At 43.1% G+C, this 72089-nt stretch overlaps 1 protein-coding gene across 1 annotated transcript; it reads right to left on the reverse strand.

Annotated features, from left to right (window-relative positions):
* Positions 1–27358: 27358 nt before the first annotated feature.
* LOC135573867 (sporozoite surface protein 2-like) lies at positions 27359–49811 on the reverse strand. Its single transcript, XM_065024047.1, has 2 exons — positions 49749–49811; positions 27359–27976 (listed from the first exon to the last, which is right to left on the reverse strand). Exons 1-2 carry the CDS (start codon positions 49809–49811, stop codon positions 27359–27361), a joined length of 681 nt encoding a protein of 226 aa, XP_064880119.1.
* Positions 49812–72089: the final 22278 nt, after the last annotated feature.

Genomic DNA, 72089 nt, shown 5'->3' on the forward strand with positions numbered 1-72089 from the left:
TGCAGTTCTGGAAACGTCAGAGTGTCTTCTTTCCAAAACTTTCAATTCCAAGCATATTCGAGCATCTTTTCGTGTCAAAATATTGCGCTTAAAACGGGCACGTCTTTTTATCCAAAAATGAAATACTGCCCCTATAGGACTAAGTGGTTAAAGGGAAGATATTCTCCTCGCTCATGTGGTACCCTTCCTGCAGGCTCATCCTGACATGACCCTCCAGCATGACAATGCCACCAGCCATACTGCTCATTCTGTGCGTGATTCCCTGCAAGACAGGAATGTCAGTGTTCTGTCACGGCCAGTGAAGAGCCCAGATCTCAATCCCATTGAGCACATTTGGGAACTGTTGGATCAGAGGGTGAGGGATAGGGCCTATCCTCCGAGAAATGTCCGGGAACTTGCAGGTTTTTATTTTTATTTAATTTTTTATTTCACCTTTATTTAACCAGGTAGGCCAGTTGAGAACAAGTTCTCATTTCCACTGTGACCTGGCCAAGATAAAGCATAGCAGCTCGACATATACAACAACACAGAGTTACACATGGAATAAACAAAACATAGTGTCAGTAATACAGTAGAAAAAAAAAGAGAAAAAAGTTTATATACAGTGTGTGCAAATGAGGTAAGATAAGGGAGTTAAGGCAATAAATAGGCCATGGTGGCGAAGTAATTACAATATAGCAATTAAACACTGGAATGGTAAATGTGCAGAAGATGAATGTGCAAGTAGAGATACTGGGGTCCAAAGGAGCAAGATTAAAAAAAATACACTATGGGGATGAAATAGTTGGATGGGCTATTTACAGATTGGCTATGTACAGGTGCAGGGATCTGTGAGCTGCTCTGACAGCTGGTGCTTAAAGCTAGTGAGGGAGATATGAGTCTCCAGCTTCAGTGATTCTTGCAGTTTGTTCCAGTCATTGGCAGCAGAGAACTGGAAGGATAGGTGGCCAAAGGAAGAATTGGCTTTGGGGGTGACCAGTGAGATATACCTACTGGAGCGCATGCTACGGGTGGGTGCTACTATGGTGACAAGTGAGCTGAGGTAAGGCGGGGCTTTACCTAGCAGAGACTTGTAGATGACCTGGAGCCAGTGGGTTTGGCGATGAGAGTGAAGCAAGGGCCAGCCAACGAGAGCGTACAGGTCCCAGTGGTGGGTAGTATATGGGGCTCTGGTGACAAAACGGATGGCACTATGATAGACTGCATCTGCATTTGTTGAGTAGAGTGTTAGAGGCTATTTTGTAAATGACATCGTCAAAGTCAAGGATCGGTAGGATAGTCAATCTTACGAGGATATGTTTGGCAGCATGAGAGAAAGATGCTTTGTTGCGAAATAGGACACCAATTCTAGTTTTAATTTTGGATTGGAGATGCTTAATGTGAGTCTGGAAAGAGAGTTTACAGTTTAACCAGACACCTAGGTATTTGTAGTTATCCACATATTCTAAGTCAGAGCCATCCAGAGTAGTGATGCTGGACGGGCGGGCAGTGATCGGTTGAAGAGCATGCATTTCGTTTTACTTGTATTGAAGAGCAGTTGGAGGCCACGGAAGGGGAGTTGTATGGCATTGAAGCTCGTCTGGAGGTTAGTTAACACAGTGTCCAACAAAGAGCCAGAAGTATACAGAATGGTGTCGTCTGAGTAGAGGTGGATCAGGGAATCACCAGCAGCAAGAGCAACATCATTGATGTATACAGAGAAGAGAGTCGGCACGAGAATTGAACCCTGTAGCACCCCCATAGAGACTGCCAGAGGTCCGGACAACAGGCCCTCCGATTTGACACACTGAGTTTGGGTCTAGAGTGTCTCCCCCTTTGAAAGGGGGATGACCGCACCAGCTTTCCAATCTTTGGGAAGAGAGGTTGAACAGGTTAGTAATAGGGATTGCAACAATTTCGGCAGATCATTTTAGAAGGAGAGGGTCCAGATTGTCTAGCCCTGCTGATTTGTAGGGGTCCAGATTTTGCAGCACTTTCAGAACATCTGCTATCTGGATATGAGTGATGGATAAATCGGGGAGGCTTGGGTGAGTTACTGTGGGGAGTGCAGGGATGTTGACTGGGGTAAGGGTAGCCAGGTGGAAAGCATGGCCAGCTTTAGAAAAATGCTTATTGAAATTCTCAATTATAGTGGATTGATCGGTGGTGACAGTGTTTCCCAGCCTCAGTGCAGTGGGCAGCTGGGAGGAGGTGCTCTTATTCTCCATGGACTTTACAGTGTCCCAGAACTTTTTTTCAGTTTGTGCTACAGGATGCCAATTTCTGCTTGAAAAAAACTAGCCTTAGCTTTCCTAACTGTCTGTGTATATTGGTTCCTAACTTCCCTGAAAAGTTTCATATCACGGGGGCTATTCGATGCTAATGCAGAACGCCACAGGATGTTTTGTGCTGGTCAAGGGCAGTTAGGAGAGAACCAAGGGCCAGTGCTTTGGTGGAAGAGTGGGGTAGCATCTCACAGCAAGAACTGGGAAATCTGGTGCAGTCCATGAGGAGGAAATGCACTGCAGTACTTAATGCAGCTGGTGGCCACACCAGATACTGACTGTTACTTTTGATTTTGACACCCCCTTTGTTCAGTGACACATTATTCCATTTATGTTAATCACATGTCTGTGGAACTTGTTCAGTTTATGTCTCAGTTGTTGAATCTTGTTATGTTCATACAAATACTTACACATGTTAAGTTTGCTGAAAATAAACACAGTTGACAGTGAGAGGACATTTCTTTTTTGCTGAGTTTATCTTTCAGATATACAGTACCAGTCAAAGGTTGAGACACACCTACTCATTCAAGTTCTTTTTTGTATTTTAAATATTTTCTACATTGTAAAATAGTGGAGATATCAAAACTATGAAATAACACATATGGAATCAAGTAGTAACCAAAGAAGTGTTAAACAAATCAAAATATATTTTATATTTGAGATTCTTCAAAGTAGCCACCCTTTGCCTTGATGACAGCTTTGCACACTCTTGGCATTCTCTCAACTAGCTTCATGAGGTAGTATCACGGCTCAGGCTAAGACCCAGATGCAGATGTACGTGTCTCCGAGATTATTACAGTACAAGGGGCAGGCAATCGGTAGGTCAAGGCAGGCAAAGAGTCGTAATCCAAATCAGAATCAGACAGGTACAGGACGGCAGGCAGGATCAGGGTCAGGACAGGCAGAAAGGTCAGAACTGGGAAGATTAGAAAAAGCAAAAACTAGAGCACAGGAACCCGATGGTAGGACTTGACGGGACAAGACGAACTGGCAACAGACAAACAGAAAATGCAGGGATGAATACACATGAGGTAATGGGAGACACTTGATGGGGGTTGGAGACAATCACAAGACAGATGAAACAGATCAGGGTGTGACAGTAGTCACCTGAAATGCATTTTAATTAACAGGTGCGCCATGTTAAAAGTGAATTTGTGGAATGTCTTTCCTTCTTAATGCTTTTGAGCCAATAAGTTGTGTTGTGACAAGGTAGGGGGGGGGTATACAGAAGACAGCCCTATTTGGTAAAATACCAAGTCCATATTATGGTAAGAAATGCTCAAATAAGCAAAGATAAATGACCGTCCCTGATTACTTTAAGACATGAAGGTCAGTCAATCTGGAAAATCTCAAGAACTGTTAAAGTTGCTTCAAGTTCAGTGGCAAAAACCATCAAGTGCTATGATGCAACTGGCTCTCATGAGGAGCGCTACAGGAAAGGAAACCCCAGAATTACCTCTGCTGCAGAGGATAAATTCATTAGAGTTAACTGCATCTCAGATTGCAGCCCAAATAAATGCTTCACAGAGTTCAAGTAACAGACACATCTCAACATCAACTGTTCAGAGAAGACTGCGTAAATCAGGCCTTAATGGCTGAATTGCTGTGTAAGGGCTGTGTAAGGGCTATTTGACCAAGAAGGAGAATGATGGAGTGCTGCATCAGATGACCTGGCCTCCACAATAACCTGACCTCACCCGATTGTTATGGATTGGATGATTTGTACTGCAGAGTGAAGGAAAAGCAGCCAACAAGTGCTCAGCATATGTGGGATCTCCTTCAAGACTGTTGGAAAAGATTTCCTCATGAAGCTGGTTGAGAGAATGCCAGGAGTGTGCAACCATGTTGGTTACAACATGATTCCATATGTGTTATTTCATAGTTGTGATGTCTTCACTATTATTCTACAATATAGTAAATTAAGAAAATCCCTTGAATGAGTAGGTGTGTCCAAACTTTTGACTGGTTCTGTAGCTACATGTAAAAAAAAAACGCATGTCATAGCGAATACACAACGCTAGGTTGCGCCAACGGACTATTGTCAATAATGCAATCTGTATGCCGGTAAAGTTACAATTAATTTGCCAAGTTAGTAAAGGTAACATTACATTAACACATCTTTTTAGGCCACTCCTACGCTTATTGTTCAAATAGCTAAAGTTAATTAGTCTGTCACCCAACATGCAACACACTAATGTTAACAATGTCATTCACTAGCTTATTAGCTAGCTAATGTTGGCAAGCCTGGGTAGATAACTAGTAAGCTAGCTAACAAAAAATGGCAGCTAACATTAGCTAGCTACACTATATACAGATCAGTATGTGGACACCCCTTCAAATTAGTGGATTTAGCTATTTCAGCCACACTCGTTGCTGACAGGTGTGTAAAATTCAGCACACAGCCATGCAATCTCCATAGGCAACATTGGCAGTAGAATGGCCTTACTGAAGAGCTCAGTGACTTTCAATATGGTAGCATTATAGGATGCCACCTTTCAAACAAGTCAGTTCATCAGATTTCTTCCCTGCTAGAGCTGCCCCAGTCAACTGTAAGTGCTGTTATTGTGAAGCTGAAACTTATAGGAGGTACAACGGCTCAACCACGAAGTGGTAGGTCACACAAGCTCAAAGAAAGGGCCCGCCGAGTGCTGAAGTGTGTAGCGCATAAAAATGATCTGTTGTCGGTTGCAACACTCACTAAGTTCCAAACTGCCTCTGGAAGCAACGTCAGCATTAGCTTTGCGCTTCAGCATTCCTCCCACCTAGCGAATAAAGGATATTTTAGTATTGACATTTTTCTCAGTTTCATCAAGCCAGCAATGTCACCCTGTAATGACAAATGAATACAATTAAAAAGGTCAGCTCAACAGAACCCAAACACAACTCCGGTGCCACCCCCATCCCCAGTCCTTCATCAACAAACAAAGAAGAGTTGTGACAGCAAACAAACATCCGAAAACATCAGAGCTGAATATTTTACATGGTGTCTCTCTCTCCCACACACACAGGCTCGTGCAAGCACGCACACACACTCACTCAGGCACACACACAAACACAGGCACTGACTCAATTGTACGTAAGATACATATGTAGGATCTTAATTTTAGCCAGTTTGCTACAGCAGGAAAATAATCAAGCAGTAACAAGATATGTGAATTATTATGTGGATTAGAATTAACAGCCATTTGTGTAGGGGTTAATACATTTTTCATAAGGGAAAATCAAGTTTGAAATTTCAAAGTGGAAGTTACATACTTCAAAAGTCTTTTTAAACCTTAAATACACACCAAGTATTAAATGTCCTGTTAAGTTTTCCTGCAACATGGCGGACAAATTAAGATCCTACATCTGTAATGCAGGTAATACTGAATACTTTACTGTAAACAGCAGAAACCATAAACACAGACCTGACATAATATACGATAACAAGAGGACAAAAGCCCCCTCCTCCCATACATGTACCTCCCATATTGGGAAGAAATCACAAATACCCTTCTAAGGCTCTTACATAACACTTCTAACACCACAACAACCCCCAGTAGCCATCTGACATTGTTAGCAACAGTACTGTAGGAACCTGGGTCGATGGGTTGTGTTATTATGGTAAACATCAGAGAAACCTACAAAGGATATTCTCCTTTTGTCACATCCTGACCGTAGTTCCTTTTTTATGTCTCTATTTTAGTTTTGTCAGAGCGTGAGTTGGGGTGGGCATTCTATGTTTTGTGCTATATGTTTTATATCTCTATGTGTTTGGCCTGGTATGGTTCCCAATCAGAGGCAGCTGGCAATCGTTGTCTCTGATTGAGAACCATACTTAGGTAGCCTGTTTTCCTATTTTGAGTTGTGGGTGATTGTTTTCTGTTTTGTCTGTCTTCACCTTACAGAACTGTTTCGTTTTGTTCACTCTCTCTCTTTGTTGTTTTTTGGTTATTGCAGTGTTCAGTTTATTTATAAAAATTAACATGGACAATTACCACGCTGTACCTTGTTCCTCTCCTTCTTCCACCAATGACGACCGTTACAGAACTACCCACCAAAAAAGGAGCAAGCAGCGTGGTAACCAGGAGCAGCGTGGAATGGACTCATGGACATTCCACACACATGGACAATACTTATTTTCCACCATAATTTACAAATAAATTAATTAAAAATCCTACAATGTGATTTTCTGGATTTTTTTCTTCTAATTTTGTCTGTCATAGTTGAAGTGTACCTGTGATGAAAATTACAGTCCTCTCTCCTCTTTTTAAGTGGGAGAACTTGCACAATTGGTGGCTGACTAAATACTTTTTTGCCCCAATGTATATATATATAGAGAGAGAGAGTACCAGTCAAAAGTTTGGACACACCTACTCATTCAAGGGTTTTTCTTTATTTTTTACTATTTTATACATTGTAGAATAATAGTGAATATATCCAAACTATGAAATAACACATATGGAATCATGTAGTAACCAAAAAAGTGTTAAACAAATTAAAATATATTTTATATTTGAGATTCTTCAAAGTAGCCACCCTTTGCCTTGATGACAGCTTTGCACACGCTTGGCATTCTCTCAACCAGCTTCACCTGGAAAGATTTTCCATCTGTCCAACTCATTGCAAACTATCTCAATTGGGTTGAGGTCAGGTGATTGTGGAGGCCAGGTCATCTGATGCAGCACTCCATCACTCTCCATCTTGGTCAAATAGCCCTTACACAGCCTGGAGATGTGTTGGGTTATTGTCCTGTTCAAAAACACATTATAGGTCATTAAGCGCAAAACAGGTGGGATGGCATTTCGTTGCAGAATGCTGTGGTAGCCATGCTGGTAAAGTGTACAATGAATTCAAAACAATCACATGTTCAAAACACCCCTTCACATCACACCTCCTCCTCCATGCTTCACGGTGGGAACCACAGATGCAGAGATCATCCGTTCACCTATTCTGCGTCTCACGAAGACATGGCGGTTGGAACCAAAAATCTCAAATTTGGACTCATCAGACAACAGGACAGATTTCCACCGATCTAATGTCCATTGCTCGTGTTTCTTGGCCCAAGCAAGTCCCTTCTTCTTGTTGGCGTCCGTTATGATTTCTTTGCAGCAATTCGACCATGAAGGCCTGATTCACACAGTCTCCTCTGAACAGTTGATGTTTTGAGATAGGTCTGTTAAGTGAACTCTGTAATGCATTTATTTGGGCCGCAATTTCTGAGGCTGGTGACTCTAATGAAGTTATCCTCTGCAGGAGAGGTAACTCTGAGTCTTCCATTCCTGTAGCAGTCCTCATGAGAGCCAGTTTCATTATAGCGTTTGATGGTTTTTGCCACTGCACTTTTCCAGATTGACTGACCTTCAGATCTCAAAGTAATGATGGACTGTTCCTCTGCTTATTTGAGCCTTTCTTGTCATAATAAGAACTTGGTCTTTTACCAAATAGGGCTATCTTTTTTATACCACCCCTACCTTGTCACAACACAACTGATTGGCTCAAACGCATTAAGAAGAAAAGACATTTCACAATTTCACTTTTAACAAGGCCCACCTGTTAATTGAAAAGCATTCCAGGTCACTACCTCATGAATCTGGTTGAGAGAATGCCAAGAGTGTGCAAAGCTGTCATCAAGGCAAAGGGTGGCTACTTTGAAGAATCTCAAATATAAAATATATTTTGATTTGTTTAACAATTTTTTGGTTACTTCATGATTCCATATACAGTATGTTATTTAATAGTTTTGATGTCTTCACTATTATTCTACAAAAAATAATGAAAAACACTTTAATGAGTAGGTGTGTCCAAACTTTTGACTGGTACTGTAAGTTGTAATATGGCATTTTTTTCTGGCTTGGCTTCCCCGGTGACTTTGCCCATGCACAGCTACTGAATATTTCTAATAGATGCACCATGCTGCCTTGATGACAGTAAGACCAGGTGATGCAGATCATGAGACGTTCACTTGCTTGTCTGAATTAGGAAACTCTGACATTCTGTTTTTTCTTAAAGACAAAAAAAAAAAAAAATCTGATTTTGTTATGATGTGAATTGTTTTTGACCAGACAGAGTGCTTTGTGTGTGGAACACTCCAGTATTTATGTCTCCCTCCACCCATCCATCACCCATGTCTATCTTTCTTCAGTCCTCCATCCATCCCTCCATCCATCCATCAGTCCACACAACCATTATTCCGGGTTTTGATCCATCTTCCATGACCTTCACACTCCTGTGTTTTTATTTATACTTAGACAGTTCTGTCTAATACAATAAAAATGTCTGATGACTGAAATACAAACAAACCTATAAGGTGTATATGGTCCACTGGTTACAACAAAATCCTGGCCTTCTTTTCCATTTCCCTTAGATAACAGATGGTAGTACACAATTCTATAATGTATGAACATCGAAGAAAACAATCCCTGTTGAAAAGAAATAGAACCTCAGTGTTGGTACCTGATGATAATAAATGTGTAATCATGTTACGGTATGGTAGAAAACACCTGATGATAATGCTGTAATAATAGGCCATCGTTATAAATATAAATATGTTCTTAACTGACTTGCCTAGTTAAATATAGGTTCATTTGAAAGACCTGATGATAATGCTGTAATAATGTTTCAGTATGGAAGAAAATACCTGATGATAATGCTGTAATAATGTTTCAGTATGGAAGAAAATACATGATGATAATGCTGTTATAATGTCACAGTATTTTATAAAATGCATAATGATAATTATGTAATGCTGTTACAGTATGTTATAAAATACATAATGATAATTCTGTAATGCTGTTACAGTATGTTATAAAAGACCTGATGATAATTCTGTAATACTGTTACAGTATGTTAAAAAAGACCTGATGATAATTCTGTAATACTGTTACAGTATGTTAAAAAAGACCTGATGATAATTCTGTAATACTGTTAGAGTATGTTATAAAATACATAATGATAATTCTGTAATAATGTTACAGTATGTTATAAAAGACCTGATGATAATTCTGTAATACTGTTACAGTATGTTATAAAAGACCTGATGATAATTCTGTAATACTGTTACAGTATGTTATAAAAGACCTGATGATAATTCTGTAATAATGTTACAGTATGTTAAAAAAGACCTGATGATAATTCTGTAATACTGTTACAGTATGTTAAAAAAGACCTGATGATAATTCTGTAATACTGTTACAGTATGTTATAAAATACATAATGATAATTCTGTAATACTGTTACAGTATGACATAAAAGACCTGATGATAATTCTGTAATAATGTTACAGTATGTTATAAAAGACCTGATGATAATTCTGTAATACTGTTACAGTATGTTATAAAATACATAATGATAATTCTGTAATACTGTTACAGTATGACATAAAAGACCTGATGATAATTCTGTAATAATGTTACAGTATCATAGAAAAGACCTGATGATAATGCTGTGTTAAAGTTACAGTATGCTACAAAAGACCTGATGATAATTCTGTAATAATGGTACAGTATCATAGAAAAGACCTGATGATAATGCTGGACTACAGGTAAAGGCGGGCCGAACAGACCCCCATTAACATCGACGAGGCTGTAGTGGAGCAGGTTGAGAGTTTCAAGTTCCTTGGTGTCCACATAACCAACGAACTATCATGGTCCAAACACACCAATACAGTCGTGAAGAGGGAACGACAACACCTTTTCCCCCTCAGGAGACTGAAAAGATTTGGCATGGGTCCCCAGATCCTCAAAAAGTTATACAGCTGCACCATCGAGAGCATTCTGACCGGTTGCATCACGGCCTGGTATGGCAACTGCTCAGCCTCCGACCGCAAGGCACTACAGAGGGTAGTGCACCAGGCGGTGTCAGAGGAAGACCCTAAAAATTGTAAAGACTCCAGCTACCCTACTCATAGACTGTTCTCTCTGCTATCTCAGGCAGTAATGAGTATATCTAGGTCTAAGAGGCTACTAAACAGCTTCTACCCCCAAGCCATAAGACTCCTGAACATCTAATCTGCATTGCCCCCCCCCCCCCCCCCCATCTCAGTCTGTAATGATATAGCTCAGTCTGTAATGATATAGCTCAGTCTGTAATGGTATATCTCAGGCTGTAATGGTATATCTCAGGCTGTATTGGTAAATCTCAGGCTGTAATGGTATATCTCAGGCTGTAATGGTATATCTCAGGCTGTAATGGTATATCTCAGGCTGTAATGGTATATCTCAGGCTGTAATGGTATAGCTCAGTCTGTAATGGTATATCTCAGTCTGTAATGGTATATCTCAGGCTGTAATGGTATATCTCAGGCTGTAATGGTATATCTCAGGCTGTAATGGTATATCTCAGGCTGTAATGGTATATCTCAGGCTGTAATGATATATCTCAGGCTGTAATGGTATATCTCAGGCTGTATTGTCATATCTCAGTCTGTAATATTATATCTCAGTCTGTAATGGCATATCTGAGTCTGTAATGGTATTTATCAGTCTGTAATGGTATAGCTCAATCTGTAATGGTATTTATCAGTCTGTAATGGTATAGCTCAATCTGTAATGGTATTTCTCAGTCTGTAATGGTATAGCTCAATCTGTAATGGTTTAACTCGGTCTGTGAAACTGTGGTGATGTCAGTACTACTGACTCAGTAGTGTAGTCTGGGAGTGGCTTAGTCCTATATCCTGAGGAGGAGATGTAGTGAGCCTATCTGTCAGTAGCTGTCTGGTATCCTGCCTCCTGTCTGTCAGTAGCTGACTTGTATCCTGCCTCCTGTCTGTCAGTAGCTGCCTGGTATCCTTCCTCCTGTCTGTCAGTAGCTGCCTGGTATCCTGCCTCCTGTCTGTCAGTAGCTGCCTGGTATCCTGCCTCCTGTCTATCAGTAGCTGCCTGGTATACTGCCTCCTGTCTGTCAGTAGCTGCCTGTTATCCTGCCTCCTGTCTGTCAGTAGCTGCCTGGTATCCTTCCTCCTGTCTGTCAGTAGCTGCCTGGTATCCTGCCTCCTGTCTGTCAGTAGCTGCCTGGTATCCTGCCTCCTGTCTGTCAGTGGCTGCCTGGTATCCTGCCTCCTGTCTGTCAGTAGCTGCCTGGTATCCTGCCTCCTGTCTGTCAGTAGCTGCCTGGTATCCTGCCTCCTGTCTGTCAATAGCTGCCTGGTATCCTGCCTCCTGTCTGTCAGTAGCTGCCTGGTATCCTGCCTCCTGTCTGTCAGTAGCTGCCTGGTATCCTGCCTCCTGTCTGTCAGTAGCTGCCTGGTATCCTGCCTCCTGTCTGTCAATAGCTGCCTGGTATCCTGCCTCCTGTCTGTCAGTAGCTGCCTGGTATCCTGCCTCCTGTCTGTCAGTAGCTGCCTGGTATCCTGCCTCCTGTCTGCTGCCTGCTGTTCCACCAGGAGGGTTGTATCCTCTTCAGGGGAGAGCAGTAGGAATTAGCCTTATAGGTAGGAGGGAACTGGTATTTTATGGTTCATGGAACCCACTACACCTCTGCACCCCTCTCTCTGTGTGTTCTCCGTCCCTCTCTCTCTTTCTGTGTTAGTCTAAGGAAACCTTTAATGGATTTGAATGGGTCCACGTCCATCTGCAGTATGTTGGCTAGAGCAAGCATGTTTCAGCTTAAACTATTTGTTTCAGCTTAAACTATTTGTTTCAGCTTAAACAGTTTGTAGGGCTGGGAACTGCCAGGGACCTCACGATATGATATTATCACAATACTTAGGTGACGATACGATAGGTATTGCAATTCTCACGATTCTATATGTATTGCGATTCGATACTGTGATTTTATTGAGATTCGATACTGTGATTTTATTGCGATTCGAACATAGTGCTCACCATATGTCTGCTGCAGAGGGACTAGAGCGAGACATGATAATTTGTTTTCATCAGTCATGCAAATGAAAGTGCTAAAAACAAATGGGGTCCCTATTTATTTTGTACCTTTATTTAACCAGGCAAGTCAGTTAAGAACAAATTCTTATTTTCAATGACGGCCTAAGAACAGCAGGTTAACTGCCTTGTTCAGGGGCAGAACAACAATTGTTTTACCTTGTCAGCTCGGGATTCGATCTTGCGACCTTTCTGTTACAAGTCCAACGCATTTAAAAAATAAGATGTAGAACAAGCTATGTGTCACGACTTCCGCCGAAGTCAGCCCCTCTCCTTGTTCGGGTGGTGTTCGGCGGTCACCGGCTTTCTAGTCACCACCGATCCATGTTTCAGTTTCATTTTGTTTTGTCTGTATTAATCACACCTGGTTTCAATTCCCATATCATGTTCCTTATTTAACCCTCTGGCATACATTTCTGTTCTGTCCGTGATTGTTGGTGTCTTTAGTGGTTGTTGATTGTGTTAGTGTGTATGTATGTTCCTATTTGGAGTTTTTTGCTTGACTTTTTTGAGTAAACTCCGTTGTGTTGCTCAAACCTGTGTCCTGCGCCTGACTCCGCTACATCTCTGCACCCAATCGCTGACACTATGAAAGAAAAATACTGGCGTTTTGGTGCATGTACAGCCAACTAGCGCAAAAATAATATTGCAATATTGTCAAAATGATACAATATGATATACCGTTAAAAACGATATCCCGAAATGTAACTATCGATTCCCCCATCACTAACACTTGGTTTAGATAATCAATCTAAGATCCTAGATGGGGTCACATTTCACTAATCAATTATTAGCATGAAACACAATGGAATGTGTAGATGCCTAAAACTATTGTTTACTTCCTGACCCACCTTGTAAAAACACTTTAACTCATGATCAACATACAGGGATCAATAGGTGGATTGAGCGGGAATAACAACCAAGCTAATTGGATTCCCTGGCTCCAATACAAGCCAATTAACCTTACAATGAAACAATTCAAAGTGAATGGAGTGGTTCGATATCACAACACTGAGGCCTCAGAATAAGCGCCTCATGGAATAGTTTATCTCCATAGGAATGATTAGAGAAGGGATTCATAGCTCTCTAACAACCTAACATATAGGCCTATTTAGTAACATGATTGTGCTATTACATGTTTTAATGAGGATTCATTCCTGTCGCTCCACCCCTGTAGTTGGACAGGGTTAACATTACATCACTGTGCATGTTAATGACGGCTCTCTTTTAGAGTGGGGCTCTCAGAGTGCTGCAGTGAGGGTTGAGGGGTGAGGGGTGAGGGGGAAGAGGACAGAGAGCAGAACAGGTTTAAAACCTCCGCCCCCTGGGACCAACCACAGAGCTAGCTAGTGATAAACACACGATTAGGAAGACAAATGATATTAGGGCCCATCATTTCCCGCCCACCATGATCATTAAAAGAGCACAGAGCAACAATAGATCTGTACTAATTGGTAGAGGAATATCACCATGACAACACATTACAGCCATCAATCACAGTCTGACTTTGAGGTGTACTTGAGTTGACCTCGTGATTTACTGCTGTGTAGCTGTTTTGTTTTGCAAGAGAGCATATTCTCTCTTTTAAAAGTGGTCAAGGGCATAACTGAACTTTTTAGTTTTACTGAAATCAGAGTTATTTAGCTGCGAACAATACAGTGCATGATGTCTTACCTAGATGTATTTTTCTTCTGATTTCCTATTCTAAACAGGTATTGGATTTCTTCATTGCAATAAAAAATTATAACCTGCATAACCACGTTCAGCTTTATACAATTAACTGACCAATGTTTTGGATAATGACAGGGCTTTGACATTTTCCTATTGTCCATCCATCAGTTAGTGAGGTGAGGAAACCTCAGGAAACCTTGGCATTGTTCCAGTCCAAACTCTGCCCACCCAGGGAACCTTAAATCACCTCAGCGTTGTTCCAGTCCACACTCTGCCCACCCAGGGAACCTTAAATCACCTCAGCATTGTTCCAGTCCACACTCTGCCCACCCGGGGAACCTTAAAGCACCTCAGCATTGTTCCAGTCTACGCTCTATCCACTCAGGAAACCTCATAGCATCTCACCATTGTTCCAATCTACCCACTCAATAATCAGTGGGGTGAGAGGAAGCTTAACCTCCCTATGACCCATGGAGCAGACCAGCCTACACTCTTAGAAAAAAGTGTTCCAAAAGGGTTCTTCGGCTGTCCCCATAGGATAACCCTTTTGGGTCCCATCTAGAATCCTCTGTGGAAAGGGTTCTACATGTGTAACGGATGTGAAACGGCTAGCTTAGTTAGCGGTGGGCGCTAAATAGCGTTTCAATTGGTGACGTCACTTGCTCTGAGACCTTGAAGTAGTAGTTCCCCTTGCTCTGCCCTTGCTCACATCGCTTTTGTGGAGCGATGGGTAACGATGCTTCGAGGATGACTGTTATTGATGTGTGCAGAGGGTCCCTGGTTCGCGCCCGGGTATGGGCGAGGGGACGGTCTAAAGTTATACTGTTACATTGATGCTGTTGACCCGGATCACTGGTTGCTGCGGAAAAGGAGGAAGGTCAAAAGGGGGGTGAGTGTAACGGATGTGAAACGGCTAGCTTAGTTAGCGGTGTGCGCTAAATAGCGTTTCAAATGGTGACGTCACTTGCTCTGAGACCTTGAAGTAGTAGTTCCCCTTGCTCTGCAAGGGCCGCGGCTTTTGTGGAGCGATGGGTAACGATGCTTCGTGGGTGACTGTTGTCGATGTGTGCAGAGGGTCCCTGGTTCGCGCCCGGGTATGGGCGAGGGGACAGTCTAAAGTTATACTGTTACACATGGAACCCAAAAGCGTCCTACCTCGAACCAAAATAGTTCTACCTGGAGCCAAAAAGGGTTCTTCAAAGTGTTATCCAATGGGGACAGCCAAAGACCCTTATTGGTTCTAGATAGCACCTTTTTTCTAAGAGTGTAGAGGGAGAGAGGTGAATGGCCTTGTTCCCCTCCCTCCTCTACTCTACTCTTCTCCTCAACACACATAATGATCAGATCACAGGTACTGTATATCTCATCCACCTGTCAAACTGCAGTGGTCCACAGTGAAGTATGGAAAGTCAATAGCAAGTAGCAACACAATGTGATGACTCACACAGGTTCAGAGGTCAGAGGAGAAGACAGAGTTGCATGCGAGAGTGATTAGAACTAGACGGTGAAACCAAAATGGTGATCAGATTATTGACATACTGTAAATGACCACTGTGATTTGTGAGGGGGGATTTCAGACAATGTTCTCTATTCAGCCGAGGAGGAGAAATAAATGTACTTTTAATAATCTCAAACTTGTTACTTAATAATTGTTGTAAAGTAAAATGTATGTTATGGAACTAATGAACTAGTGGAAGGTATTATTAATAATATATATATACTGTATATATAATATTAATTAGCCATAATATTTATCACTAGTTTACACAGTTTAGAATAGATGCTCTATTCACTAAAAAGTAACTGGATGAGAAAAAGGACCAACGGTCCCTAGATTGAAGTGCCTGTGTGTGTTTGTGTGTCTCTGTGTGTGGTCTTGCTCAGAGAGTAAACAGATTGACTGATTGGACAGGCGAAGGAGAAGAGAGCAATGAGAGTGGAAGCTTCCATTAAAACAGGAGACAGAATGCCCTCTAGATTCTCAGCATGACCTCAGTCGGTTAACCACCTGACAGAGGTTGACAGAGCTCCACACTGACACTGCCTACTCTCCCTGCACTCTCCCTGCACTCTTAAAAAAGGGGTGCTATCTAGAACCTAAAATGATTATTTGGCTGTCCCCATAGTAGAAACCTTTGAAGAACCCTTTTTGGTTTCAGGAAGAACCCTTTTGATTCCAGGTAGAACCCTTTTGAGTTCCATGTAGACCCCTTTCCACAGAGGGTTCTACGTGGGTTTCTAAGAGTGTGGCTTACACATGAGTTAGTCAACAGGAAATATCAACCTGACTGACCAAGGTGTTAGACTGTGTGGGCTATGTAGACCAACAAAACAATGTCTAGACCTAGGGACTCCAATCGGCTCTTTATGGCATTATGACACGCTGAGAGATGGGGCTCTACAACAAATTCACACATGCAGGGTCAAACTGGTATTAAACATATGGGTGTTTATCACATGGTTTATAGGCTTGTCAAAGGTGCTGAACCTGTGCTCTAACAGCTTAAGGGCATTCTAAAAACACTTTAACTAAAGTTTGTCTGATATATAGTGATACACTGTATACTGTATTGGGAAAAACAATCAAAAAATGTGGCCTCGATAAATGTACATCTTGCAGATGTGTAGCTCGTTCAATTTGCATTAAACTTTTGTCCTTCAATATTGTTGCCAACCAGCCAAAGGCAAAGACACTCAGTGCCAAGTCCAATGGCATAAAATGTTTTAGTACTCTTTATAAAACACTAGAGTACTTTATTCTCAGTGAGTGCCCCTCTTTGTGTAACATTTAGTTTTTTCTGAGATCAAACGGAACTCTTTGGAGCTCCTAATTGGCAGTCGTTGTAGCCACTGTCCTTTGGGCCATAGTTCCTATTGGGAGACTGAAGCTTTCTGAGGTGGCTTTAAAGAAACGTCTCTTTGATGCTGCGGCAGCTAAAAGACCCATGTCCAGCCAGCCAGGCAGGATGATCATTGAACAGGAGAGGTAGAAATGGAGGCAGCACCCCACCTCACCCCCCACACGCATAGAAAAAGGATCCATGGATCCACAGGAGTGTATGCTAATAGAGGATAACTACCTCACAAGTATTCTCACATGCTAGGCACATCCCACCCCCCTATCCCACACGGGCCTTCACGTCTTTGTCAGTCTGTTTGAGCACCTGATGTGCAGGGAGAGAAATAAAGCACTATTCAGCACCTAGGATACTTGTATGTGCCTCCCTCCCTCCATCTCCCTATCTCCTTCAAACAAACTCATACTACCCTAATTACCTTCCTTTTAACTTTCCACCAACCCCTCTCCACCAAATCAGATGTTTTCCTTGACCTAGGATGCCCCCTGGTTTCCCTTTCAGCACAAATCCCACAGATCTCACAGTCATCCACATTCTGAGGGATCAAAAAGGCACAATGAGAAGAGGGGAAAGTGGGAAATATTATGCAAGCGCTGCATGTCACTGACAAATAGCAGTAATCCTGTTTTCTAATTTCTGTCCTTTTTTTCAGGTAAAAACATTATATATACCTTTATATATATGATAATTGATAATACAGGTTTAAATTGCATTTAGGATATACAGGTACATTTTGACTTCCTCAGTGGAGGATCTTTATTTGATCTGGTGAATGGTAGATGAAAGGCTTCCTATGGTAGCATCTACAATGAGGAGGAATTAGGTGCATGGTTGAAGACCAGAACACACAACATTGTACAAAATGCTGCTCTTCATCTGGTACATTTCCAGGAGCAATCTGCATCTGTTCAGCTGACTGTACTTCAATATATCCATTGGCCTGCCAAGCCATGAGTAATCAAAAGGGATGCTCTCACAATCTGTTCTACATTCAGCTTGATCACACTGTAGAAACAACTACAAGAACCTACAGGTCAAAATAAAAGGTAGACATAATACACACATCCATTGTCTTTGGGTCAACAATAACACATAGTTGTTGAAGGGTGTGAAGTGGATTTACACAATGTATGAGAATAGAATAGTGCAAACAAAGCACGTACTGCTATCTAAATAAATAGTCCCCATTGTAATGCTAACAACACAGCCCTGCTATTCCTCTGCTGTGTGTGGTGTGACCCTCATGCTTTGTCTCCAGCCGGAGTAGGGCTTAGACTGGGGGAATCAAAGCTGAGGCAGGGCTGGTGGTTCAGCTGACAGGATTAGGCTGTAAGTCTTCAAAGACGCAGCTCCATTTCACTGTCACTTGTAATACCGTTTTTATTTCTACTCTTCTCCTCACTCTCTCTCCCTGTCAGGGTGTGAGGGTAAGTTAAAGCATAATCTGTAATGAATAGGCAGCAATGAAGCAACCGCCTGACTGATGCATATTTACAGATAGAGAAAGGAATAGGGATGGAGGTACTGAGAGATACTGGCCCCGGAGCTGTGGCTCTTTAATGCAGCATCTTAGACTCAGGCTGGGTCTAGGGACCCTCATACCGAAGATATTGAACTGTTCATTTCACCCTACAATCTAGAGGTTTCTTAATTTTTTTCTTTAGGTGGGACGTTGGTTGAATCCTTAAAGCTAACCAATTTACACACCATGCATTCACACACAAGCGTGCAAGCACACACACACCTCCTGAGACAAATGAACATTTAATCAAAACACTCGTTGGTGTCCTTGTGTGCTCTGTCTATTGTTATGCGCTAGGAAATTGGTCACATTTTATTTAGATAGTCCTATAGATGCTCTGCAGATGGTCAAACTATCTACAAATTATCTGTTGATAAGTAACTGCTTCCTTAGGTTACGGTTAGGGTTAGGTTTAGAATAGCGGTTAGGCTAAGGGTTAAGGTTAGGGCTAGGGTTACGGTAAGGGTTAAGTTTACGGTTAGGATAAGGGTTAAGGTTAGGGCTAGGGTTACGGTAAGGGTTAAGTTTACGGTTAGGATAAGGGTAAGGTTAGGGCTAGGGTTACGGTAAGGGTTAAGTTTACGGTTAGGATAAGGGTTAAGGTTAGGGCTAGGCTTACGGTAAGGGTTAAGTTTACGGTTAGGCTAAGGGTTAAGGTTAGGGCTAGGGTTACGGTAAGGGTTAAGTTTATGGTTAGGATAAGGGTTAAGGTTAGGGCTAGGGCTACGGTAAGGGTTAAGTTTACGGTTAGGATAAGAGTTAAGGTTGGGGTTAGTGGATAGTTAGTTGAAATGTGGTTGACAGTTATTGAACATCTGTGGAACATCGACTAATCATCTACTTGGGACTATTCAAATAAAATCCAATCTGGAATTTTTGTCATTCAATCATTCAAATATGCCCTCTGCTCTTTCTGAATTTCATCGCACAGCCTATTGTTGCATTTCCAATAGACTTATTTAGCTATCCATCAATCCATCCAAACAACTATCACGCATTCATCAGTAAAAAAAAAACACTTAAAAAAATACAGTATTGAAATCTAAGTAATCCTCAAAGTAAGTCCACAGGTTTGTGAAGCGTAAAGAATTGACTGGTGGTGTTCCGACAAGCATTAATATCAATTACAGCTGTCAACTGCTTGAATGTGACTTCACCACTGAGATAACTACAACCCCTATTTTAGTGTGTGTTGCACAGAAAACCAAATGGTCATCCGGTAAATGGAATCCATATATAATCAAGTACAAGGCAATGCATTTCACACTCCACTAAAAGCAGTTAAAAGCAGGATTTAAGAGTCCTATAGCCAAGAGAGTCCCGAACACAAAAAGCCATCACATGGCCCTTCTTGCCTTTGCTCCAGTCATAACTGCAGTGGTGGACATTTCTCATCCAAGGCCACAGTGAATGGTGAACGTATTGGCACTATGCACAGCGTCTTATAATGGCAACAAAGGGAGGCAGTGGAGTGAACACAGCTGGGTTATGTAATCAATATGGCTGGTCACTCAGAACAGAGAAGGGTGAGTCCATGCCGCCATGCTGCTGACTGAACTACTGTTTACAGTACATAGATTTCTCTTCTCCACACTGCAGCATTCAAAGAAAGACCAACCTGATTGAAAGCACCTTCTTAAGTGCCAAGGGCCGTGACCCACTTCAAAACAGAGCAAGGTCACAGCAAAGTTGCTTATCTCTGTAAATGATCTTGGAAAATGGACGGATGATTTCAATTAAACTATACTCTGTCTGAACAGGGCTCCAGAAGCTATTCAAGAATGCTGTAGCTTCATCACCTACAAATGATTCCCTGCTGAGATTGAAAGGCATCGAAAAAACAAGTAGAGATTTGTCCTCAAGAATCGTTTCACCATTGCCCCATCCTAATCCATCCGGACCTGTCCTGTCAGTTCGTGGTGGAGGTTGACGCCTTAGACGTTGGTGTGGATCTTTCAAAGTACCACCCGGTTGTGCTCGGTCGAGTTTACTAGACTAAAGTACTTTAACAGCTGCAGACTGAAAGTTCCTGTGTAGTCTTCTTCTTCTTCTTCTTCGAGAGAGAGAGAGAGAGAGAGAGAGTTTCAGAGTTTCTAACCATTTCAACATTCAGCCACACTCCACATGTGTCGGGTCTCATAGAGTCTGACCATTCGTGATGTCTGGTTCAATACCTTCTGCCTGGATGGTCTGATGTAAATTTCGTTAGGAGGGGTTTTATGCACTCTGGCAAAAGGAGCGTTCCATGACGCTAACATAATGTCTGTGCTCATATGGGTGTGGTCACTGACTGGGTAGAACTTTTATATGAAAAACGATTCTCATTTAGAAGGCTAACATCCCATTTCATCTTCTCACAAATAGTTTCATATTTAATCTTATTACTTCCACAACATTTGGATGTAAACCTGACAACTGGGAAATATACACATTCAGAGATACAGTTATGTTGTTATGCCATCCATAATGAGATCCCAAAACAACAACTGATCTGACGTAATTGTTCTTTAAGTACCCACGGACAAATCCAACTGCTTGGATTACAGAAATATTGTTTCATTATCCAATCTTGGATGTCACAGTACTACAAAATCTCTCTCTGTTGTAACAAAGGGATTTTTATTTTATTTTTATTATTATCTATTACAAAATCACAAGGACGGGGTAACAAAGTATTAGAACATGAAGGATAAACAATACAGCATCAAGACACTATCAAACATGTATGTCTTTCCGCAACAGAGCCATCCTTACGTGTGAGGATGCATGTGCATGATAGTGATATAAAATATTGTCATAGTTTCCTTTACACAATCTTGTGAAACCAGAACTCTCAAAGATCCCCCCACAGTTCCCCAATAGCCATCCCTCTACCATTCGAGACACCTCCCATAGTCCCCCCCCACCCCCCAGAAGAATAAAAATACCATGAATTCCATTCCCCACCCCCAAGAACCCCCCAATGCACCAACAACCAAGAGAATGAACTAAAGAGAAAAAAGGAAAAGACAGAAGAAAGCAGCAAACAACAATGCAAATTTTTTTTTAACAAAATAATACATTTAAAACACAGTACATCAAGGACAACTGAAATCATAACAGCAATGCCTACTTTATATGTTTGTGTGCATGTCTGGCACTATTACATGCATGTGTGTGTTCTTGTATGTGTTTATTTGAATGAGAGTGTGTGTATATGCATGTGTACAAATACTGCACGGCATCAGTCTCAGGCAAACCGGCATTAGTTGTAAAAACACTGCCACTTAGTATCATTCAAATGTACTTTTATTATGTTTTATTTGGACTTTTTTTCCTTTATCTTTTGACCATCATTCTCTCTCTCACGCAGCAACTCCACTCCCACTTGTCTCAAATTCCACATACCAACCCTCAGCTTCCCTCAGCTCATCCCATCATTCTCTCTCTCACACAGCAACTCCACTCCCTCTTGTCTCCAATTCCACATACCAACCCTCAGCTTCCCTCAGCTCATCCAATCTATCTCTGCTGGCCACCCACTTCATGTTTCTACGCAACACATATTTTTCAACTATGCTATGATGTTTAACATTGGGGCGGCAGGGTAGCCTAGTGGTTAGACTAGTAACCAAAAGGTTGCAAGTTCAAATCCCCCAGCTGACAAGGTACAAATCTGTCGTTCTGCCCCCGAACAGGCAGTTAACCCACTGTTCCTAGGCTGTCATTGAAAATAAGAATTTGTTCTTAACTGACTTACCTAGTTAAATAAAGGTAAAATAAAAAATAAAAATAAATTCTAATGCTACTGTTAATAGAATCTACAGATTGCGTATTGAAGATAAATACTTTTACTAAGAGTATTAGTATTTTAGTAATTGACTGACCTGGTCTCTCCAGATCTCCTAACAGTACTATTTCTAGGGTCAATTTCAGATCAATGCTATGCATTTTTAGCCATTCCTGAACCTGAGACCAGAAACAGGCTACCTGAGGGCAATACCAAAATAAATGGTCTATTGATTCTGTATCCTCACAACAAAATCTGCAGAGCTTCGATGATTTTATGGCCCAAATATTCAATATTATGTTGGTGGCAAGAAATCAATGTAATAATTTTAGCTGAAAAGCATGAAGTCTTGAATCTTGCGTTGTTTTATATATCAACTCATACACCCTGTACCATGGAATCGGTACATCAAAAATCTCTTCCCAACTATTTTGCAATCTGTATGGTACAGTTGTCAGCATCCTGGTCCTCAAATGAAACTGGTATACTTTCCTATTTATGCTATTTTTATTCCTCCGCCAGTTTTGATCCTTTATATGGGGCAGACAGACCAGTTCCCTGTCTCCTCCTGCTGGCACCCACCTCCTCCATTTTTGGGGAAATGCTGTAATCAATTGGTTGTTCTCTTGGATTGAGCAGACCTTCCCGTACAATTCTGATAACTCCATGAAGGACATAACTCTACCATTACAATTTACAATATCATTTAAGTACAAAATACCCTTTTCAAACATCTTTCCCATAAATACAGGTATTTTATCAACCAGCACATTTGAGTTCAGCCATAATATTTGTTGTAATATTTGCTCTTTCTTTTCAGGGGGATGAAATTGAAATTGTAGCCAGCTCTGCAATGCTTGTTTGAAAAAGTATAATTTTCAAGTAATCGAAAATGAGACATGGCAATCTGCACAAAGGCAAAAAGGCCATTTTTAAACAATGGATGAGCTTTTCTTATTCATCTACTTGAGAACCATTTAAGGTTAAAATAAAACTTTTGAATTAGTGAAACTTTTAGAGAGAGCTTTAGTGCTTTTATATTTAATAATCTCAACCCACTCAATTCATACTCATTATATAGATAGGCTCGTTTTATTTTGTCTGGTTTAGCGTCCCAGATAAAGCTAAATATTTTTTGCTCATATGATTTGAAAAACTCATTTTCAGGAGTAGGCAGCACCATAAGTAAGTGAGTAAACTGAGATATGACTAAGGAGTTAATCAGGGCAATTTTTTCCATAAATAGACAGGTATTTACCTCTCCATGGTTGCAGGATCTTGTCTATTTTTACAAGTTTTCTATTGAAATTCATTGTGGAGAGCTTATTTATATATTTTGTAATATAAATACCGAGTATATCTACTTCACGATCAGCCCATTTTATAGGTAAGCTGCAAAGTAATGTAAAAGTTGTATTTTTTAAGGATCTAATACGTAATATTGTACACTTATCATAATTAGGTTTTAGTCCAAAGAGTACTGAAAAGTTATCCGATGGCCATCCGATGGCCATAACGAATAGATACGGTGACAGCGGACACCCTTGTTTAACTGCCTCCTGACAATTTAAAACTCTCTGAGAAGCAACGGTTATTTACTATTTTACACCTGGGGTTGCTATACATTATTTTTACCCATTTTATAAGAGAATTACCAAAATTGGAAAAAGTCCAGGCATTTATAAATAAAATCCAGTCTTACTTTAGCCTTTTCAACATGCGCTATAAATACCATTCCTGGATTCTTATATGTTTTATGATGTTATTTCTAGAAGTTGTAGTACATTATCTCCAATGTATCGTCCATGTAAAAAAACCTGTCTGATCAGAATGAACAATACCTGGTAAAACCCTTTAAATTCTGAGTGCTATGCATTTTGCTAGTATTTTTGCATCACAACTCTAACGTTCATTGATGGAAGGATCGGACCAAGGTGCAGCGTGGTAGGCGTAGATCTTAATTTATTCAATGCACACCGAAAAAAAACAAATACAAATTAAACAAAAAGTTTAGTAGAGCTAAACAGCACTATAGGAGCAGTTAAAACAATCTAACAATGCAGCTTTTAGTATATCAAAAAATATACCTCTACCGGTATGCCATCAAGCCCTGGGGGTTTCCAGACTGAAAGGATTTAATAGCATCAAAAAGTTATTCCTCTGTAATTTGGCCTTCTCGCTGATCTTTCTTTACATTTGTTAATTTTCATTTTTTTAATACATTATTTGGAAAGAATTCCTTACCGTAACCCTCATTCAGTGGGAGAGGATGAGACGGAAAAGAGAACATCTGCCTAAAATAATTAGCTTCCTCTTTTAAAATATAATTCGGAGAATCATAGATGACTCCGTCTTCAGTAACGAGTTTCTGCAAGTTCTTTTTGTTAGCATTCCTGTATTGGAGATTCAGGAAGAATTTTGCATTTAGCATTTTTCTCCATATTCCATCCAGTTTGCTTTATTTTTATAATAGATTGCATTAGATCGTTCTTGAATAAGTTCCTCAAGTTCTTTTTGTTTTTCCTCTAACTTATTTTGTATCTCTGTAGTATCGTTTTTATTGCAATCTACCTTTACTATTAGTTCATGGATTTCCCTTGTTAGTCATGTTTCTTTTGCCATAAACAGATTTTTATTATTGATGAATATTGAATTGAATGACACCTGAAGGTACATTTAAAGGTATCCCAAACAATAAGGGGATTTACTGAACCTATATTATACTGGAAAAAATCAGTTATAAATGATTTTGTCTTAGTTAAAAATAAGTTGTCCTCCAGTAAACTTTGATAAAATTTCCAATATCCCTGTCCACGTGAAAAATCTATGGGAGTTGTGTGAAGGCCAATTAGATGATGATCCGATCGCATCCTGTCTCCTATTAAAACTTGTTTAACCTTTGATGCAAGAGAGAAAGGGACAAGAATGTAGTCAAGACGACTAGCTTGATTAAGTCTCCTCCATGTATATCTCACTAAGTCGGGGTTTTTTAGTCTCCAAATATCCACTATTTCTAATGTGTCCATAATATTTGTGATTTCCTTAAGGGCACGGTGAGGATAGTTTGTAGAGTGATTACCTTTACGGTCCATTGAGGTACTTAACACTGTGTTATAGTCTCCTAACATAATGATTAGATCACAAAGGGACAAAGGGATTTTTAACTTCCATTTCTGCAGAGTGGGAGAGAGAGAGAGTTCCTGCATGTATTTACGACCATCATAATATGACAAACTTCACTCCTCTCCCCCTCTGCGGGAGAGAGAGGGCACTGTAGAGCGGACCCACTGTAACCTGATCCTTCAGATCTTCACAGGAGAGTCATGACAGTGGTCATTTCAATTATTGAACCATTGATTCTATTCTCGGATTATACAATGTATAAATGTACACCAAGGTAATTATTTGTCATGTCTCATCTCATCAGAATCAGATAGTGACCTGGGTCTCATCGGGGTCAGGCAGCCAGGAAAGGCTAGTCTGTGACGGCACAGAGGTGAACTTTTTCAGATACAACACTTTATTCTCTCTGTGCAGCAAACACTGGACAAGCCAGAAGCTTCAAAGATTGAAACAAACCTCTAAAGTTGATTTCCAAACTGTTTCAAATGTTGATAGAGACATGTAAAACAAAAATGTGAGGAAGACCTAGGAGACACTATTGATGATAATGAATGGATACAGATGTTAGAATGCCCAGTCATGATCATATAATCTCAGACATACACTACCAATCAAAAGTTTGGGGTCACTTAGAAATGTCCTTGTTTTTGAAAGGAAAGTACATTTTTTGTCCATTAAAATAACATCAAATTGATCAGAAATACAGTGTAGACTTCTGTTTTATGTTGTAAATGACTATTGTAGCTGGACACAAATGATTTTTTATGGAATATCTACATAGGCGTACAGAGGCCCATTATCAGCAACCATCACTCCTGTGTTCCAATGGCACGTTGTGTTAGCTAATCCAAGTTTATCATTTTAAAAGGCTAATTGATCATTAGAAATCCCTTTCGCAATTTAGTCGCAATGTTAGCACAGCTGAAGACTGTTGTGCTGATTAAAGAAACAATAAAACTGTCCTCACTGGAGTGATGGTTGCTGATAATGGACCTCTGTACGCCTATGTAGATATTCCATAAAAAAATAATTAGTGTACAGCTACAATAGTCATTTACAACATTAACAATGTCCACACCGTATTTCTGATCAAAAGTATGTTATTTTAATGGACAACAATTTTTACTTTTCTTTCCAAAACAAGGACATTTCTAAGTGTATATTTTTTGCACTGATCTTAACTTTTTCATCCATAATGTTTCTGTCATCGTTTCCTATTCCCGAGAACAGCTTCTGGACATCAGAACAGCAATTACTAACCTCAATTTAGATGAGGATTTTTACTTCAATGAATCAGGGGCAAAGGACATACAGCTTATTCCGTACCAGTCCCAAATCCCTGACACTCAGAGGAGGCGGCGTTATAGAGGCCAGCGTGCAGGATACCTGAAGAGACTATGTCGGGGAGTTGATAAACAGCCTTTTGAACAGTCTATTCATTTCTGTAGTTTAAGACCTTCCAAAGAACATACTATATGCCAGTGAAACGGTATGTCATGCGCTCAGAAATGAATTTATTCAGCTGGAGGTGTAAAACAGAAAGGGGACATATTTGCATGTGCTATGGTGTTGTGGCTGGCTGAATTCTGGCAAAGAGTATGTTCTTTTATCTCAGCATGTCTACGGAGTGTACCTTCTCCCTGTTTTTGTTTGATTGGAAATGTTGATACTGGAGATTGTTATCAGAAGAAAATGTATATCCAAGCATTTATAGCAGCTAAGAAATGCATCTCCATTAATTGGAAGGTTGGTTATCTTCCAACAATGGATGGAAGAAATGTCAAGTTATGTATCACTAGATTTGATTTATTACAAGATTAAGGGTATACTGTGCAACTTCCAGAAGGTCTGGATGCCTTATATGGAATACCGGTACGACAAAAGGAGTCTTTATTGAAAACATGCCCACCTTAGGCAATCCTTAGCTGCTGTGCTGCTCAGTCCTGGCTCTGGGGGTCTGTCATTCTGTTTGTTGTCACTCTGGACTTGGCCTTACACACCTGAAAACAATACTGAATGTTTCACTAAGATCCTAAAGCTGAGTGGGGTGTGTTGGGTCCGAGCGCTGCAGGGCCGTGGACCACTTGGGATAGGGCGGGGTGACCCAGCTGTATCGTGTGCAAGTAAAACGAGCTCTATAGTACTATCAGGCCTGTGATATTAATTATATGGAGAATGTACTGTTTATGTGTGTTTATGTGTAGGTGTATGTCTGTTTTTATTTAAAAAATGTTTTCCAAACCTTTCCCTTGAGACATTTAAAAACAACATGGGAAGGAAGTTGTGTTGGGAAATTATTGACTAGACTGGTGGGTGTCGGACTTGCAGGCAGCTTGGGCTGGCTGGTTGGTCTGGCTGGTTGGGCTGGCTGGTTGGGCTGGCTGGTTTGTCTGGCTGGTTGGTCTGGCTGGTTGGGCTGGCTGGTTGGGCTGGCTGGTTGGTCTGGCTGGTTGGTCTGGCTGGTTGGTCTGGCTGGTTGGTCTGGCTGGTTGGGCTGGCTGGTTGGTCTGGCTGGTTGGTCTGGCTGGTTGGGCTGGGCTGGCTGGTTTGGCTGGGCTGGCTGGTTGGGCTGGCTGGTTGGGCTGGCTGGTTGGTCTGGCTGGTTGGTCTGGCTGGTTGGTCTGGCTGGTTGGGCTGGGCTGGCTGGTTGGGCTGGCTGGTTGGTCTGGCTGGTTGGGCTGGGCTGGCTGGTTGGGCTGGCTGGTTGGTCTGGCTGGTTGGGCTGGCTGGTTGGGCTGGCTGGTTGGTCTGGCTGGTTGGTCTGACTGGTTGGTCTGGCTGGTTGGGCTGGCTGGCTGGTTGGTCTGACTGGTTGGTCTGGCTGGTTTGCCTGGCTGGTTGGTCTGGCTGGTTGGTCTGGCTGGTTGGGCTGGCTGGTTGGGCTGGCTGGTTGGGCTGGCTGGTTGGTCTGGCTGAAATTTGATAGAGGATGTCTTAATAAGACAATCAAAAGTTAGGTCTGTACTTCATTTATAAGAGTTGTTCATTTGTTAGGCTATTGGCGTAAAGGTGCAACACAATATTGATTATTGAATTATCATTGATCTAGTTCAGTCTTATCAATCACGAAAAAATTAAATAATGATCTTTAACCTAGCTTGATGACTGTGCACATTTTTGTCTAAACTTTTTGTTGTTCTAAATAGAGATGGCTAGAATGGTCATGGGCCATATTAGATTGCGTAGAAATTCAGGAAATTAGCTTTAGATGCCCCCAAAAATGGGTGGATCCCTAGACCCTGGCGGTGGCACGAAAGGGCTGGGTTTTGATGAATAAACAAGTTGTGGGTGTGTTGAGGCTTGGCCCCTCACTGGCCAATCAGAACATGCTCCATGTTGGTTGCTTCAAGTTGTGTATTTACAGTCTTTTATGTACTGCCTTAGAATCAACTCCAATTCCAATGCTAGTCTGTTATAGTTTCTGAAATAGCTTACAGAAACACAATTACACAATTTTGACCTATCACATTTTTTGCTAAATACTGTATGTTATATTGAATCTGTTCGCATAAACTAAGTAATTGCATGGCTTCAAAGTGGAAATATATACATAGCATTTCCATTTAAATAGAATGGACATGCCAAATGTTGTCGATAAGCAAGATTAAATTCATTATTGATAAGGCCTAATCAAATTGTAAACAAAACAAAACAACAACTTGTTTTAAATAGGCTATGTCTACATTTACAGGCACCATCATTTCTCCTCATGTGGATAGAATATTAAAACCATGCAGACTATGGAGGGTTTCATGCACATCGGCACGTTTCACAGTAGCTGGACAAAGATGCAATATAAAGAGAAAGGGAGAATGTCCACTTACCGTTATATTGCTGTCAAATATGTTTTATAAACATATTGAAACCATCTAACAGATCGGATTCACACTTCTCCAGAAGTTGCATTGCATGCGTGCCACAAATGTTCTCACAATCATTTATTTATGGCATAAAACCAGGACGGTGAATCATTCTAATAAGTTTGTTTTTAATAAAATGTAACGAAAAACAACAATAAATGAATACATGTCAAATGTAATGATATCACAAAATCGTCAGGATAAAAGAAAGACAGGAAACATTGCTGTTGAACCAGCCTTCATTACAGTATGAAGGCTGGTTCTATGTTGGTTTTTGATAGGGTAAGGTAAGGGTTGCCTACCCGGGGATTTATGTTTGTTTTATTTGGCCGTTGTAAGAGGAAAATACCTTCTAAATAACTTGCCAGGAGGTCTGCAGCACAGGGATGATCTTTTGGGGCTGTGAAAATAGCACAAATATTTCTGACACACCCCAGAACCTATAGCAGTACCGCCAGTGCTTAGATTTATCATTGTGTTGTATTTGTTCAAATAGAGCCCTGAGACTACCACGTAGACTGATACTACCACAGAGACTGATACTACCATAGAGACTGATACTGAGACTGATACTACCATAGAGATTGATACTACCATAGAGACTGATACTACCATAGAGACTGATACTATCCAGGAGACAGATACTGAGACTTATACTACCATAGAGACTGATACTGAGACGGATACTACCATAGAGACTGATGCTGAGACTGATACTACCATAGAGACGGATTCTACCATGGAGACTGATACTATCCAGGAGACTGATACTGAGACTGAAACCACCATAGAGACTGATACTGAGACAGATACTATCATAGAGACTGATACCGAGACTGATACTACCATAGAAACTTATGCTGAGACTGATACTACCGTAGAGACTGATGCTGAGACTGATACTACCATATAGACCGATACTACCATAGAGACTGATTCTACCACAGAGACTGAGACTGAGACTGATACTACCATAGAGACTGATACTACCATAGAGACTGATACTACCACAGTGACTGATACTACCATAGAGACTGATACTACCACATAGACTGATACTACCATAGAGACTGATACTGTGACTGATACTACCATAGAGACTGATTCTACCATGGAGACTGATACTGAGACCTATACTACCATTGAGACTGATACTATCCAGGAGACTGATACTGCGACTGATATTACCATAGAGACTGATACTACCATAGAGACTGATACTATCCAGGAGACTGATACTGAGACTGATACTACCATAGAGACTGATACTGAAACTGATACTACCATAGATACTGATGCTGAGACTGATACTACGTTGGAGACTGATGCTACCCAGAGAATGATACTGAGACCGATACTACCACAGAGACTGATACTGAGACTGATACTACCATAGAGACAAATACTGAGACTGATACTACCATAGAGACTGAGACTGATACTACCGTAGAGACTGATGCTGAGACTGATGCTACCATAGAGACTGATACTAAGACGGACACTACCGCAGAGACTGATACTACCATAGAGACTGATGCCCAGACTAATACTACCATAGAAACTTATGCTACCACAGAGACTGATACTACCCTAGAGACTGATTCTACCATAGAGACCGATACTACCATAGAGACTGATACTGAGACTGATACTACCATAGAGACTGATCCTACCATAGATACTGAAACTACCACAGAAGACTGATACTACCATAGAGACTGATTCTACCATGGAGACTGATGCTATCTAGGAGACTGATACTGTCCATAGAGACTTAATCTACCGGAGAGACTGATTCTACCATAGAGACGGATTCAACCATAGAGACTGACACGACCATAGAGGCTGATACTACAATAAAGACTTATTCTACAATAGAGACTGACACTACCATAGATACTGATACTACAATAAAGACTGATTCTACAATAGAGACTGACACTACCATAGAGACTGATACTAGAGGGTAGTACAGTTAGGATGATTGCCTGTTCATTAATCTATCTCAATCACTCTTTAGAATGATGGAATACAGCAAAGTGCACAGTCATAGACATGTGATGTTCCTTTTCAGTGTTATTTTGAAAATATGCCTATCAAGAAATTGTTTTGATTGTGAGTTTGTCGTTTAGGATATTTTGCATAAATTAACAAAAATGTAGAATGACTCAAGCAAACAACTGTAGAAACAAATATATGTTTCCCGTTTGTTGAATCTCAGCAAGCAGTGGTCCATTGCATGCAAAATACAATCTCTGGCTTTTCCCTGTAAGATTAATAGGATGTAGTGGTGGTCTTTGTCATCACAAGGGAAAGAAATGCATGGCCTAGGAAGCAGAGGCACTTAAGGTAATTACATTCCAGTGAACGACAGAGACGAGAGAGGAAGTTGGAAAATAAGGGATGAGAAAGAGAGAACAAAATAGTGGTTAGAGCTTCAGGCCGGTAACCGAAAGGTCACTGGTTCGATTACCCGAGCCGGCAAGTTGAAAAAACTTACCTTTGAGCAAGGCACTTCGCCCTACTTTTCTCCAAGGGTGCTGTACTACTATGGCTGACCCTGTAAACAACACATTTCACTGCACCTATCTGATGTATGTGACAACAAAACATAATTTGAATTTATTTGATGGTGTGCTTAAAGAGTGCACATTGTTTGCAATTATGAAGGAACCAACCTAATTGGTCCAAATGAACAATGGTCTGAAGGATGCTATTTTAGTTACACAATTCAATATAATTTGATTAGTCTTGATTACTGCTGTCAACGCCTTACGCATGGATGATGCTGTACAACGAGTAGTGTCATGTATAGACTATGCTTCATTCCTGTGTGTCTGTGATTCTAAGTGGTTATAGCTACAGCAGGATAATAATCTTGCAGCAACATGAAAAGTGAATTATTACGTGGATTGTAATTTATGGACATTTTTAGCAGGTCTTCATACATTTTTTGTTAGGGCAAATCAAGTCTGACATTTTAAAGTGGAAAATATAACCACTTTAAACCTCAAAAACACTACAAGTTTGCATTCTCAGCAACAAAAGAGTGATCAAATGAAGATCCTACATCTGTAGAGGAGCTGAGCTCTAGTGCTCAGGTCTGATTGATAGACTTTAATTTAAAAGGAACAGCTGTCTCTCTGTCCATCAGTCATGAACGCTGTGACCTTAGACCCTGTCTCTACTATTTTAACATGGACCCCTCTTTCTGTTTCTCCTCTATCCGTGGCCCTCTCCCTCACTCTCTCACACACACACACACACACACACACACACTGTCACGGCCCCTCCTCTGATTAATTTGATCTCTAATTCTGCTTTTGTGACTCTATCTTTGGCTGGGAAAAATGGCTGTGTTTTTTTGGATTTGGTGGTGTTCTAACATAAATATATATTGTGTTTTCGCTGTAAAACATTTTTAAAATCGGACACGATGGGTAGATAAAGATAAACATCCAAGATGTTTATCTTTCATTTGCTGTATTGGACTTGTTAATGTGTGAAAGTTAAATATTTCAAAAAAATATTTTTGATTATTCAGCGGAATGTTGAGGGGGGGGTGGCGCTAGCGGAACCCCTAGCCATAAGAAGTTTTAATTAACCTAGCTTGTATCTTCTCTCTGGTGACCCTTACGGGCTGTCTGCGAATGTTTCCTCTTAAATTGCTCCCCAGGTACCAGGGCTGCCGAGTTTGAGGGGTGGACAGTCAGTTGGGGGACACGGGGCCACTACTAGGAGCCGGGACTGGTATCCTTTTCTTTTTCTTTTTGGGGAACTTTGGATTGTTTTGAATATGTTGGGCCGAAATTTGGGTTGAGGGTGGGACCCTCATTTTAAGGAGGGGGGTGTCACGGCCCCTCTGCATTGCAGGGGCGGTTCCTCCTGCAGGTAGAGGAGGGTCGTTAGTGATTGGAGCCACCTGGGCTCAGGGTATTTAAACTGCTTCACTAACCACTTGTCTCTCTTTCTGCTCCTCCAGGTATGATCCTGTTTGGTTTGTTCCTTTGTAGTTTTACGTAGTTTTCACTCAGTCATATTCACACACACAGATTCACGCATCCCTGCACTTTACATACACCCTACATTTGTCACGTTCTGACCTTAGTTCCTTTGTTTTTGTCTTGTTTTAGTATGGTCAGGGCGTGAGTTGGGGTGGGCAGTCTATGTTTGTTTTTCTATGTTGGTTTTTGAGTTCAGCCTAGTATGGTTCTCAATCAGAGGCAGCTGTCAATTGTTGTCCCTGATTGAGAATCATACTTAGGTAGCCTGGGTTTCACTGGTTTGTGGGTGTTTGTTTCCGTGTGAGTGTTTGGGCCACACGGTACTGTTTCGGTTTTGTAAATTCACGTTCTCATTTATTGTTTAGTTTTCTGAGTTTTAATTAAACATCATCATGAACACTTACCACTCTGCGCTTTGGTCCTCCTCTCTTTCTCCCGACGACCACCCTTACAACGTTGATACTTTCACACTTCATTCCTTTTTCTTTGTTTAAAGTTAATCGTTTTTGGTTTATAATAAAGAACCTTTTTGATTGGCCTATACCTGTTGTTCGTGTCCCCTCATTTTTGCCACAGGCTATGAGCCGGCCTGTGACAACACACACACACACACACACAAACACTGGCTTTGGTGTTAGAGTTATATTTTTTTAAATTATGTATAAAGAAATAAAGTCAGAAAAAAAGGAATAGAATAATAAAAATGTATATAAGAACTCTTCCAGTGTCAAGGAAATTAGAATCTTCTGAACAAGACAAGAGTATTACTGTTAGCATGATTTATAAAACTGTCAAAAAATCGCTGAAGTTTCCAAATGCACCTGTACAATCCACCCTCACCTTGATTCTCCTGAATCTCTTTGCCCATTATGCCTCTCAGGACCTGGCTACTGTATTTCTAACCCAGTGATAAGACTGGACAAACCTACAAACAGACTGTCAGTTCCTTGTAAAATTACTGTAAACTAAATTCTTTACAAAACCGTTACAGCGTTGGCCTCGGGGTAGCTTTATGACAGTCGTAAATACCTCTCCCCTCCTTTTTCCTCTCTCTACCCTACTGATGTGACATGGTTAACATAGAGATTCTGGGAACATCAGAAGGTGGGGGGGAGAAATGAACTATATCGGGTAATCCGACCAATTGAACATATGTGGTGGTACTTATTGAATATGATGTCAGTTCTGTTGTCATCTGAGACATTCTCATCAATGATAGGATGACAAACTCTAGTGGAAAGTCTGCACATTGTAGTTATTGGATTCACATGGAATTGTTCAATTGAAATGTTTGAATATACAATTATTGGTGAAAAGATTAAATGTTATTTTAGCTTCCAAATGAGAGATTTGGGTTTTCATAAGGTTAGAGCTCTGCTCAATCAGTGGCCCGCCCCTGTGAAGAGACATGGGTTATAACTTTTCAAACACACCCTTCTCGCTCCACTATATAAAACCTTGACGAATATGTAACCTGTTTCGAGGATGTGAGGACGACGGTACGTACGTTAAAAGGACTAACATGTCAACTACAGAACTAAGCCAACCTCAGCGTGAGCTTTGGTTGCGAATGGGATGAACTTTGAACTGTTATTCACTACAGAAGTGATATCTCCTAGCCGTTGAGTTAGCAACAGCAGCTGCAAACGTGGGCTATGAAAGAACAGAGTATTCTGTCTACCACACAACGACGTTACTACAACGTATCCAATTTACCACCAGAGACATTCTTCAAAGGACAAAGGACTCGGTTGGGAAACACGGCCTTCCATCTACCACCAACCTACCGAAGCGCAGCTCAGAGTAAATATTTATAGCATTTTCCTTTTCCAAATGGGCGGTAATTTAGAATGCATAAGATTCTGTATTTACGATAGACATCGCTTCTCCCTTTGTTCCTCAGTCTTCCCGCTCTTTCACTCAAACCCAGCCCCTTTTATTTGTGTAACCAGCTGACATATCTGTTCCGCCCGCTAGGGACGTTTTCCTTCATGATATAATTTGTAATCAAGGTATGATTTATTCTGTGTATATCTAATTCTGTGTGGTTAGTTAGATATTTAGTAAATAAATAATTAAAACCAATTTTGTATTGCTGATTCAACTTGTTAGCCAGGGTTTGTGAAGATTTACAACTTTCTGATAAGACTGAAATAAGGTGACGATTAATAGTGACTGCTATTGATGTAAAATATTACTAGGTCTTTAAGAGTTTATTCGGAAGATAACAGCTCTATAAATATTATTTTGTGGTGCCCGACTCTCTAGTTAATTTACATGATTAGCTCAATCAGGTAATATTAATTACAGAGAAAGGATTTTATAGAATAGCATGTCATATCACTTAATGTGGCATAGCCAAAGACACGACAACAGTAATAACACCAGTAACTTCCCCTCTGTCCGTCTCATTTTCCTGACAATTATGTATTTTTCTACCAAGAGAAATAATGGGAGTTATTCCCCATGCCATGCTTGTCCAGTGCTTCTTTTGTTTGTAGCCAGTGGCATACCCATCGGTGTGACGGCTGGTAAGTGATCACTATCATGGTCCAGTGTATTTGGAGACACCACTGGATTTTTAGCTGGCCTATTTCAAGTGATTTCATGGTTGCTACACCTTCAAGGTTTTTAATCTGAAATGCACCACTGTGTTTACACAAAAGCTCAAAATTAAAAGCATATCCCTTAAAATTTGCTTAATTTGATTTTCTTTCCCAACTCCGAAAGCCTTGCCTTAGGTCAACTGATCTACCACCCTCTATTGGAGAGCAACATCAGCATGTATTCTTATAATCACATTTGGTTAAAACCTAATTAGCATAGGCAATCAAGGAATAAATTGAGGGCTTTCAAATTGATTGGGAAAAAACATACATTTCAAAATAAAGGAAGCGTGGCCATGTAAATACCATAGCTATCTATGTTACGTTTTCCTTGGAAAAGCGTAAGCGAATGAGTTGGAAACGATTCTGACTGAAAATGTGTGTTGGGAATAAGAGTGATGCATCAACAAACTCTCCTAGATATCCTCCACAATCAGATAAAATATCAATTAGGGGGGCTCAGCCTTACCCACTGTGGAATGATATGCAATGTTATGTCAAGAAGCAAGCACCAATCAGCCATTGCACCAGACTCCCTTTCCCCATCACAATTAGAGGGTACCGCATCAGTTAACCCACATACATATTCAAGCACATTATGTGGCAGATCCTCGTCTTGGTGCAACGCCTTGTGGGGGGGGGGTGTCTCAGAGCATGTGAAGTAGAGGAAGAGGGTGGGGAGAGGAAAACGGGCATCACACCCTAAAGCGACATTGCAGCCAAAGTACCCAGAGTCCTCAGTGTTATCCCAGAGAGAGGGGGGGGTAGAAATAGAGAGAGTTGGTGGGGAGATACGTAGAGAGAGAGAGAAAGAGAGAGAAAGCGAGAGAGAGGGGGCAGGAGAAATACATAGAGAAAGAAAGAGAGAGAGAGTTGGTGTTCGCAGGCCAGACCTATTAGAGATGACACAGGCCTCTGATGGGTGTCACCTCACTCTCCCTCCAACATGGCCCCGGCCCCTGCTAATGAAACCAGAGCAACCACTCGGCACAGCAAGGCCTTTGATATCATCTGCCGAGGCATTTTAAGATGGAATTATGTTAATTGTGCCTAATAAATCCACCTGTTCCCCTCCTTCTTCCCTTCCACCACCATACTCTCAGTCAGTGGGCTGAGCTGTGCCTGAAACCCCTTGGACGGCAGCCAGCCAGGGAGCAGGGAGAGACGCAGCGTAATGAAAGAAGGCTGTGCAAAAAGGAGCCACAAATATATGCACACACACACACATACTCACACACACACCACGTTAATTATTTGTTTTATAAATATGCAATAACGCCAGCTCCTGGAGCATTACAGATACGTCTAACTGCTACAGATTTCCAGATTCAGTCAGCGTGAGTAATCAAGGCTTTCATTGTAACTTCTTTCAGTAATACTTATTCTTCAGGAACGTCTTAGTAATGTCCTCATTGGCTGCATTACTATAATATCTACTGCAAGGAATAAGAGCCAGTTGATCTCTAGGAATAAAGCCTTTTCTGTATTGTTCTGTGTGTAAGTCTAATCCTGATGGTCCATGTCTGAGCATGGCCATGACAGACACTGGAGACCAGTCATGAGCCCTGTCCTCTATTCTCACCCAATCTATCTGCTCCACAATAACATCCAGTCCTTTATGTCTGCAGCCCTCCACTTCCCCTCTCATCATTCAGCCTGAGCCCAGATAAAGGGTTTTACATGGGAGATTATGGAAGCTGGAGAACAAGAAGATAACAGAGACCATGTTTCTGATTCTAAATCAGAATAGAGCATGGGCAATTTAAGAGATTACAAAGTAGAAATATTCAACGTACTTCTTTTTATTTCTTATCAAAGTATGTAGTGGTTCATTTAAGTGCAGAGAACATACGCACTGGCCACAGATGTCTAGTTTTCATTTACATTTTGGTTGAGTTGTCAACTAACACGAATTCAATGTGAAATCAATAACAAATGTCACCATGTCATTAGATTTATGTAAAACGTTTGGTGATAAAATAACTACATTCCTTAATTAAGGTGATTGCTTTTTCAAATATAATACGTTTTTCACATTGATTCAATGTAATCACATTGCATTTTTTGGTTGAAATGATGTGGAAACAATGTTGATTCAACCAGATTTTGCCCAGTGGTTACTGTATGAATGCCAACAGTCAGTTTATTGTGTTATAGTGGATGAGCTGTAGGCATAGAAAAGCAGGGTTGTTGGTAACATTGATCATTGAATCAATTTTAAAAAACACTATAGGAGGTTTGTTTGAAGTATTTACCTGGCTGTGTTAGCTGGCTGTGTTAGCTGGCTGTGTTAGCTGGCTGTGTTACCTGGCTGTGTTAGCTGGCTGTGTTAGCTGGCTGTGTTAGCTGGCTGTGTTAGCTGGCTGTGTTTGTATTTTTATTTTTATTTTTATTTATCAAGGATTCCCATTAGTTCCTGCCAAGTCAGCAGTTACTCTTCCTGGGTTCCAAACACAGTAAGACACAACATATCTACAATACAAAATGTATATACCACCATACAACAATATTACAACGTACGTTGGTGTAGAGAGCGTGTGCTAGCGTGTGTCTACGTGTGTCTGTTCCTGTGTGTGTGTCTGTTCCTGTGTGTGTGTCTTCACTGTCCCCGCTGTTCCATAAGGTGTATTTGTATCTGTTTTTTAAATTGGATTCTTCTACTTGAATCAGTTACCTGATGTGGAATAGAGTTCCATGTAGTCATGGCTCTATGTAGTAATGTGCACCTCCCATAGTCTGTTCTGGACTTGGGGACTGTGAAGAGACCTCTGGTGGTATTTCTTGTGGGGTATGCATGGGTGTCCGAGCTGATTACTAGTAATTCAAATAGACACAATGGTACATTCAGCATGTCACCACTTCTTACAAAAACAAGTTGTGATGAAGTCAATCTCTCCTCTACTTTGAGCCATGAGAGATTTAGATGCATATTATTAATGTTAGCTCTCTGTGTACATTTAAGGGCCAGCCGTGCTGCCCTGTTCTGAGTCAATTGTAATTTTCCTAGGTCCCTCTTTATGGCACCTGACCACACGACTGAACAGTAGTCCAGGTGCGACAAAACTAAGGCCTGTAGGACCTGCCTTGTTGATGGTGTTGTTTTAAAAAGGTAGAGCAGCACTTTATTATGGACAGACTTCTCCCCATCTTAGCTACTGTTGCATCAACATGTTTTGACGAAGAAAGTTTACAATCCAGGGTTACTCCAAGCAGTTTAGTCAGGTCAACTTGCTAAATTTACACATTATTTTATAGCAAGATTTAGTTAAGGTTTAGTGTACGACTTGTCCCAAATACAATGCTTTAATTTTTTTTTTATATATTTAGTCCTAACCTATTCCTTGCCACCCATTCGGAAATGAAAGCTTTACTCAAAGCCAGTGGCATATCATTAGTAAAGATTGAAAAAAGGCTTAGACAGCTGCCCTGGGGAATTCCTGATTCTACCTGGATTATGTTGGAGAGGCTTCCATTAAAGAACACCCTCTGTCTTCTGTTAGAGAGGTAACTCTTTATCCACAAGATACTGTAGCAGGAGGTGTAAAGCCATAACACATAACTTTTTCCAGCAGCAGACTATGATCCATAATTTTAATAAAAGCCACACTGAATTCTAACAAAACAGCTCCCACAATCTTTTTATCATCAATTTCTCTCAGCCAATCATCAGTCATTTGTGTAACTGCCATGCTTGTTTTATGTCCTTCCCTATTAGCGTGCTGAAAGTCTGTTGTAAATTTGTTTCCAGTAAAATGGTTTTGAGATTTTGGTTAAACACTATTTTTCCCAAAAGTTTACTAGAGGTTGGTAACTGGCTGATTGGTTGGTTATTTGAACCAGTAAAGGAGACAAAAATAATAGCTAAAGTTAATGAGCTAACTAACGTTAGCCAACTTGTGGATAGCTCTAGCTAATGGTACAATTGTACATCATTAAATGTACTTAACAAAGGCTATAAAACATGTCCACACACACAACAGCTGTTAGATACATCTACGCGACAGTTAGCTAGCTAGAGCTGAACTGGCTGTGGTAGCTACTAGCTAGCCAACTATCTGATAGTAGTTCATTCACTTCGGTAAAGAGGTGATGAAAGCTTAGCTAACGTTACATGTCAGTTACACTACTGGCACTGCACTGGGAATGTTTTTTTTCTTCTGTCAAACAGCAATTACCTTGACAACTACATCAGTCAACTAAAGAGTAGCCAGTTTCTGTTCTTCTTGCTTTTACAACTTGGAGAAAAAGCGCAACACACACATAGACAGCAGATGCCTCTGCTCTTGTGCTGGTCCTACAAGCCAGCCTTTCAGCAGCATTGCCTTCACACAGCCTGTCCACACGCTCTGTGGTGTCGCTGCGGTCTTAAATCCAGCTGAATGAAACCACAAAACAGTCTACCCAACCGCTCTGTGGCGTCAGCATGGTCCTAAAGCAGTGAAAGTTGCGCCCCTGCTCTCACCCACTATTGCCTGACACCATATGAGTCAGTCAACACCTCAGAGCCCACTGCCTTTCATGGTGTCTGAAACTGGGAGAGAGGTACAGAGAAGGGGAAAGAGAGAGGGAGAGAGATTGGGAAAGCTATATAGAGACAGAATAAGAAAAAGAGAAGAAGGTGAAGAATAAAGAGAGAGATCCCAATAGTCTCTCAGATCCTGCTGTGACACAGAAGTCCATGGAGCTCAATGTAAGAAATGAGGCAGAGGGCAAACATCCACTCAGAGTCACCCCAGGCAGTGGCTGAGACATCAGGGTGAGAATACAAAACCACAGGGCGTCTGTCTGGACCCGGAGGAACATAGGGGGGAATACATTGAGAGGGTTGGAAAACAGTGTTGTGGTGTGTGAGCGGTGCCTAAAAACAAAATTCTGTAGAGGTTGAAGGTTGCAATAGATGCTCTTGGTAGACGAAAGATTGCGATTGGTTTCAAACACACACACACACACACATGTTTGTTGCACTATCCTTGTGGAGACCAAACATTTGATTCCCATTCAAAATCCTATTTTCCCTAACTCTTAATCTAACCCCAACCTTAACCCAAAACCCTAAACCTAACCCTAACCCAACCCTAAAATACCCTTTTTTCTTTTGTGGACTGGCGGACTGAAAAGAAAGAAAGGGGGATACCTACAACTGAAATTCAATTGAAACGAGTCTTCCACATTTACCCCCTCTGAATCAGAGAGGTGCAGGTGGCTGCCTTAATCAACATCATTGGCACCCGGGGGGTTGGTGTTACATTCTGGTCTGTTTAACCTGTTGTTGTGCTTGTCTCCACCCCCCACCAGGTGTCTCCTATCTTCCCCCATTATCCCCTATGTATTTGTACCTGCCTGACTCTGATTTGGATTACGACTCTTTGCCTGCCTTGACTTACCTTTTGCCTTCCCCTTGAACTATAATAAAATCTGAGAATCGTACTATTCGCCTCCTGTGTCTGCATCTGGTTCTTAACCTGAGCCATGAAACGGGGGGAGTAGTTGTTTGACTGCCTTGCTCAAGGGCAGAATGGCAGTCTTTTCTACCTTGCTGGATTAGGGATTTGAACTAGGGTCGTTTTGGTTACTGGCCCAACGCTCTTAACCACTAGGCTACCTGCTGCCCCCCTTGTCCAAATGTTCCCTGTTTTACTGTCCTTGTGAGGACTTCTTGTCCCCACAAGGATAGTAAAACCAAATACACACACACACTCAAACGCAAGGAGAGACATGTCCATGTGGGTTAGGTAGAGGGTATGGGATGGTATGGTGGTGTCACTACAGTCTGTCACTACAGCCCAGCAGGAGTCTGACTCTGGGCTCTGTAAGCAGGCGTAATTACTGAGACAGTGTGTGTTACTGAGGCTGAGTGTGTTATTGGGGCTGAGTGTGTTACTGAGGCTGTGTGTTTTACTGAGGGAGTGTATTTTACTGAGGCAGTGTTTTACTGAGGCATTGTGTGTTACTGGGGCAATGTGTGTTACTGAGGCAGTGTGTCTTACTGAGGCAATGTGTGCTACTGAGGCAGTGTGTGTTATTGAGGCAATGTGTGTTACTGAGGTTATGTGTGTATTCAGTCTCCCTGGATAGTTGTGATGCTGCAGTATCATCTCAATGTCTCTCCCTCTGCCTCTCCTCTCCCTTTCCCTCCCTTTCCCTCTCCCTCTCCCTCTCACCATGAACATGACAGTGAATAAATGTACAGTATTAACAGTAGCATTATAATTTATTTTTATTTTTTATTTTACCTTTATTTAACTAGGCAAGTCAGTTAAGAACAAATTCTTATTTTTAATGACGGCCTAGGAACAGTGGGTTAACTGCCTGTTCAGGGGCAGAACGACAGATTTGTACCTTGTCAGCTCGGGGGTTTGAACTTGCAACCTTTCGGTTACTAGTCCAACGCTCTAACCACTAGGCTACCCTGCCGCCCAATGACCAACACTGACCCATAAAGTTTTAATGACATTAATCTTTCCAACTGCCAGGGATACATCTGTTTACTTCCGACAGGAAGTAGAAAAGAGAGAATGATTCAGATATGCATCTCTGCTCCTATTCCTGTCCAGTTGTTGTCTTAACATTGTCAAGAGCAAATTCATCATTAGGACCATAATATTCTGTCAGATTTGATTTCTATTTGCTTTCCCTAGCGAGAGTGACACAGAGATATTGAAGGAAAGTGTATCACCCACTCCACAACACAAAAGTACAAACTAATATCCTGCTGATTGCACCTCATATCTGTATTGGAGCCTGAAATAAAGTCTCCGGTTCAAGGGGACACATAATGTATAGGAACTGACAGTAATCAGGGTGGGCAGAGAGCACTCCTGGGAGTTATGACAAATATGATATGACAGATGAGATACTATCTATGTCATCTATACTAATTCATCGTAAAACATAATGATTATCCCTCATTTAATATACAAAAATTCAGAGTTACTGAAGAGGTACTGTGTTTGTTTGCTATTAGCAAGACACATTGTGTATGTTTGGATGTGGGGTAGATTACTAATGTATCGCACATAGTGGACCAATAATTGCTTTGTCAGGACTTTCACGGGGCAGTGGGCATTAGTTTGAAAATAATCCATCGGTTCAATTATTTGTTTGTATTTCACAGAGAGAGAAACAATTCTTGTGGGAGGGGACAAACAACGTATTCTGCACAAAATCAGCAATAAATACATGTAATTAAGCCTGCAGCAATTATTTAATTTATTTGATTGGCAACCTCTCATTAAAGCCCACTTAAGACAAACCATTTAATGTGAACCTACTGGAAGGATCTCTGTTTCTGCACACCCCAGCTCTTTCTCATTCCAGTAAGTGATCACAGCATGTAGTCATTCATTTACACTAGACAGACAGCCACACAGGACAGGACTACTACTCTCTCAGGCTGCTGTCTCCTGGTAGAATACAACACTACCTTCTGCCTTCTGTAGTGTTAAGGCCCTGGACATGTAATAAAAGGATGAAGACAGACTGTACCTTATACAAATATGGGATCTTAATTGGACCAGTTTCATCGCAGGAGTAAAATAATCCTGCAGGAGGAGTTGTACATTTGAAAGTTGCAGTTGTAGGACATTTACTTTGTCTGGTGCTTTAGCTTTTCTGTGAGCGAGAGAGTAACGATAGTTTTGGAGTCGTGCTTGGCCACGCAGTCATGGGTGAGCATGTTAAACAGGAGGGGACTAAGCACACACCCCTGAGGGGCCCCCGTGTTGAGGGTCAGCATGGTAGATGAGTTGTTGCCTACCCTTACCACCTGGGGGCGGCCCGTCAGGTAGTCCAGGATCCAGTTACAGAACGAGGTGTTTAGTCCTAGGGTCCTTAGCTTATTGATGAGCTTTGTGGGTACTATGGTGTTGAACGCTGGGCTGTAGTCAATTAACAGCATTCTCACATATGTGTTCCTTTTGTCCAGGTGGGAAAGGGCGTTGTGGAGTGCGATTGAGATTGTGTCATCTGTGGATCTGTTGGGGCGGTATGCGAATTAGGGTGGGTCTAGGGTTTCCGGGATGATGGTGTTGATGTGAGCCATGACCAGCCTTTCAAAGCACTTCATGGCTACCGACGTGAGTGCTACAGGGTGGTAGTCATTTAGGCAGGTTACCTTCGCTTTATTGAGCACAGGGACTATGGTGGTCTGCTTGAAACATATAGGTATTACAGACTCGGTCATGGAGAGGTTGAAAATGTCAGTGAAGACACTTGCCAGTTGGTCGAAGCGAGCGTAAAATGGATTTAGCCTGTCTGGTAGGCTCGTGTCACTGGGCAGCTCGCGGCTAGGTTTCGCTTTGTAAATGTTGCTCTTTGTTGTCTCATGCAGTGTTGTGTTCCCCAAACACTGGATAGGCAGACAGGAATGTAATCCTATTGGAGCACCATTCCAGACACAAGGAGAAACAGAGAGCAGTTCTGCCAGCTCTAAAGTCTTCTTATGAACAAGAGGGCTGGATTACAGTAAGAGGCAGACAATTACACATACTCATCCAACAAACTCTAAAACAGAAGACCAACAAAACCAACACAATGCCTCTCAATATGTGGTATATGATAGGGTCCTCTGACTATTATTGCCATAATACATTCTGGTGTTTACAGACCTTACCAACAAAGAGCCTCTGTTGTGCTTAGTGCTCAGAGGCTCACGGCTCCTCATCATTTCATTTAGATACAGCTACAGGCAAATTCTTTGTTTGCTAAATAATTTGACTGTATCTCTTTGATAGTGGCAGGTTATTAAAGCCAAATGGATGTTTGACAAGTCGTAAGTGTTTCCAGTAGCATTTCTGCTGTAATGTTGTGATAGACAATTGTGAGTTAGTATGGATGTGTTTGACAAACCGTCTGACTAACTGAAGCCCTTTGAGGTAGAGAGAGGATGACAGGCTGCTCTCCTCCTCCAGAATCAAATAAAAACCATGTTCCGTGGCTTTTCTGGAGAACAGGTTAACTTTTCCCATTAATCATCTCTCATTAACATACTTCCTAAATATGCCAATTCCTCACTTTAAGGGGCTACCGCAGCTATTTCCATATCCACATATCTATATCAAATAATATAGCATATTTACCCGGGCATGGTTTAGTCTGAGTTGAGTCAGGTTAGTCTGAGGTTAGTTTGAGGTTAGTCTGAGGTTAGTCTGAGGTTAGTTTGAGGATAGTCTGAGGCAGTGGTTAAGCAAAAATACTTGAAAGTACTACTTATATTTTTTACAACTTTTAATTTTACTTGACTACATTCATAAAGAAAGGCATATAATTTTTCCTCCATACATTTTCCCTGACAACCAAAAGTGCTCATTACATTTTGAATGCTTAGCAGGACAATAAATGGTCTAATTCACACTTATTAAAATAACATCCTTGGTCATCCCTACTGCCTCTGATCTGGTGGACTCACTAAACACATGCTTTGTTTGTAAATTATGTCTGAGTGTTGGTGTGCCCCTGGCTATCCATAAATAAATAAATAAAACTTTAAAAAATGATGCTGTTTGATTTGCTTAATATAAGGACTTTGATACTTAAGTACGTTTTATAAATTCCATTTTCTTTTGATACTTAAGTATATTTAAAACCAAATACTTTTAGACTTTTACTCAAGTAGTATTGTACTGGGTCACTTTCACTTTTACTTGAGTCATTTTCTATTAAGGTATCTTTACTTTTACTCAAGTATGACAATGGGGTACTTTTTCCACGACTGGTTAGTCTGAAGTTAGGTCATGACTCTTTCCACTCTCACTTGACAGAAGTTTGTAAGAGAGCCCAGAGGGCATGTGACATACTGTATGTAGAGTCAATATTTCAAAGATTACTACCAAGAGGAGGACAAAAGAAACATGTTGTCTCTGTTCTGCCAAGGCATAAGCAGAGCTGTCAGGGTATGACAGGGAATAGTTAAGTCCTCCTCTACTTGAGAGAGGAGAGGGGCACAAGTGCGGTTTTTATCACCCCTGACTCCTGATTAGTGAAGAAGGCTGAGGGACAGTGGCACAGCCAGGGGTTCACTGATCACACAGATGCATTCTGGGCTGGGAGAAAAGACAGATAAGGCATAGTGCTTCTATCCATCTCTGGAAAGAGTCTAGTTTGTTTGGCACACAGACACTGCCTGAGGCCCAGACCTCCAGGAGTCAGCACTGACATTACCATATACAGATGTAGGCTCTTCATTTGAGACAGTTTGCTACTGCAGGAAAAGAATCCTGCAGCGACAGGAAATATGAATAATCATGTGGATTATAGTTTTGTTGGGGTTGATACATTTTTCGTAAGGGAAAATCAAGTCTGAAATTTCAAAGTGGAAATTATAAACTTCAGAAGCCTTTTTAGACCTCAAATATACAACTTGTTTTAAATGTCCTGCATTGCAGGAAAGTTCTCCTGCAATCGGGTGATCAAATTAAGATCCTACATCTGTACTGTATATCTCTGTCTTTATACATGAGGCAGCTAGCGCCAGGTCATGGTAAGTGAGATGAACATTCAAGTGTTGAATTCTGAGCAGGTCACAAATGCATGGATGTGAGATTGCTCCTAGAGAGAGTTTAAAAATCTTATGCATGGAAATAACAGTTAACAAATGTGTTTTCAGTGCAAGTAAACAGCATGTTCTACTGCTAAGCTGGCATCTTGTGCACATATAATACTGCGCCCATTCTGCACACATAGACCTATATGTTGATTCTTGTTTTACAGATTCTCTCTAAACCCCTTGTTACTTGGCGCAGACTTGATTGATAAGAGTGTATTGGAAAAGCCATGCATCTGGGCCGACCTTTACAACATTGCAATAACGTTGATTCCTGCTTAAAGTCAATGAACACAAGAGAGAGGAAGGAATACGATACTTTTGGCCAGAAAAAGTGCAAATGAGGGAGGTGATATTTCTTAAAGCTTTGAACCCTGTCCAATAACATTGGATTCCAGTAACCTTTCCTAGCAGGGGATCTGTTCACTGAGGGGCTCCATGGGTTAAGCACAGCATCATTAGAATGACCCATGCTGACAGATAGACTGCCCACATCGCAATGAAACCAAATACTACAGCACCTTATGGAGTGTGAAAGGTTAACCGAGTAGGCAAGTAAGGAAAAGGAGTCGGAAGAATATGGAGTGCAGATAATGTATACATTCCAATCACACTGCATTGTTCCGACACTACACAGAGTCAACTACATTTCATGGGAGAGTCTCTTAGAGAACATTAACTTTTTTCAGAATTCAGAAAATGATTCAGAACACCCCTTGGCTCCTTCGTAAAAGCAATTTAATATTAATAAACGGACATATTCCATCTCCACCAGCCAGGTCCAGAGTTCCATGCCGTGCGTTCGGTGTCTTGAGTCTTGTAGCCTGTTTAGCTTGCCTGGCACTGGGGGAATAGCCCCTTATGGTGGGCCCATTAGTCAGAGCAGCGGAGCCACCCTGGCCATGTAAATGGCCATGTCAAGGCCCAGTAATTGATATGGATGATTACAGGCCTCTCTCTGGCCCACAGGAATAAGGACCACGAATATTCTGCTAATTGTCAGTGAAGGATTCAAACTGGCTGCAAGTCTACATTTTCCCACTACTCCCAGTAGCCTCTTCTGCTCCAAAACACACTCCTCGGCCCTAGAAACTGAGGATAATACTGCCACACCAATATTCTTAGAGTCTGACTCGAGCTGGAATGCGAAGGGGGAAAGTATGGTAGATTTAATGTAGAGAGTGAAGACCTCACCAACATCCTCTGTGCTCTTGGAAGATCATAAATCAAACTTTAGAAGTTACATTTTATTTTTCTATTTTGTTATTATTCTTATCGGCAGACTCAACAGCCTTGGTTTCTCAAATGACTACCTCGCCTGTTTCACCAACTACTCCTCAGATGGAGTTCAGTGTGTCAAATTGGAGGGCCTGTTGTCCAGACCTCTGGCAGTCTCTATGGGGGTACCACAGGGTTCAATTCCCAGGCCGACTCTTTTGTCTTTATATATCAACAATGTTGCTCTTGCTGCGGGTGGTTCCTTGATCCACCTCTACACAGACGACACCATTCTGGATACATCTGGCCCTTCTTTGGACACTGTGTTAACAAACCTCCAAACGAGCTTCAATGCCATACAACACTCCTTTTGTGGCCTCCAACTGTTCTTAAACGCTAGTAAAACTAAATGCATGCTCTTCAACCGATCGCTGCCCGCACCTGCCCGCCCAACTTGCATCACTACACTGGACGGTTCTGACTTAGAATATGTGGACAACTACAAATACCTAGGTGTCTGGCTAGACTGTAAACTCTCCTTCCAGACTCACATCAAGCATCTCCAATCCAAAATTAAATCTAGAATCAGTTTCCTATTTCGCAACAAAGCCTCCTTCACTCATGCTGCCAAACATACCCTCGTAAAACTGACTATCCTACCGATCCTCGACTTCGGCGATGTCATTTACAAAATAGCCTCCAACAGTCTACTCAGCAAACTGGATGCAGTCTATCACAGTGCCATCCGTTTTGTCATCAAAGCCCAATATACCACCCACCATTGCGATCTGTATGCTCTCGTCTGCTGGCCCTCGCTACATATTCGTCGCCAGACCCACTGGCTCCAGGTCATTTATAAGTCTTTGCCAGGTAAAGCTCCTCCTTATCTCAGCTCACTGGTCACCATAACAACACCCACCCATAGAAAGCGCTCCAGCAGGTATATCTCACTGGTCATTCCCAAAGCCAACACCTCCTTTGGCCGCCTTTCCTGACAGTTCTCTGCTGCCAATGACTGGGAGGAATTGCAAAAATCGCTAATGTTGGAGACTTATATCTCCCTCACAAACTTTAAACATCAGCTATCTGAGCAGCTTACCGATCGCTGCAGCTGTACACAGCCCATCTGTAGATAGCCCATCCAACTACCTACCTCATCCCCATATTGTTTATATTTATGTTTTTGCTCTTTTGCACACCAGTGTTTCTACTTGCACATCATCATCTGCACATCTATCACTCCAGTGTTAATTTGCTAAATTGTAATTACTTCGCCACTATGGCCGAATTTATTGCCAAACCTCCTTACTCCATTTGCATACACTGTGTATAGATGTTTCAATTGTGTTATTGACTGTTTATTCCATGTGTAACTCTGTGTTTGTGTCGCACTGGTTTGCTTTATCTTGGTCAGGTCGCAGTTGTAAATGAGAACTTGTTCTCAACTGGCCACCTGGTTAAATAAAGGTGAAATTAAAAAAAGATATGAAAAAATAACCCGTGTAGTCTGAACATTCTATATACTCTCAAAAATCATCCGCCTTCACTAAAACCCTCAAATAAAGCAGCTTAATTGAATTTTAAACCCCAGATCTATTTTGCATGAAGAAACAACCATCATAAACTTTGTGAATATCTGGGTTTTCCCTCTTCACAATGCAGAAAGACTGCTTTTAATCAGTGGACACCACTCGCTTTTATTACAACACATCTGTCATAGTTGTTTTCTTTACTGAAGTAGAGGTTTATTATTATTATTATTATTGCTAAAGGTAATGCATAGGTGTAAACAACTTTTTTGCAAGAGATTGCACTTGTATAGCATAAGAAAGTAGCAGAAATGTGCAGAAAGTAGTTTTGAATGCATTTTATTGAAGGGAAACAATAACAGTCAAAGATTTTTGGCAACATAGTGATATATTCTTATATACTGTACAATGAGGAATTCAACTACAAAATACTAGTCTTCTATTGCCCCCACCCACAAGGTGTATAAACAAGGTGTATAAACAACAACAATAAATACAATAGGATAATAGATACAAAACAACAATTTGAAGAACATAAATCAATCAACTCTAATTAGCACTTGCAGGACAGTATGCAAGTGTGTGTGCATGGACTTTGCAGATGTATTTCTCACATGTGCATCACATAGTATTTGTTGCCTGCCCCAGCCTCAGGTGGATCAGAACAAGATTCAGCCCCCTGAACAGCTTTCACAAGCACTGAAGAGGCTGCTGTACGGGGGAGGCGCTCCCTTCTTTGAATGTGTGGTGTTACAAGTGCCTTTCCCATCTGCTCCGGAAACACCCTCCTCTTGTTCCGCTTATCAGGCATCCAGGTAGGGTTGATCTTGTTCCATATCACAAAGGCATTGTAACATCATTGACGATATGGAAGATGACCAGGGGCCAGTGGGAAGTCCTCCTCCTGCAGCTGTAAGTTCCAATTACCTTGTCCAGGTTGTCCACGCCTCCTATGTTGTGGTTGTAGTCCAGGATGATGGCTGGCTTCATGTTCTCACGATCACTGATCTCAGCCGTTTTGTGCAGTGCTCAGGAGGACCACATTCGTGTTCCGTTTCGGGAGGTAAGAAACTAGAGTGGTGGTGGGGGTGAAGGCAAACTTTGATGAGAAGGCCTCTCTCCCCCCTGTTGTGAGGAGTGCAGGGGGAAGCTCAGGCTTGTTCTTTCTAACTGTGCAACCATGATGATCTTCCTCTTCAAGAGCTTCTGGCTGAGTTCAATCAGCAACATACATAATCTCAATTTCTCATTGTGTGTGTGTGTGTGTGTGTGTGTGTGTGTGTGTGTGTGTGTGTGTGTGTGTGTGTGTGTGTGTGTGTGTGTGTGTGTGTGTGTGTGTGTGTGTGTGTGTGTGTGTGTGTGTGTGTGTGTGTGTGAGTGCGTATCTTTGTGGTTTTATGATTTTTTTCTGTTTTAAAATCTGCCGGCGGAAATAACAAATATGTTTTAAAAAAGAAACAAGGTATTAAAAGTCAGAATTTGAAAAATACTGCAGTTACAATAAGATTGTTGCCTGTTTCAGTCGGAGCGGTGGAGTAATAACTCACTTGGACTAAGTGAAATGAGACAAGAGCACGCCTTCAGAGACACATAATGGAAGTTAATGAAAACCTTGTGGAGTTCAGGTCCTCCTCCGGGCTGTAGGCTGGAACAGGGAACACGGCTGTGTGTGTAATTACTCTCCTTGTGTGGCACTGCTTCAGATGGCATTACAATCAACTCCATCAGGACAAGGCTACATCAGGACAGGGCTAGGCTATATCAGGACAAGGCTACATCAGGACAGGGCTATATCAGGATAAGGCTACATCAGGACAAGGCTATATCAGGACAGGGCTACATCAGGACAAGGCTATATCAGGACAATTCTACATCAGAACAAGGCTATATCAGGACAGGGCTACATCAGGACAAGGCTACATCAGGACAAGGCTACATCAGGATAAGGCTACATCAGGACAAGGCCAGGCTATATCAGGACTAGGCTACATCAGGACAGGGATAGGCTATATGAGCACAAGTCTACATCAGGACAGGGCTATATCAGGACAAGGATACATCAGGACAAGGCTGGGCAATATCAGGACAAGGCTACATCAGGACAAGGCTAGGCTATATCAGGACAGGGCTACATCAGGACAAGGCTATATCAGGACAAGTCTACATCAGAACAAGGCTATATCAGGACAGGGCTACATCAGGACAAGGCTACATCAGGATAAGGCTACATCAGGACAAGGCTAGGCTACATCAGGACAAGGCTATAACAGGATAAGGCTACATCAGGACAAGGCTATATCAGGACAGGGCTACATCAGGACAGGGCTATATCAGGATAAGGCTACATCAGGACAAGGCTGGGCAATATCAGGACAAGGCTAGGCTATATCAGGACAAGGCTACATCAGGACAAGGCTATATCAGGATAAGGCTACATCAGGACAAGGCTAGGCTACATCAGGACAAGGCTATAACAGGACAAGGCTACATCAGGACAGGGCTGGGCAATATCAGGACAAGGCTACATCAGGACAAGGCTAGGCTATATCAGGACAAGGCTACATCAGGACAAGGCTATATCGGGACAATGCTACATCAGGACAGGGCTACATCAGGACAAGGCTACATCAGGACAGGGCTACATCAGGACAAGGCTACATCAGGACAAGGCTACATCAGGACAAGGCTAGGCTATATCAGGATATGGCTACATCAGGACAAGGCTAGGCTACATCAGGACAAGGCTACATCAGGACAAGGCTACACCAAGGCAAGGCTACATCAGGACTGGGCTACATCAGGACAAGGCTACATCAGGACAGGGCTAGGCTACATCAGGACAAGGCTACATCAGGACAGGGCTAGGCTATATCAGGACAATGCTACATCAGGACAAGGCTAGGAAATATCAGGACAAGGCTACTTCAGCACAAGGCTAGGCTATATCAGGACAAGGCCACATCAGGACAAGGCTCCATCAGGACAAGGCTACATCAGCACAAGGCTACATCAGGAAAATTCTACATTGTGTTCACACAGACACCAACATTTCCTGCTGAACTATTCAATGCAGTCCAAACCCAAAGCTAGGCTGAACTTTTGGTTAAATTCTCTGACCCCAGTGCAATCACTGGTGCAAAGTTTTGAATAAAAATAGAAATATAGATCGTAATGATGTACTGAAGGCTCCAGGCAGATGTGTTATTTCTCAGAATGACAGTCAAAAAAACACTCCGTTTTCATTTTGAAGAATAATACAAAGTGAGAGCAAAGTTTCTGCTAGCTACACCATGAATCTGAAATCCACACGTTGTGTTATGCAACATACACTCTCATCATCAGCTCTACGTTCCTCCTCTTGGTGAGATTCTTGTGTGGATGTTGTCTGGCGGGTTGGATCTGCATCAGCAGCATCACATAGCAGAAGATAAAGAGAAATGGGTTTGTTTGTGCTGTATGCTATTGATTAGAAACCCCTTGATTAATCAATGAACTTGAACATGCTAATTGTTGAACTGAATATCTGTGTGTAATATTATGTCTACAAAACATTGCAGATTGATGAGTGGTTTGGTTTTTAATTAATGACAGTAGGAAAATGTAATAATTACTAATCATCAAAGAATGAAATACAAGTATTGTTTTTTTCCACAGCTCTCATTACATTGGGGTTGTATGAAAGTACCAGTAAACAATTACACTTCAAACATGATATTACAGTAATGCCTGAGTTCAAAACCTTTCCCCAGGGCTTGAATGAAAAGACATGGAAACTGTGTGACCTGATATTTATGTCAGTTTTCTTGAGAAAACAAGTACTTTTTAAAAGTCATGCATCACTTATCTGGTCATTGTGTATCATTAAGCTCTGACAAAATGAAACATTAAAACATTAAACATTAAAACATTAGATGTGACTTCCAGAAAAAGAAAAAATCAATGCGAAGAAGAAAATGTAGAAAGATCGAAGGATTCAATTTCAAGACCCATTTTTTTCACACTATAATTGTACTGTTCAGCACTAAATCCAGTACATTTCATGAGCCTTTAAGTAGACTTGGTTATATTACTATTTTATGAGCATAAAATGGGGCAGTTTATCTAAATGATGTGCATTTCATCTCCTCTAATTGTACCAGGCTCCAGGAGCTTTTTAAACCCAGTGATCCTGGACACCACTGATATATTGAGGACAAGGGGCTATTACTCCAAGGAGGACAAAGGGAGATAAAGCACAGTACAGCAGGATTATGTAGAGTGATCGTAAGACTCTCGTAAGCGTAAGACCCTCGTAAGCGTGTGTGAATGGAACGGCCGGTTTGTGCTCACTGGTTACAACCTGCAGTATACACCTTCCGTTTTCCCTTCCTATCCCAACTCAGTTAATGAAAGATTATTCCCCCTCCCAAAGTCCATAAACAAATATTGGATGTTGAAATAACGTGAGAGGAGAGGAGAGGAGAGGAGAGGAGAGGAGAGGAGAGGAGAGGAGAGGAGAGGAGAGGAGAGGAGAGGAGAGGAGAGGAGAGGTAGGAGAGAGGTGAGAGGTAAGAGGGTAGGAGAGAGGAGAGGAGAGAGGTGAGAGGGTAGGAGGGAGGAAAGGAGAGAGGTGAAAGGGTAGGAGAGAGGAGAGGAGAGAGGTGAGAGGGTAGGAGAGAGGTGAGAGGTGGGAGGTTAGGAGAGGGGAGAGAGGAGAGGGGTGAGAGGTAGGAGAGAGGAAAAGAGAGGAGAAGAGAGGAGAGAACAGAGGGTGGAATAGAGGAGAGGTGAGAGGGGGAGAGAGGAGAGGAGAGGAGAGGAGAGGAGAGGAGAGGAGAGGAGAGGAGAGGAGAGGAGAGGAGAGGAGAGGGAGAGGAGAGGAGAGGAGAGGAGAGGTTAGGTTAGAGGAGAGAGGTGAGAGGAGGAGAGAGGAGAAGAGAGGAGAGAGGTCAGAGGGTAGGACAGAGGAGAGGAGAGAGATGAGAGGGTAGGAGAGAGGAGAGAGTTGAGAGGATAGGAGAGAGGAGAGGTGAGAGGGTAGGAGAGAGGAGAGGAGAGGTGAGAGGTAGGAGAAAGGTCAGAGGGTAGGATAGAGGAGAAGAGAGGTGAGAGAGTAGGCGAGAGGATAGGAGAGAGATGAGAGGGTAGGAGAGAGGAGAGAGATGAGAGGTGAGAGGGTATGAGAGAGGAGAGGAGAGAGGTGAGAGGTAGGAGAGAGGAGAAGAGAGGACAGAGGTCAGAGGGCAGGATAGAGGAGAGGAGAAAAGTGAGAGGAGAGGAGAGGAGAGAGGTGAGAGGATAGGAGAGAGGAGAGAGTAGGAGAGGAGAGGAGAGGAGAGGAGAGGAGAGGAGAGGAGAGGAGAGGAGAGGAGAGGAGAGGAGAGGAGAGGAGAGGAGAGGAGAGGAGAGGAGAGGTTAGAGGAGAGAGGTGAGAGGTAGGAGAGAGGAGAAGAGAGGAGAGAGGTCAGAGGTCAGAGGGTAGGACAGAGGAGAGGAGAGAGATGAGAGGGTAGGAGAGAGGAGAGAGTTGAGAGGATAGGAGAGAGGAGAGGTGAGAGGGTAGGATAGAGGAGAAGAGAGGTGAGAGAGTAGGCGAGAGGATAGGAGAGAGATGAGAGGGTAGGAGAGAGGAGAGAGATGAGAGGTGAGAGGGTATGAGAGAGGAGAGGAGAGAGGTGAGAGGTAGGAGAGAGGAGAAGAGAGGACAGAGGTCAGAGGGCAGGATAGAGGAGAGGAGAAAGGTGAGAGGAGAGGAGAGGAGAGAGGTGAGAGGATAGGAGAGAGGAGAGAGTAGGAGAGGTGAGAGGAGAGGAGAGGGTAGGAGAGAGGAGAGAGTTGAGAGGATAGGAGAGAGATGAGAGGGTAGGATAGAGGAGATGAGAGGTGAGAGGAGGTGAGAGGAGAAAGGATAATAGAGGTGAGAGTGTAGACGAGAGGAGAGGCGAGAGGTGAGAGTGAGGGTAGGAGAGAGGAGAGGCGAGAGGTGAGAGGGAGAGGAGAGGAGAGGAGAGGAGAGGAGAGGAGAGGAGAGGAGAGGAGAGGAGAGGAGAGGAGAGGAGAAAGAGATAGGACCACCTGCAGTGGAGCCGGATGTCTTGACCTTTTCAGGTATTTGTGGTGATCCCTCCACATGACTCCAGACTGAGAGGGCTCAGAGACAGGGATTTATTACCGTGGATACATGTGCCTCATATCTCATACCTTATTCCATGGTTTGCTTTGTCTACGAACGTTTGACATTATTGTTATGGTGAAACACGTCTTTCCATCCCAGTATTTTAAGTGTCAATAAAAAGCCAGTTAGCAGCTAATAAACCACAGTCCACAGTCCTCTTTCTAGGCTCTGAGAATAGCTTGATCACTGGATGATATTATAATGCCAAGTCCTCCATGCTCAGTGGTTTTAGTACATTTTAAAGACAAGGCATTATTAGGTGATGAACCTCAGTTAGCTGGCACTAACCTCCATCAGGGCCTCAGCTTCATGGAGATGAATACAGTGGTCTGTTAAACAGCCAATGAATGGCATCAGAGTGTAATCACTGCTTTGAGACAGCCTGTATCACTGTGCCTGTTCCTCTCTGAGCTGGGCTGGGATTGGCTGCCTCAGTCTGCTGCATCCAGAATGTCTGTATCAGTCTTTCCATCACTGAGGGAGGAGAGGCCTCTCACAGTCTGTGATTCCATCTTGGGATGAAAGTGACAAAATTAAGGCCTGTCCCTCTCCATCACTCTGTAGCAGTGAAATGAGTACTGTCACACGGCGTCTTCGTTCGGGGTGAAGAGGCCCAGGCTCTGATGGGGCTGAAAGAGTTTCTCAAACAAAACGTGTCTTCAGAAAGAAATGAGGGTCAACCTGTCTCATTCTCTCAGCTCTCTGCCATTACTGGGTTTACTTACAGGTGACAAAGCTATCAATCATTGTCTCTTTTGGCAATAGGGTTGGAGCCTACATGCACATTCTATATACAGTGGTGTGTATTTCATTCAATTCGCAAGAGGCTGAATGTGTCTCATAGGAGAAAGCATCCGAGCGAGTGAAACAGCGACCCCTCTGTCTCTCTACGTGTAGGTCATCTATCTGATGCTGTAGCATTGAAGGCAATGGAAGCCTGCCAACATCTGGCCTCCCTTGACAAAAAAAAAAGTATAAAAATTTGCCAATCAGCATTGAGCTAAACTGAGCGAGCTCAATTTGATTTTTTTATTTTATTTTTATTTCACCTTTATTTAACCAGGTAGGCTAGTTGAGAACAGGTTCTCATTTGCAACTGCGACCTGGCCAAGACAAAGCATAGCAGTGTGAACAGACAACACAGAGTTACACATGGAGTAAACAATTAACAAGTCAATAACACAGTAGACAAAAAAGGGGAGTCTATATACATTGTGTGCAAAAGGCATGAGGAGGTAGGCGAATAATTACAATTTTGCAGATTAACACTGGAGTGATAAATGATCAGATGCTCATGTACAGGTAGAGATATTGGTGTGCAAAAGAGCAGAAAATTAAATAAATAAAAACAGTATGGGGATGAGGTAGGTAAAAATGGGTGGGCTATTTACCGATAGACTATGTACAGCTGCAGCGATCGGTTAGCTGCTCAGATAGCTGATGTTTGAAGTTGGTGAGGGAGATAAAAGTCTCCAACTTCAGCGATTTTTGCAATTCGTTCCAGTCACAAGCAGCAGAGAACTGGAACGAAAGGCGGCCAAATGAGGTGTTGGCTTTAGGGATGATCAGTGAGATACACCTGCTGGAGCGCGTGCTACGGATGGGTGTTGCCATCGTGACCAGTGAACTGAGATAAGGCGGAGCTTTACCTAGCATGGACTTGTAGATGACCTGGAGCCAGTGGGTCTGGCGACGAATATGTAGCGAGGGCCAGCTGACTAGTGCATACAAGTCGCAGTGGTGGGTGGTATAAGGTGCTTTAGTGACAAAACGGATGGCACTGTGATAAACTGCATCCAGTTTGCTGAGTAGAGTGTTGGAAGCAATTTTGTAGATGGCATCGCCGAAGTCGAGGATCGGTAGGATAGTCAGTTTTACTAGGGTAAGTTTGGCGGCGTGAGTGAAGGAGGCTTTGTTGCGGAATAGAAAGCCGACTCTTGACTTGATTTTCGATTGGAGATGTTTGATATGAGTCTGGAAGGAGAGTTTACAGTCTAGCCAGACACCTAGGTACTTATAGATGTCCACATATTCAAGGTCGGAACCATCCAGGGTGGTGATGCTGGTCAGGCGTGCGGGTGCAGGCAGCGAACGGTTGAAAAGCATGCATTTGGTTTTACTAGCGTTTAAGAGCAGTTGGAGGCCACGGAAGGAGTGTTGTGTGGCATTGAAGCTCGTTTGGAGGTTAGATAGCACAGTGTCCAAGGACGGGCCGGAAGTATATAGAATGGTGTCGTCTGTGTAGAGGTGGATCAGGGAATCGCCCGCAGCAAGAGCAACATCATTGATATATACAGAGAAAAGAGTCGGCCCGAGAATTGAACCCTGTGGCACCCCCATAGAGACTGCCAGATGACCGGACAGCATGCCCTCCGATTTGACACACTGAACTCTGTCTGCAAAGTAATTGGTGAACCAGGCAAGGCAGTCATCCGAAAAACCGAGGCTACTGAGTCTGCCGATAAGAATATGATGATTGACAGAGTCGAAAGCCTTGGCAAGGTCGATGAAGACGGCTGCACAGTACTGTCTTTTATCGATGGCGGTTATGATATCGTTTAGTACCTTGAGCGTGGCTGAGGTACACCCGTGACCGGCTCGGAAACCAGATTACACAGTGAAGAAGGTACGGTGGGATTCGAGATGGTCAGTGACCTGTTTGTTGACTTGGATTTCGAAGACCTTAGATAGGCAGGGCAGGATGGATATAGGTCTGTAACAGTTTGGGTCCAGGGTGTCTCCCCCTTTGAAGAGGGGGATGACTGTGGCAGCTTTCCAATCCTTGGGTATCTCAGACGATATGAAAGAGAGGTTGATCAGGCTGGTAATAGGGGTTGCGACAATGGCGGCGGATAGTTTCAGAAATAGAGGGTCCAGATTGTCAAGCCCAGCTGATTTGTACGGGTCCAGGTTTTGCAGCTCTTTCAGAACATCTGCTATCTGGATTTGGGTAAAGGAGAACCTGGAGAGGCTTGGGCGAGTAGCTGCGGGGGGGGTGGAGCTGTTGGCCGAGGTTGGAGTAGCCAGGCGGAAGGCATGGCCAGCCGTTGAGAAATGCTTGTTGAAGTTTTCGAGCCTCAGTGCAGTGGGCAGCTGGGAGGAGGTGCTCTTGTTCTCCATGGACTTCACAGTGTCCCAGAACTTTTTGGAGTTGGAGCTACAGGATGCAAACTTCTGCCTGAAGAAGCTGGCCTTAGCTTTCCTGACTGACTGTGTGTATTGATTCCTGACTTCCCTGAACATTTGCATATCGCGGGGACTATTCGATGCTATTGCAGTCCGCCACAGGATGTTTTTGTGCTGGTCGAGGGCAGTCAGGTCTGGAGTGAACCAAGGGCTATATCTGTTCTTAGTTCTGCATTTTTTGAACGGAGCATGCTTATCTAAAATGGTGAGGAAGTTACTTTTAAAGAATGACCAGGCATCCTCAACTGACGGGATGAGGTCAATGTCCTTCCAGGATACCCGGGCCAGGTCGATTAGAAAGGCCTGCTCACAGAAGTGTTTTAGGGAGCGTTTGACAGTGATGAGGGGTGGTCGTTTGACTGCGGCTCCGTAGCGGATACAGGCAATGAGGCAGTGATCGCTGAGATCCTGGTTGAAGACAGCGGAGGTGTATTTGGAGGGCCAGTTGGTCAGGATGACGTCTATGAGGGTGCCCTTGTTTACGGATTTAGGGTTGTACCTGGTGGGTTCCTTGATGATTTGTGTGAGATTGAGGGCATCTAGCTTAGATTGTAGGACTGCCGGGGTGTTAAGCATATCCCAGTTTAGGTCACCTAACAGAACAAACTCTGAAGCTAGATGGGGGGGCGATCAATTCACAAATGGTGTCCAGGGCACAGCTGGGAGCTGAGGGGGGTCGGTAAGCAGGCGACTACAGTGAGAGACTTATTTCTGGAGAGAGTAATTTTCAAAATTAGTAGTTTGAACTGTTTGGGTATGGACATGGAAAGTATGACATTACTTTGCAGGCTATCTCTGCAGTAGACTGCAACTCCTCCCCCTTTGGCAGTTCTATCTTGACGGAAAATGTTATAGTTGGGTATGGAAATCTCAGAATTTTTGGTGGCCTTCCTGAGCCAGGATTCAGACACGGCAAGGACATCAGGGTTAGCAGAGTGTGCTAAAGCAGTGAGTAAAACAAACTTAGGGAGGAGGCTTCTGATGTTGACATGCATGAAACCAAGGCTTTTTCGATCACAGAAGTCAACAAATGAGGGTGCCTGGGGACATGCAGGGCCTGGGTTTACCTTCACATCACCCGCGGAACAGAGGAGGAGTAGAATGAGGGTGCGGCTAAAGGCTATCAAAACTGGTCGCCTAGAGCGTTGGGGACAGAGAATAAAATGAGCAGATTTCTGGGCATGGTAGAATATATTCAGGGCATAATGCGCAGACAGGGGTATGGTGGGGTGCGGGTACAGCGGAGGTAAGCCCAGGCACTGGGTGATGATGAGAGAGGTTGTATCACTGGACATGCTGGTTGTAATGGGTGAGGTCACTGCATGTGTGGGAGGTGGGACAAAGGAGGTATCAGGGGTATGAAGAGTGGAACTAGGGGCTCCATTGTAATCTAAAACAATGATAACTAACCTGAACAACAGTATACAAGGCATATTGACATTTGAGAGAGACATACAGCGAGGCATACAGTAATCACAGGTGTTGAATTGGGAGAGCTAGCTAAAACAGTAGCTAAAACAGTAGGTGAGACAACAACAGCTAATCAGCTAGCACAACAACAGCAGGTAAAATGGCGTTGACTAGGCAGGGAGGGTCGGATTAACTACACACAGAGCCTGAGTGCGGCTGGGGCCGACAGATAAAACATAAACAAGCAGAATGGAGTACCGTGATTAATGGACAGTCCAGCATGCATCAGCTATGTAGCCAAGTGATCAGTGTCCAGGGGGCAGCGGTGGATGGGGCAGGGAAGCTGGACTGGCGAGTATTATCCAGGTTAAAAAAATATATAAAAAAAAAAAAAAACTGGCTGGCTGTGCCAAAAAAAAAGCCGCTAGCAGTGGCTAACAATGCCTAAATAGCTTGTAGCTAGTTAGCTGGTTAGCTTCTGCAGGTTCTTGAGTGTGTTCTAAAAATTAAAAATAATAGCGATTCCGTATCATATTGGGTGAGGCAGGTTACCGGAAGGTATAAACAAATAAAAAATCGAAAAGAGATTGAAAGTAAATATGGGTCCAGTGAGTGTTTGGGACACGGCGATCCAGACGGTTAGCAGGCCTGTGCTAACAAGCTAACAGTTAGTAGGCCGGGGCTAAACAAGGTAGCAGTTAGCGGACCGGGGCTAAACAAGCTAGCAGTTAGCAGGCCGAATTAGCAAGCAAGGAGATAGCAAGGGCTAGAAAGTTAGCCTTTGGGGGGCGTCGCGAGTCTGTTTATGCCTCTTCATGCGGTGACATTGATAGACCGGTCGTGGGTCCGGATATTGTAGCCCAGGAGTATGCTTCGGTGGTAGCACAGGAGCTCTGGCCGGGCTAGCTTCAAGCTAAGTGGGTGGAAACGCTAGCCAGGAGTAATCATCCGGGGTTGCGGTTAGCTAGTTAGCTAGTTGTGAAGATCCAGCTGAAAATGTTCCGTTTGCGGTGGGAATCCGGTGGGAATCCGGGGATAAAAAAATAATAGGTCCGTTATGCTCTGGTTAGAGTCACGTTGTTCGAACTGGCGAGAGCTTTCCGAGCTAAAGGTTAGCTGATGACCGGTTAGCTGAAGACCGCTAGCAATGGTTTGCTGACTGATAGCTGGTAGTGATAGCTGGTAGTTAGCTGGCAAGCTTCAGTTGAGGGGTTCCGGATCCGAAGTAAATATAAATACTTTAGAAAAAATAGCTACATTGGGTGAGGCGGGTTGCAGGAGAGTATTTAGAAGTTGCGGTTTAACAAAATGTTTTAAAAGATATGCGAAGAAACAATATGTAATAAAAACGATATATACAAGGGACACGACACGACAAGACGTCTGACTGCTACGCCATCTTGGATTACAATTGTGAATGATCCTGCAACTCCAAAAAAAGTGTCAAGGGAAGCCAGCTTAGATTTGGCGTCACTCCTTACAGCCAGCTAGATAAAATTGTCTCTTTATAAAATTAGCCATAGATGGAGATAGGGATTTGGAACGCACAAACACACACACGCACACAGAAATCAGAACCATGAACAGCCACATGATATTTAGCTTATGTTGACTGGACTAAATTGTTGTTGGTATATTATAGTTGTCTCTGTATTAGACGAAGCAGTGGTGATTTAATAATGTTGAAATGGTGCTGGAAAAGTGGAGGCAGCTCCTGTTTTCTTTGTGACTTGTGGTAACTCTCCATGGTTCTAAATCAATAGCTGTTTAGTGGTCCGAATATGTCAGAAACGTTAACTTGTTTGACCATGCTGTAGGTCATGTTACCATACCATACATGCAATATGCTTTGTGGACTTCACTGGATAGAGGTAGCTCTCAGGTTTTGTGATGAAACGAAAGTGTGGTTGAATTTATTCTGCCACTGTCTTCATATTGTCTTGGCCTTTAGGCCTATATATCACGGTGGCAAAGAATACGAACGAACAGGTTATAGAGCACATGACGCAATTATCACAACACGTGTGTATATGACGGCACCGGAGAAGATGGCTGATGTTTTACGTGCTCCTTTGCGTTGTTTGTAACTTATTGTTTTACTTATTTTGTACATAATGTTGCTGCTACTGTCTCTTATGACCGAAAATAACTTCTGGACATCAGAACAACGATTACTCACCACGAACTGGCAGAAGCTTTTTTTCCTTTAACGAATCCTACGAGCCCGACGTGAACGACATACTGCTTTCCCGGGAACAGGCCCAAAACCCTGTCATTTGCGTAAAGAGAAGACAGAGAAAAAAAAGACAGAGGTCGGGCTGCCTTCTGAGAATTTGTAGGCGATTGAATAAACCCCCCTATTCCGTTCTTCTAGCTAACGTGTAACACCTACGGGGAAGATTAAACTACCAACGGGACATTAAAAACTGTAATATCTTATGCCTCACGGAGTCGTGGCTGAACGACGACATTATCAACATACAGCTGGCTGGTTAAACGCTGTGTTGGCAGGATAGAACAGCGCTGTCTGGTAAGACAAGAGGTGGCAGACTATGCATATTTGTAAACAAGAGCTGGTGCACGATATCTAAGGAAGTTTTGAGGTTTTGCTCATCTGAGGTAGAGTACCTCATGATAAGCTGTAGACCACGCTATCTACCAAGAGAGTTTTCATCTGATTTTTTGTAGCTGTAGCTGTACATACCACCACAGACCGATGCTAACACTAAGACTGCACCCAATGAGTTGTATTCCGCCATAAGCAAACTCATCCAGAGGCGGCGCTCCTAGTGGCCAGGGGCTTTACTGCAGGAAAATTTAAATCTGTTTTACCAAATTTCTATCAGCATGTTAAACGTGCAACCAGGGACAAATAAACTCTAGACCACCTTTACGCCACACACAGAGACGAGTACAAAGCTCTCCCTCGCCCTTCATTTGGAAAATCTGACCATAATTCTATCCTCCTGATTCCTGCTTATAAGAAAAAATGAAAGCAGGAAGCACCTGTGACTCAGTCAATAAAAACGTGGTCAGATGAAGCAGATGCTAAGATACAGGACTGTTTTGCTAGCACAGACTCCGATGGCATTGAGGAGGACATCACATCAGTCATTGGCTTCATCAATAAGTGCTTTGATGATGTCGTCCCCACAGTGACTGTACGTACATACCTCAACCAGAAGCCATGGATTACAGGCAGCATCCACACTGAGCAAAAGGCTAGAGCTGCCGCTTTCAAGGAGTGGGATTCTAACCCGGAAGTTTATAAGAAATCCCGCTATGCCCTGTGATGATCCATCAAACAGGCAAAGCATCAATACAGGACTTAGATGGAATCGTTCTACAACGGCGCCGAAGCTCGTCGGATGTGACAGGGCTTGCAAACCATTACAGACTACAAAGGGAAGCACAGCCGCGAGCTGCCCAGTGACACGAGCCTACCAGACGAGCTAAACTACTTCAACGCTCGCTTCAAGGAAAATAACACTGAAACATGCATGAGAGCACCAGCTGTTCCGGACGACTGTGTGATCACGCTCTCCGCAGCCGATGTGAGTAAGACCTTTAAACAGGTCAACATTCACAAGGCCGCAAGGCCAGACGGATTACTAAAATGTGTACTGTGAGCATGCGCTGACCAACTGACAAGTGTCTTTACTGACATTTTCAACCTCTCCCTGTCCGAGTCTGTTAAACTAATATGTTTTAAGCAGACCACCATAGTCTCTGTGCCCAAGAACACTAAGGTAACCTGCCTAAATGACTACCAACCCGTAGCACTCACGTCTGTAGCCATGAAGTGCTTTGAAAGGATGGTCATGGCTCACATCAACATCATTATCCCACTTCACACTGCCCTTTCCCACCTGGACAAAAGGACCACCTATGTGAGAATGCTAGACATTGACTACAGCTCAGATTTCAACACCATAGGGCCCTCAAAGCTCATCAATAAGCTATGGACCCTGGGATTAAACACCTCCCTTTGCATCTGGTTCCTGGACTTCCTGACGGGCCACCCCCAGGTGGTAAGGGTAGGTAACAACACATACGCCATGCTGATCCACAACACGGGGGCCCCCCAGGGGTGCGTGCTCAGTTCCCTCCTGTACTTCCTGTTCACTCATGACTGCATTGCCAGACATGACTCCAACACTATCATTAAGTTTGCAGATGACAGAACAGTGATAGGCCTGATCACCGACAACGACGAGACAGCCTATAGGGAGGAGGTGAGAGACCTGGCCATGTGATGCCAGGACAACAACCTCTCCCTCAATGTGATCAGGACAAAGGAGATGATTGTGGACTACAGGAAAAGGAGGACCAAGCACGCCCCTATTCTCATCGACGGGGCTGTAGTGGAGCAGGTTGAGAGCTTCAAGTTCCTTTGTGTCCACATCACCAACAAACTAATGTGGTCCAAGCACAGCAACACAGTCATGAAGAGGGCACAACAAAACCTCTTCCCGCCTCAGAGCCGTCAATCAGCCAGGAGCTGCCAGAGCCGTCAGTCAGCCAGGAGCTGCCTGAGCCATCCGTCAGCCAGAATCGCCCTTCACTCCGGAGCTGCCGGAGTCTCCCGTCTGTCCGGTGCATTCGTACATTCGGGACCCGTGGCTTGTGTCCCCAGTCCGAGGTCGGCGGTGAGGGTCGCCGCGTTAAAGAGGCCACGGAGGCAGGTAAAGAGGCGGAGAAGGACTATGGTGGAGTGGGGTCCACGTCCCGCGCCAGAGCCGCCACCGCGGACAGACACCCACCCAGACCCTCCCCTATAGGTTTAGGTTTTGCAGCCGGAGTCCGCACCTTTGGGGGGGGGGGTGTACTGTCACGTTCTGACCTTAGTTCTTTTATTTATGTCTTTGTTTTAGTATGGCCAGGGCGTGAGTTGGGTGGGTTTTCTATGTTCGTTTTTCTATGTTGTGTTTTGAGTTTGGCCTGGTATGGTTCTCAATCAGAGGCAGGTGTCGTTAGTTGTCTCTGATTGAGAATCATACTTGGGTAGCCTTTTTCCACCTGTGTTGCGTGGGTGTTTATTTTCTGTTTTATGTATGCACCGTACAGGACTGTTTCGGTTTCATTTCATTCTCTTTGTTGTTTTATTATTTAGTGTTCTGAGTTATAAATAAATATAATGAACACTTACCACGCTGCGCACTGGTCCTCCGATTCTTTTTACTACTCCTCCTCGGAAGTGATTCATTGAAGATGACACCAACTTCCCTCAAGTTCACTGTAATATAGGTTCAGAACACCAATAGAACCTTCTTCCCACCAATCCCTCCAATAGAACCTTCTTCCCACCAGTCCCACCAATAGTATTCCAATCCTGTTTGGAACACAACATCCTGTCCCTTTCATATGCCACTGGCGTCCAATGGTTGGTAATTACAGTGGTTATCCTTTCCACTGCCTTTGACGCCAGCTGGCCGGTAGAAAGCAAACCCTGTTTCCGTCCCATAAAAGAGCTTATCAGGAAACTGTCAATGAGTTGAAGCCATTTCTGACCACAGAAATCACCTCAGACATGCAAACAAGATCACCTGGCTACTGATGCTGCAGCTGCTTCTCTCGCCGCTGAGGCTGGTAAACAGGGTACAACTCAATACTTGTGGACACAAGTGGATTTTTCACCAATGGTGAAGTTGTGTGACTGCTGTTTGTCTAGCAAACATCGAGGAAACAGAGGAGGTGAGATGCTGCTGAGAAAGAAAGGACACAATTAGCTATGCAATCAATTTGCCAGGGTGAGGGGCTAAAAATCAATGGTCTGACTATGCATGCGAACATCATCTGCTTCCAATGAGATCAAATCATCAATGAGCCCAGCTAAAGCAGGAGAGATCCATCGATGGGTGATCTATACCGCCTGTGTGCAGGGGTGGGGGGGGGGGGTTAGAGGGGCTCGGCTGGGGAGGGGAGGCTGGTGGGAGAAGCCTCCTCTGATATACAGATAGACGTGTACAGAGGGGTAACTTAAAAAAGAGAGTGAAAATGAAAAATATTATGACTGTTAAACCAAGACCCTAAAGAAGAGAGAATCCATGGAAGTCAAATCCCAGCTTCCTTGCATTCCACATCATCCAGATGAGAGGTAGGGTGAGAAATAATTGAGCCAGGACATAGACATGTATACAGGGGTGTGGTGGAGGGGGTAACATGCCACCAGATATGTAAATGGTGACAACTCATCTTATCCCCAGGAGTCCATGATTTCACTTTAATTATCTAATTTGTAAGTTGAAACTCTCTGTGGAGGCACCTCCAGGTCTCTGTGGGGAGTCAGATAAATGTTTCAAAAGATAATGGAATGAAGAGAAAGGTCTGGATATTCCACATTACATTTACATTTACATTTAAGTCATTTAGCAGACGCTCTTATCCAGAGCGACTTACAAATTGGTGCTTTCACCTTATGACATCCAGTGGAACAGCCACTTTACAATAGTGCATCTAGGTCTTTTAAGGGGGGTGAGAAGGATTACTTTATCCTATCCTAGGTATTCCTTAAAGAGGTGGGGTTTCAGGTGTCTCCGGAAGGTGGTGATTGACTCCGCTGTCCTGGCGTCGTGAGGGAGTTTGTTCCACCATTGGGGGGCCAGAGCAGCGTACAGTTTTGACTGGGCTGAGCGGGAACTGTACTTCCTCAATGGTAGGGAGGCGAGCAGGCCAGAGGTGGATGAACGCAGTGCCCTTGTTTGGGTGTAGGGCCTGATCAGAGCCTGGAGGTACTGAGGTGCCGTTCCCCTCACAGCTCCGTAGGCAAGCACCATGGTCTTGTAGCGGATGCGAGCTTCAACTGGAAGCCAGTGGAGAGAGCGGAGGAGCGGGGTGACGTGAGAGAACTTGGGAAGGTTGAACACCAGACGGGCTGCGGCGTTCTGGATGAGTTGTAGGGGTTTAATGGCACAGGCAGGGAGCCCAGCCAACAGCGAGTTGCAGTAATCCAGACGGGAGATGACAAGTGCCTGGATTAGGACCTGCGCCGCTTCCTGTGTGAGGCAGGGTCGTACTCTGCGGATGTTGTAGAGCATGAACCTACAGGAACGGGCCACCGCCTTGATGTTATTTGAGAACGACAGGGTGTTGTCCAGGATCACGCCAAGGTTCTTAGCGCTCTGGGACGAGGACACAATGGAGTTGTCAACCGTGATGGCGAGATCATGGAACGGGCAGTCCTTCCCCGGGAGGAAGAGCAGCTCCGTCTTGCCGAGGTTCAGCTTGAGGTGATGATCCGTCATCCACACTGATATGTCTGCCAGACATGCAGAGATGCGATTCGCCACCTGGTCGTCAGAAGGGGGAAAGGAGAAGATTAATTGTGTGTCGTCTGCATAGCAATGATAGGAGAGACCATGTGAGGTTATGAGAGAGCCAAGTGACTTGGTGTATAGCGAGAATAGGAGAGGGCCTAGAACAGAGCCCTGGGGGACACCAGTGGTGAGAGCACGTGGTGAGGAGACGGATTCTCGCCACGCCACCTGGTAGGAGCGACCTGTCAGGTAGGATGCAATCCAGCGTGGGCCGCGCCGGAGATGCCCAACTCGGAGAGGGTGGAGAGGAGGATCTGATGGTTCACAGTATCGAAGGCAGCCGATAGGTCTAGAAGGATGAGAGCAGAGGAGAGAGAGTTAGCTTTAGCAGTGCGGAGCGCCTCCGTGATACAGAGAAGAGCAGTCTCAGTTGAATGACTAGTCTTGAAACCTGACTGATTTGGATCAAGAAGGTCATTCTGAGAGAGATAGCGGGAGAGCTGGCCAAGACGGCACGTTCAAGAGTTTTGGAGAGAAAAGAAAGAAGGGATACTGGTCTGTAGTTGTTGACATCGGAGGGATCGAGTGTAGGTTTTTTCAGAAGGGGTGCAACTCTCGCTCTCTTGAAGACGGGAGGGATGTAGCCAGCGGTCAGGGATGAGTTGATGAGCGAGGTGAGGTAAGGGAGAAGGTCACCGGAGATGGTCTGGAGAAGAGAGGAGGGGGATAGGGTCAAGCGGGCAGGTTGTTGGGCGGCCGGCCGTCACAAGACGCGAGATGTCATCTGGAGAGAGAGGGGAGAAAGAGGTCAGAGCACAGGGTAGGGCAGTGTGAGCAGAACCAGCGGTGTCGTTTGACTTAGCAAACGAGGATCGGATGTCGTCGACCTTCTTTTCAAAATGGTTGACGAAGTCATCTGCAGAGAGGGAGGGGGGGAGGGGGAGGAGGATTCAAGAGGGAGGAGAAGGTGGAAAAGAGCTTCCTAGGGTTAGAGGCAGATGCTTGGAATTTAGAGTGGTAGAAAGTGGCTTTAGCAGCAGAGACAGAGGAGGAAAATGTAGAGAGGAGGGAGTGAAAGGATGCCAGGTCCGCAGGGAGGCGAGTTTTCCTCCATTTCCGCTCGGCTGCCCGGAGCCCTGTTCTGTGAGCTCGCAATGAGTCGTCGAGCCACGGAGCGGGAGGGGAGGACCGAGCCGGCCTGGAGGATAGGGGACATAGAGAGTCAAAGGATGCAGAAAGGGAGGAGAGGAGGGTTGAGGAGGCAGAATCAGGAGATAGGTTGGAGAAGGTTTGAGCAGAGGGAAGAGATGATAGGATGGAAGAGGAGAGAGTAGCGGGGGAGAGAGAGCGAAGGTTGGGACGGCGCGATACCATCCGAGTAGGGGCAGTGTGGGAAGTGTTGGATGAGAGCGAGAGGGAAAAGGATACAAGGTAGTGGTCGGAGACTTGGAGGGGAGTTGCAATGAGGTTAGTGGAGGAACAGCATCTAGTAAAGATGAGGTCGAGCGTATTGCCTGCCTTGTGAGTAGGGGGAAGGTGAGAGGGTGAGGTCAAAAGAGGAGAGGAGTGGAAAGAAGGAGGCAGAGAGGAATGAGTCAAAGGTAGACGTGGGGAGGTTAAAGTCGCCCAGAACTGTGAGAGGTGAGCCGTCCTCAGGAAAGGAGCTTATCAAGGCATCAAGCTCATTGATGAACTCTCCGAGGGAACCTGGAGGGCGATAAATGATAAGGATGTTAAGCTTGAAAGGGCTGGTAACTGTGACAGCATGGAATTCAAAGGAGGCGATAGACAGATGGGTAAGGGGAGAAAGAGAGAATGACCACTTGGGAGAGATGAGGATCCCGGTGCCACCACCCCGCTGACCAGAAGCTCTCGGGGTGTGCGAGAGCACGTGGGCGGACGAAGAGAGAGCAGTAGGAGTAGCGGTGTTGTCTGTGGTGATCCATGTTTCCGTCAGAGCCAAGAAGTCGAGGGACTGGAGGGAGGCATAGGCTGAGATGAACTCTGCCTTGTTGGCCGCAGATCGGCAGTTCCAGAGGCTACCGGAGACCTGGAACTCCACGTGGGTCGTGCGCGCTGGGACCATCAGATTAGGGTGGCCGCGGCCATGCGGTGTGGAGCGTTTGTATGGTCTGTGCAGAGAGGAGAGAACAGGGATAGACAGACACATAGTTGACAGGCTAGAGAAGAGGCTACGCTAATGCAGAGGAGATTGGAATGACAAGTGGACTACACGTCTCGAATGTTCAGAAAGTTAAGCTTACGTAGCAAGAATCTAATTGACTAAAATGATTAAAATGATACAGTACTGCTGAGGTAGGCTAGCTGCGTTGTTGACACTACCCTAATCAAGTCGTTCCGTTGAGTGTGAAGTTTCTACAATGCTGCTTTTCGGGGGCTAGCTGGCTAGCTAGCAGTGTTGGTTACGTTACGTTGCGTTAGGAGAACGACAATAGCTGGCTAGCTAACCTAGAAAATCGCTCTAGACTACACAATTATCTTTGAAACAAAGACGGCTATGTAGCTAGCTATGTAGCTAGCTACGATCAAACAAATCACACCGTTGGGACTGTAATGAAATGAAATGAAAATATGATACTACATTATACTTTACTATTTTCCAAGAACTAGATTTAATTAGAACCCTGACACACACACATCTAAAAGAAGCTTCAAAAGCAGCTTTCATTATTTTCTTAAATTAGGAGAAAATGTGGCAAACTTGATATGGAAATACAGATGCTTGGTTCATACTGGCATATCACAGTGTTTTGTCTTTGAGTGACAGAGGGTTGGTTCATACTGATATATCACACAGTGTTTTGTCTTTGAGTGACAGAGGGGACTCTAATTCAATACAGGAAGTCCAGCATGTCTTGGCCCTCACACTTGAAGTTAGGAAAGAGTCTAGGATACCAGCAAAGAAAAGGAACCAGAGATTCGATATTCATGACATTTCAGGGGCCGTGTTCTTTATTCTGTCCACACAGGTCAAAAGATTTGCTCTCTGTGAAGGATTCAACATCAGAAGACTCTCTGTATCTATTGACTTGCAGGTTGCCTTTGCCACTCTTTGACACAAGTGGTTAATGATGATTCAGCCTCTGAAATATGTCCAGCGATCCTAAACCTGGTGGTGGCATTTCTCAGTCCATTATTGTGCATAAATCATCAATTACATTGAGATGTCTTCTATCCTGCAGGTTTGATCAACAAGGAGGTCCAGTCTTTTGAGGTTGGGATGGAAAGATGAACTGGGTTTGAAAGGATGAGTATAGCAGTGTTCTGGCCTCCTAAAGAAGGGGGCAACCAGGGACCACTAGTCAGGGTGTGCCAGATTCTTCAGAGATGAAAGCAGAGTGCACCTGGCAGAGCCGCGCTCTGTACCATCTTTGGTCCACTGTGACGAACATCGAAGCCTCTGTTGGGGGCTTTCTGTTGGGGGCTTTGTGAGGAGACCAGCCTGCGAAACACTCCATCCCCAAGTGCCAATCTACAGTATAAAGAGTCCCACTCTACAATGGGTAAAGTAGAAAATGGATACAGTCCAGAAAATTATAGCAATTCTGCTGTCTGTAAAGGCAATGGAACTCTGAATTGATCCATCAATAATGATAGCAGGGAAATTTCGCTGCAATTACCCTGAGAGTTAGCTGTTATTTGTGGACATCGAAAAGATGCTACAGTGTGTAGTGTGAGAGGTGTTTACGGGTTTCTAGGGCCATACAAACCAAGAGACTCTAGTACAGATTGTTATTGCTGTGTACAATGGTCCTCTAAAAACACTCCACACCGCTGCCTCTAACACCCTGCAATCACCAGCACTATCATCACCACTTGCAGACATGTGTTTTCCATCAATTTTACTGTACAGGCTATTCAAATTCTGCTAGTTTCATAAAATGTGCCTGTATAGAGGGAAGCGTACAGACCATACACTGTAGAATGAATTTGTTTTGTATGTGTCCTATTCCTCTCATTGATAATCACTGGTATAGACACTGGTGATGTCCAGAACATACTGTATGGACCATGTAATAATACTGGATCAAATCCTTTGAGAACAGCAGCAAAATGAAGAAAATGCCAGATTATATCATTTGTTGAAAGAACAGTGTTTTTTTTCTCCCTTTGTTGAAAGACCAGTGTTTTTTCTCTCTGCCTAGTAGGTACTGTTTGTCCCCTTTAGTGAAGATGCTTGTGATGTTTTCATGATAATGGTCCATGTTCTTTTTCCTTGATGATAAGTAGCCAGCAGAGCTCTTAGTAATCAGCTCCTCAGCTAGAGTGTAAGATGCTATACTGTAGCGCTGACTTGCTACAAACCCATTACACTACAGTACACTAAGCTATGTTTGGGAAAGTTACATTCTGTATTACATTTGATGAGAGCACTATCAAAAGATGTAAGGCATAGATTGAGCTGTTGCTGAAAAAAGAACGGGTAAATAATATATCATTATTGAACATGCCGTAAAAAATAAAAGCATTTAATTACATTAAGAGTGCCTTGGTACTTCCTGTATTTTATGGTAAATAATGTAATCTACAATAGTAGACTCAGGCCTAGCAGACTGTCATTTATATCATCTTGCTTGTAAAAAATAATTGCTCCCCTGGCAACTTGCAGGCCAGAGTGGATACTCCATTAAAACAGTGTTATTTACATTATATTACCTTAACTAGGAGATATTAAGAGGTCTGTCCACCATGTTCCATCAAGAGGTCTGTCCACCATGTTCCATCAAGAGGTCTGTCCACCATGTTCCATCAAGAGGTCTGTCCACCATGTTCCATCTAGATGTCTGTCCACCATGTTCCATCAAGAGGTCTGTCCACCATGTTCCATCTAGATGTCTGTCCACCATGTTCCATCAAGAGGTCTGTCCACCATGTTCCATCAAGAGGTCTGTCCACCATGTTCCATCTAGATGTCTGTCCACCATGTTCCATCAAGAGGTCTGTCCACCATGTTCCATCAAGAGGTCTGTCCACCATGTTCCATCAAGAGGTCTGTCCACCATGTTCCATCAAGAGGTCTGTCCACCATGTTCCATCAAGAGGTCTGTCCACCATGTTCCATCTAGATGTCTGTCCACCATGTTCCATCAAGAGGTCTGTCCACCATGTTCCATCAAGAGGTCTGTCCACCATGTTCCATCTAGAGGTCTGTCCACCATGTTCCATCTAGATGTCTGTCCACCATGTTCCATCAAGAGGTCTGTCCACCATGTTCCATCTAGATGTCTGTCCACCATGTTC

This window comes from Oncorhynchus nerka, linkage group LG11 (assembly GCF_034236695.1).
Source record: "Oncorhynchus nerka isolate Pitt River linkage group LG11, Oner_Uvic_2.0, whole genome shotgun sequence".
NCBI classification, from domain to species: Eukaryota; Metazoa; Chordata; class Actinopteri; order Salmoniformes; family Salmonidae; genus Oncorhynchus; species Oncorhynchus nerka.

Coding starts and splice junctions, on each gene's coding strand:
- LOC135573867 (XM_065024047.1), bottom strand. CDS start 49,811: ATGAAGCCAGCCATCATCCTGGACTACAACCACAACATAGGAGGCGTG. Junction 27,977..49,748: donor GCGTGGACAACCTGGACAAG/GTAATTGGAACT, acceptor ATCAAATTTCAG/CCAGACCAACCAGCCAGCCC.